General features: G+C 32.4%; 1 protein-coding gene and 1 pseudogene across 1 annotated transcript; one reads left to right on the forward strand and one right to left on the reverse strand.

The window, feature by feature from the left end:
• The first annotated feature begins 9,419 nt into the window (after positions 1-9,419).
• LOC114172251 (uncharacterized) lies at positions 9,420-11,455 on the forward strand. The gene is made up of 3 exons (XM_085675021.1): positions 9,420-9,900; positions 10,134-10,193; positions 11,346-11,455. Exons 1-3 carry the CDS (start codon positions 9,420-9,422, stop codon positions 11,453-11,455), a joined length of 651 nt encoding a protein of 216 aa, XP_085531147.1.
• A 19,571-nt stretch (positions 11,456-31,026) lies between these two features.
• Positions 31,027-41,655, reverse strand: LOC146885631 (uncharacterized; annotated as a pseudogene).
• Positions 41,656-72,089: the final 30,434 nt, after the last annotated feature.

Raw genomic sequence — 72,089 nt, forward strand, 5'->3', positions numbered from 1 at the left:
TTGTAATTAAGCTAAAGAATAAATTGCGGACATAATTGTATTTTTGACATCACCCTCAAACCGTGGCATAACAGAGATGATTTAAAAATAGAAGAATTTCCCTATTCCTTCCCCTCTCTCCTTTAATGTTGATTGGGGGGAGAGGGAGAGGGAGAGGATGACATCAAGTGGATTAGAGTTTGAAGTTTGTGTTATTCACTTTAAGTGGATTAAAGGTGAAAGGGGATGGATTTAGAATACAGTTTGTTAAAGTTTATGTGTGATTTGTTGGATGTGATAGAATAAAAATTATATTTAAATAAAGGAAAAAAAATATTACCAAATTGTCCATTATTTTAAAAATAATTAAAAATTATCATTATAGAAGCTTCATTTGGCGTAGAAAAAATATTAATATGTATAAATGAAAGTAACATATTTTGATAAAAAAACTATTTATAAAATAACTTAATAAAAACTTTTATAATTTATAATTACTTTTTAAACCTTAGTTTATAACATTTTTTAAATTTTTGTTATTTTTACATCATTTTCATAATTAAGCATAAAAATAAATTCATACATAATTGTAATCTTGATATCACCCTCAAACCATTGCATAACAAAGATAACTTTAAAAATAGAAGAATTTTCCACTTCCTTCCCCTCTCTCTCCCTCAAGGTTGATTGGAGGGAGAGGGAGAGGGAGAGGATGACATCAAGTGTAATATAGTTTGAAGTTTGTGTGTGATGAAGGATTGACCCCAACCAAGGATGAAGGCACATGCTTAAGAAGACTAAGCATGTTTAGAAAGGAAGTTCACTAATCCTTCATCCCTTTCATTTGTGTTTGTTACTTTTGATTCCCAAAGTTGACTTGGTTGATTCAACTTTAGTTGACTTGTTGACCTTTGACTAGGTTTGACTTGTTGACTATAGTTGACTTGAATTAAGCCAACATGCTAATCTATGCTTATTTGCTTTGTAGGTTAATTAGGAGTAAGAAAGCAATGCTAGGTGGCGCATGGTGATTGGGGAGCATAAATGATGTGGAGGAGAGAGTAAAGCAAAGGCATAAAGCATAAAGTAAAAGGCATGAAGCAAGTGTACCTATCTACCTTTGGTCTCCTTTGTTTTTAGCACACTTTGGCCACTTTTTGGAGACATATCAGACATATTCTTTGTCTCCTTTTGTGCTAGAACGAAATTAGCTTTGTACACAATATAGTTAGCTCTTTTGTCTCTCATTTTTTGTAACCTTATTTGACCTAGTTTCTAGAAGCTAGGGTTAGGTTTTTGTAGAGAGATCCTTATGTATCTTTTATTTGCTTAGAGGCCCCTAAGTTCTTCTATATAAGGGGTGCTCCTAGACATGTAAAAGGGTTGAACATTTTGAAGTAAAAACAGTCTTGTGTCTCAACCATTTGTGAGAGTTTCCTCCCTTGGGAGTGAATACTTTTAAGCCTTATCTTGCATAGCAAGTGGCGGCACACATCCACTCATCTTCAAGGTTGCCATGGCTTCTAGCCTAGCCTTGTAGTGGCATGCTTCTCACATTTTTTACCATTCCTTTCTTTCCATTTTATGTTTTCTTCTTCCTTTAATTGTTCTTGGTTTTCTATGGTTTATGTTCTTTCCATTTCCTTTTTGTTTGAATCAATCCATCATCTTCTTCTCTTGAGCTTTGTCAAAGGAACCTTGACATCTAGATAACATGTTGTATTAATGTCTAGTGGGGATATCATTTTGCTTTCTTAATCAACTCACACCATATTCAATAATCTTAAAAAGGAACAACATATTCCTTCATCATTGTGGTTCACTTTAAGTGAATTAAAGGTGAAAGTGGATAGGTTTAGAGTAAAGTTTGTTAGAGTTTATGAGTGATTTATTGGATCTGATAGATTGAAAGTTATATTTAAATCGAAGAAAAACAAGATTACCAAATTGTTCTTTATTTTAAAAATAAATAAAACTTATCATTATATAAGTGGGGTTTGTTGTAGAAAAAATATTAAAATGATATGAAAGTAACATATTTTAATAAAAAAATATTCTTAAAATAATGTAATAAAAAATTTATAATTTATAATTACTATTTAAACCTTACTTTAGAACAATTTTCAAATTTCCGTTATTAGTTATTTTTGTAAAAATAATTGCAAAAGTCATATTTTTACATCATTTTCGTAATTAAGTTGAAAAATAATTTGCGGACATAATTGTAATCTTAATATCAGCCTCAAACCATTGCATAACATAGATGATTAAAAAATAGAAGAATTTTCCTCTTCCTTCCCCTCTCTCCCTCAACATTGATTGGAGGGAGAGAGATGATGAATTCAAGTGGATTAGAGTGTGAAGCTTGTCTTGTTCACTTTAAGGGGATTAAAGGTGAAAGTGAGTGGATTTAAAGTAAGGTTTGTTCAAGTTTGTGAGTGATTCGATGGATGTAATAGTTTAAAAATTATATGTAAATCAAGAAAAAACAAGATTACCAAATTGTCTTTTATTTTAAAAATGATTAAAAATTATCATTATACAAGTTTGATTTGTTGTAAAAAAAATATTAATATGTATAAATGAAAATAAAATATTTTACTAAAAAAATATTAATAAAATAAAGTAATACAAAACTTTATAATTAATAATTACTTTTTAAACCTTATTTTATAACAATTTTCATATTTTCGTTATTAATTATATTTGTAAAAATAATTTCAAAAGCCATATTTTTACATCATTTTCACAATTAAGTTCAAAATTAATTGCAGACACAATTGTAATCTTGATATCACTCTGAAAAGTAGTGGAATTTCTCCCTTCCCTCCCCTCTCTCTCAAGTTTGATTGGAGAGAAAGGGAGAGGATGGCATCAAGTGGATTATAGTGTGAAGTTTGTGTTGTTTATTTCAAATGGATTTAAGGTGAAAGTGGGTGGATTTAGAGTAAAGTTTGTTAAAGTTTGTGAGTGATTTGATGGATGTGATAGATTAAACATTATATTTAAATCAAGTAAAAATAACATTACTAAAATGTCCTTTATTTTAACAGTAATTAAATATTATCATTATATAAGTTTGATTTATCGTAGAAAAAATATTAAAATCTATAAATGAAAATAACATATTTTAATAAAAACATATTTATAAAATAATCTAATAAAAAAATTTATAGTTAATAATTACTTTTTAAACCTTATTTTATAACAATTTTCATATTTTCGTTACTAATTATTTTTGTAAAAATCATTTAAAAAGCCATATTTTTACATCATTTTCATAATTAAGTTCAAAATTAATTGCAGACACAATTGTAATCTTGATATCACTCTCAAACCATTGCATAACATAGATGATTGAAAAATAGAGCAATCTCCCTCTTTCTAGCCCTCTCCTTCACTCAACATTGATTGGAGGGAGAGGAACATGATGAATTCAAGTGGATAAGAGTGGGAAGCTTGTGTTGTTTGTGTGAACCCTTTTATTTTTCCCCCTTTTTCTAATAACACTCTCTGCCAACACACACAAAGACACTACACTCCACTCACCTACACCCCCTCTACTGCACAATCCTCCTTCTTCTCTCTAACCATCAAGGAAGTCCAGATTTTTCCAAATTTAGTTCCTAAACCTTGTTTTCATTCTTTCATCAACAGCAACATCACCTGAGATCACCACAGAACCTCCTCCCCAAGCTGTTCGATCCGTCCTTACGCGTAAGTCGAATTTCAATTTCCTCAGTTCACCTTTCTTCCTTCTGATTTTAGGGTCTTTAAGTAGTTGGGTCGAATTTTGGGAATAAATTCATGACTAGAATTCCCTTTCAGTTCCTTAGGTGTTGAAGTGATACCATTCCTCTGTTGAGAGCTAATTTTGCTTGGGCTTGGTTGTGGGAAGGTAAGGGAAGCTAACCCTCTCTTTAAGGTTTCTAGAAAATCCGTGAAAAAGCTTGAATTGTATGTTTGATTTGTTGGATTGTTGTTTGGAATTGTGTGAATTGATGAGTATTTGTTGGATGCTAAAGGGAAACTGGATTGTTGCATGATGAACAGATTCGTAACCTGATATTTTTGCCTAGGCGAGCACCGCTCGCCTGAGCGAAAATACCAGGAAAACGCACCTCTGTTCCTATGCGAAGCCTCGCCTAGGCGAGCTGGACTCGCCTGAGCGAGATCACGATCTCGCCTGAGCGACCCAGCCTAGCCTGAGCGAGGGTTCGCCCAGTTTTCTTTTTTTGCCACTGTTGGTGCCTCGCCTAGGCGAGACTGACTCGCCTGAGCGAGATAACCTCTCGCCTAGGCTAAACTTTCTAGCTTGAGCGAGAGGCACTGCAGTAGTAATGTTTCTAAGTCTGTTTTCTTTGGTATAAGTATGTGTTTTAAAGCATCTTTGTGTAAATTAGACTCTGTATGATTGGAATGTTACCATTGATGTATAGAATGATTTAATTGGAGGAATGTAAGAAAGAAGAGATGAAATTTAGATGGAATTTCAAGGGAAATTCGAGTAGTAATTGTAGTGTGTGTAAGGGTGTAAGGAATCTAAAATGGTTGGTATCCTGAAACTCCAATAATCGTTCAAGCTCAGGTAAAGTAGAATGGATTATGTCGTGAGGAGTAGCAGGAGGTCCTCGTCGTCGGACTCGATCAAGTCTTAGACGTGTGGGGGGACTTACCCTGGGAACGGTCGGGTGAATACTCCATGTGTCCAGACTCTGCAGAGTCTGGAAGCCGTTACAGGTGCAAGCCACCAAGAGCTCCAACATCACTTACACAATCCGGATATAGAGTCTAGAATTTATGATTGAATTACATGCTTTAAATGACAATTTTATTTACTGTGAAGTGTATTAATGTTTGCTTCTTCAGTTAGCTTACCCTTCTTGTTGTGTGTCTGCTTTTGCATATTACCCCTTTGCAATGATCACCTATGTTTGGTGGGAGCAGAACTGAAACCTGATGGAGACGCTTCCTCATGAGCAGAAGTTGGAGATTGACAAGGAGTGCCACAATAGTTAGACTTTTACTGTTTTATTTGGAGGTTTTGGGTGTAGTGTAGGATCCCCCTCTATCCACTCTTATCTAATGTATATGAGTTCTTAGATGTTTATGTGTGGAGGACTGTACTAGAGATCTTTATTCCACGAGTGTTTTGTTTGCTCTTACTATCTGCTGTGTTTGACCGTAATATAATGTTTTGTTTGATAGTATGGAAAACTATTAAATGGGATGTTACATTTTTGGTATCAGAGCAGTAGTTCCTTTAAGGTCTGTAGGTGTGAGCTTGCCTAGTTTCCGTTGTGTGTTTCTTATAGTATTTTGGCACAGTTGTGGAGTTTGCTAGATAAACTGATGTTTCTCTTTATGTGGTCAGAGTTATGGCACCTAGACCTCCTCCTCCTCCTATTCCTAACCCGGATAGCTCTCACTTGGTGGGGACTATTGAGGCGATGTTGGCAGCCATGCAGCAGCAAAATGCTAACATGGTGAACCAGCACAACTTGGCCTTGCAGCAGATGGAGTCTGCTAGGCTCGCAGCAGAGACCACCCAACAGAGGCACTTGGAAGCCTTACAGCAGCTAGGAGAGAATCGATCTGCAGCTGGATCTTCACAAGCTCCACCACCACGAGTGTAAGAGTGGAGTTTGGAGGACTTTCTCAAACATCATCCATCCCGCTTTGATGGCAAGACCACTCCAGATGAGGCAGATCAGTGGATGAGAGATATGGAGAGGATATTTGAAGGCAAAAGATGCCCACCAGAGAGTAGACTGGCATATTCTGAGTACTTGCTAGCCGGAGAGGCCGTTCATTGGTGGTCTAGCATGAAGATGATGTTAGAAGACAGTAGGGAGACCATCACTTGGGAGCTGTTCAAGAAGAAGTTCTATGCTGAGTACTTTCCAGACAGTGTGAGGTATGCCAAAGAAGTGGAATTTTTACAGTTGATGCAAGGGGAGATGTCCGTATCCGAGTACGCAGAAAGGTTCAAGCACTTGGGCAGATTCCACACTTTGAGGATGGCAGAAGACTGGCAGTGTAGGAAGTTTGAGAATGGGTTGAGAGGTGATCTCAAACTCATGGTGACTCCACTCTCTATAAAGGAGTTCCCCGCTTTGGTAGAAAAAGCAAGAGTAATGGAGAAGTTGAAAGCGGAAGTCGAGGCTCAGCAGCGGTCTCAACAGAAGGTGGGAGGACCATCTGGGTCCACGAGCCGACAGGATGATAGGAGAAAACCCTACTCTAGACCTCCGCCTCAAGGGCCCAGGAGATTCTCACCACAGCCACCTCAGTCTCCTCAGCATCAGTCCTCTCAGCACCTTTCTCCCAGACCTCGGTGTTTTCAGTGTGGAGGGCCCCACATGAGGAGCGCTTGTCCTCAGCTTGGTAATAGGCGAGCGTGTTATAAATGTGGCCAGGAAGGTCACATTATCAGGGATTGCCCTACTGGCAGGAGCACAATGCCGAGACTTTCAGCGCAGTCACAGCCACAACAGACATGAGGAAGTGCTAGACCTCAGGCAACTGGCCGAGTTTATGCTTTGACGGGCGCAGAGGCGAACAGAGCAGGTAATCTCATCTTTGGGTCTTGCATGATTGATGGTAGGAGCCTTTGTGTACTATACGATTCGGGAGCGACACACTCTTTTGTGTCGGAGTCTATAGTGTTGGAGTTGAGTCTTCCGGCGAAGGAGCTCCAGTATGATCTGGTGGTATCCACGCCCGCTTCTGGGACGATCAGAACCTCGACCGTGTGTTCTAGATGCCGGGTTGAGGTTGAGGGGCGCCAATACCGGGTAAATCTGATCTGTTTACCTTTGGAGGGCTTAGATGTGATCTTGGGAATGGATTGGCTATCTGCTAATCACATTCTTATCGATTGCAAAGAGAAGAGAGTGATGTTTCCCAGCCCAGAAGATGATGTTGTGCTAATGTCCTCACAGCAAGTGGATTAAGCCATCCAGGAGGGATCTCAGTGTTTCTTCATTTTAACTCAACTGTATGTTGAGAAGGAGGGCGGACACCTTGAGACGGCAGTGGTGAGGGAATTCCCTGATGTGTTCCCTGATGAGGTACCCGGATTGCCCCCATCCAGGGAAATCGAGTTCTCTATTGATCTGGTACCTGGGGCAGGGCCAGTATCAATAGCACCTTACAGAATGGCGCCTGCTGAACTGGCAGAGTTGAAAAAGCAGATTGAGGAACTACTAGAGAAACAATTCATCAGGCCCAGTGTGTCACCTTGGGGAGCGCCGGTGTTGCTAGTTAAGAAAAAGGATGGCAGCTCCAGGCTTTGTGTGGATTACCGGCAACTCAACAAGTTAACTATCAAGAACAAATATCCTCTGCCAAGGATAGATGACTTAATGGATCAGTTGCACGGCGCTGCAGTGTTTTCAAAAATCGACTTGAGATCAGGATACCATCAGATTAGAGTTAAGTCTGGTGATGTGCAGAAGACTGCTTTCAGGTCTAGATATGGACACTACGAGTATGTAGTGATGCCCTTCGGTGTGACCAACGCCCCTGCCTTGTTCATGGACTATATGAACCGCATCTTCAGGCCTTTCCTAGACAAGTTCGTAGTGGTTTTCATCGACGACATCTTGATATACTCTCGAACTCACGAAGAACATGCGGAGCATCTGAGAACAGTGTTGAGCATCTTGAGAGAGAAGCAGCTTTATGCAAAGCTGTCAAAGTGCGAGTTTTGGATGACCACGGTCCAATTCTTGGGACATGTGATCTCGGCCCAGGGCATATCAGTGGACCCATCCAAAGTCGAGGCTGTTTTAAAATGGGAGCGTCCTAGATCAGCGACAGAGATTAGAAGCTTTGTGGGACTGGCAGGATATTACCGAAGGTTCATAGAAGGGTTTTCTAAGATTGTGGCACCCTTAACACAGCTAACTCGTAAGGATCAGCCTTTTGCTTGGACTGATCAGTGTGAGAATAGTTTCCAAGAGCTGAAGCAGAAGCTGACCAGTGCTCCCGTTTTGGTGATTCCTGATACCAGTAGGCCCTTTGAAGTTTACTGCGACGCCTCCCATCAGGGGTTAGGGTGTGTCCTGATGCAAGAAAGGAGAGTTGTTGCCTATGCCTCTAGGCAGCTTAAGAGCCATGAGAAGAACTACCCCACGCATGACCTCGAGTTAGCGGCTGTGGTGTTTGCACTGAAAATCTGGAGACATTATCTGTATGGTGCTCAGTTCCAGGTTTTCAGTGATCACAAGAGCCTGAAGTATCTGTTCGACCAGAAAGAGTTGAACATGAGGCAAAGACGATGGATGGAGTTCTTAAAGGATTTTGATTTTGAACTGTTGTACCACCCGGGGAAAGCGAATGTGGTGGCAGACGCTCTAAGCCGAAAAACAGTTCACGCCTCGTATATGATGGCCAGAGAGTTGGATTTGGTGGAACAGTTCAGAGACATGCAGTTACAGGTGACTTTGGGAGAGGGCGTCATTAGATGCAACCGCCTAATTGTATCTAGTGATTTTCTCGTCCTGATAAAGGAGAGACAGTTATCTGATCCCAAATTACGGGAGACAGCGGAATGCCTTGGTACAGAGAAGGCTAAGGACTTTGAGATGGGAGGTGATGGAGTATTGAGATTCAGGGGTAGGGTCTGCATACCTGAGGATTTGGAAGTGAAGGGCATGATTCTTGAAGAGGGGCACAAGAGTCGTTTTAGCATGCACCCAGGCATGACTAAAATGTATCATGATCTGAGGGAATCGTTCTGGTGGACGGGCATGAAGTCAGACATTGCTCGGTATGTATCCTCCTGTTTGACCTGTCAAAAGGCTAAGACCGAACATCAGAGGCCTGGAGGGTTGCTGCAACAGTTGGAGATTCCAGAGTGGAAGTGGGATAACATTGCTATGGATTTTGTTACCCATTTACCCCGGACGGTGAGGAACCATGATGCTATATGGGTTATAGTAGACCGCCTGACCAAGAGTGCCCATTTCCTCGCAGTGAATCTGAGAATGTCCATGACAAAGTTGGCACAGATGTATATCAATGAGATTGTGAGACTACATGGAGTGCCGTTGAGCATAGTCTCTGATAGAGATCCCCATTTCACCTCCCGTTTCTGGCAGACGTTGCAGAATGCCATGGGTAGCAGACTTACTATGAGCTCAGCTTACCACCCCCAGACGGATGGCTAGTCCGAGAGGACAATACAGTCTCTTGAGGACCTCTTGCGGACGTGTGTACTAGATCACCTTGGCACGTGGGATGAAATTCTGCCCCTGGTGGAATTCACATATAATAACAGTTTCCATGCGAGCATTGGCATGGCGCCATATGAAGCTCTTTATGGCAGGAGGTGCAGGACCCCTTTGTGTTGGTACCAAGACGGAGAATCAGTGATTGTAGGGCCAGAATTATTGAGGCAAACTACAGAAAAGGTCAAGCAAATACAAGAAAGGATGAGGGCATCCCAGAGCAGACAAAAATCTTATGTTGATCAGAGGAGGAGACCTTTGGAGTTTGCGGTTGGAGATCACGTTTTCCTGAGGATTACCCCAACCACTGGCGTAGGGAAGGCTATTCGCTCAAGGAAGTTATCCCCTAAGTTTATCGGTCCATATCAGATCCTGAGGAAGATTGGGCCAGTGGCTTATGAGATCGCTATACCTCCTCAGCTATCTAACCTTCACTCTGTATTCCATGTCTCTCAGCTTAGGAAATATGTATCCGATCCTTCTCATGTGCTAGAGTCTGAAGATCTGCAAATTAGAGGAGATCTCTCAGTGGAGGTTCAACCGGTTAGTATTTGTGATAGACAGACTAGACAACGCAAAGGGAAGTTGGTCAGCCTAGTTCGGGTCATCTGGGATAGGAGAACAGGGGATTCTACATGGGAACTAGAAAAGGAAGTGAGGAAATCGTACCCACACCTGTTTCCTGGTAAGTCTTAATTTTCGGGACGAAAATTTTTGTTGTTGGGGAGAATGTGAGAACCCTTTTATTTTTCCCCCTTTTTCTAATAACACTCTCTGCCAACACACACAAAGACACTACACTCCACTCACCTACACCCCCTCTACTGCACAATCCTCCTTCTTCTCTCTAACCATCAAGGAAGTCCAGATTTTTCCAAATTCAGTTCCTAAACCTTGTTTTCATTCTTTCATCAACAGCAACATCACCTGAGATCACCACAGAACCTCCTCCCCAAACTGTTCGATCCGTCCTTACGCGTAAGTCGAATTTCAATTTCCTCAGTTCACCTTTCTTCCTTCTGATTTTAGGGTCTTTAAGTAGTTGGGTCGAATTTCGGGAATAAATTCATGAGTAGAATTCCCTTTCAGTTCCTTAGGTGTTGAAGTGATACCATTCCTCTGTTGAGAGCTAATTTTGCTTGGGCTTGGTTGTGGGAAGGTAAGGGAAGCTAACCCTCTCTTTAAGGTTTCTAGAAAATCCGTGAAAAAGCTTGAATTGTATGTTTGATTTGTTGGATTGTTGTTTGGAATTGTGTGAATTGATGAGTATTTGTTGGATGCTAAAGGGAAACTGGATTGTTGCATGATGAACAGATTCGTAACCTGATATTTTTGCCTAGGCGAGCACCGCTCGCCTGAGCGAAAATACCAGGAAAACACACCTCTGTTCCTATGCGAAGCCTCGCCTAGGCGAGCTGGACTCGCCTGAGCGAGATCACGATCTCGCCTGAGCGACCCAGCCTAGCCTGAGCGAGGGTTCGCCCAGTTTTCTTTTTTTGCCACTGTTGGTGTCTCGCCTAGGCGAGACTGACTCGCTTGAGCGAGATAACCTCTCGCCTAGGCTAAACTTTCTAGCTTGAGCGAGAGGCACTGCAGTAGTAATGTTTCTAAGTCTGTTTTCTTTGGTATAAGTATGTGTTTTAAAGCATCTTTGTGTAAATTAGACTCTGTATGATTGGAATGTTACCATTGATGTATAGAATGATTTAATTGGATGAATGTAAGAAAGAAGAGATGAAATTTAGATGGAATTTCAAGGGAAATTCGAGTAGTAATTGTAGTGTGTGTAAGGGTGTAAGGAATCTAAAATGGTTGGTATCCTGAAACTCCAATAATCGTTCAAGCTCAGGTAGAGTATAATGGATTATGTCGTGAGGAGTAGCAGGAGGTCCTCGTCGTCGGACTCGATCAAGTCTTAGACGTGTGGGGGGACTTACCCTGGGAACGGTCGGGTGAATACTCCATGTGTCCAGACTCTGCAGAGTCTGGAAGCCGTTACAGGTGCAAGCCACCAAGAGCTCCAACATCACTTACACAATCCGGATATAGAGTCTAGAATTTATGATTGAATTACATGCTTTAAATGACAATTTTATTTACTGTGAAGTGTATTAATGTTTGCTTCTTCAGTTAGCTTACCCTTCTTGTTGTGTGTCTGCTTTTGCATATTACCCCTTTGCAATGATCACCTATGGTTGGTGGGAGCAGAACTGAAACCTGATGGAGACGCTTCCTCATGAGCAGAAGTTGGAGATTGACAAGGAGTGCCACAATAGTTAGACTTTTACTGTTTTATTTGGAGGTTTTGGGTGTAGTGTAGGATCCCCCTCTATCCACTCTTATCTAATGTATATGAGTTCTTAGATGTTTATGTGTGGAGGACTGTACTAGAGATCTTTATTCCACGAGTGTTTTGTTTGCTCTTACTATCTGCTGTGTTTGACCGTAATATAATGTTTTGTTTGATAGTATGGAAAACTATTAAATGGGATGTTACATTGTTCACGTTAAAGTATTAAAGGTGAAAGTGGGTGGATTTAGATTAAAGTTTGTGAGTGATTGGATGAATGTGATAGATTAAAAATTATATTTAAATCAAGAAAAAACAAGATTACCAAATTGTCCTTTATTTTAAATATGATTAAAAATTGTCATTATATAAGTTTGATTTGTTGTAGAAAATATATTAATATGTATAAATTAAAATAACATATTTCATTAAAAAAAATATTTATAAAATAATGTAATAAAAAATTCGATATTTGATAATTACTTTTTAAACCATATTTTACAATAATTTTCAAATTTTCGTTATTAATTATTTTTGTAAAAATAATTTTAAAAGCCATATTTTTACATAATTTTCGTAATTAAGCTGAAAAATAAATTGCGGACATAATTGTAATTTTGATATCACCCTCAAACCATGGAATAACAGAGATGATTTAAAAATAGAAGAATTTCCCTCTTCCTTCCCCTTTCTCCTTCAACGTTGATTGGAGGGAGAGGGAGAGGATGACATCAAGTGGATTAGAGTGTGAAGTTTGTGTTATTCAAGGTGAAAGAGGGTGGATTTCAAATAAAGTTAGTTAAAGTTTATGTGTGATTTGTTGCATGTGATAAAATAAAAATTATATTTAAATCAAGGAAAAACAAGATTACTAAATTGTCCATTATTTGAAAAATAATTAAAAATTATCATGATATAAGCTTGATTTGTCGTAAAAAAAATATTAAAATGTATAAATGAAAGTAACATATTTTGATAAAAAAACTATTCATAAAATAACTTAAAAAAATTATAATTTATAATTACTTTTTAAACCTTATTTTATAACATTTTTTAAATATTCATTTTTTAAATCATTTTCATAATTAAGCTTAAAAATAAATTTAGACATAATTGTAATCTTGATATCACCCTCAAACCATTGCATAACAGAGATGATTGGAAAATGGAGCAATTTCCCTCTTCCTTCCCCTCTCTCTCTGTCATCGTTGATTGGAGGGAGAATGATACAAAGAATTCAAATGGATTAGAGTTTGAAGCTTGTCTGGTTCAGTTTAAGGGGATTAAAGATGAAAGTGAGTGGATTTAGAGTAAAGTTTGTTGAAGTTTGTGAGTGATTTGATTGATGTGATAGATTAAAAATTATATTTAAATTAAGAAAAAACAAGATTACCAAATTGTCCTTTATTTTAAATATGACTAAAAATTATTGTTATACAAGTTTGATTTGTTGTAAAGAAAATATTAGTATGTATAAATGAATATAAAATATTTTATTAAAAAATATTTATAACATAATGTAATAAAAAAATTTATAATTAATAATTACTTTTTAAGCCTTGTTTTAGAACAATTTTGAAATTTTTGTTATTAATTATTTTTTTTATAATAATTTTAAAAGCCATATTTTTACATCATTTTCATAATTAAGCTGAAAAATAAATTGCTGACATAATTGTAATCTTGAAATCACCCTCAAACGATGGTATAACAGAGATGACTTTAAAAATAGAAGAATTTTCCACTTCCTTCCCCTCTCTCCCTCAAGGTTGATTGGAGGGAGAGGGAGAGGATGACATCAAGTGTAATATAGTTTGAAGTTTGTGTGGTTCACTTTAAGTGGATTAAAGGTGAAAGTGGGTGGATTTAGAGTAAAGTTTGTTAGAGTTTATGAGTGATTTATTGTATGTGATAGATTGAAAATTATATTTAAATGAAAGAAAAACAAGATTATCAAATTGTCCTTTATTTTAAAAATAATTAAAAATTATCATTATATATGTTTGGTTTATTGTAGAAAAAATATAATAATGATTTGAAAGTAACTTATTTTAATAAAAAAAATATTTATAAAATAATGTAATAAAAAATTTTATAATTAATAATTAATTTTTAAACCTTATTTTAGAACAATTTTAAAATTGCCGTTATTAATTATTTTTGTAAAAATAATTTCAAAAGCCATATTTTTAAATCATTTTCATAATTAAGTTGAAAAATAATTTGGGGACATAATTGTAATCTTAATATCACCCTCAAACCATTGCATAACATAGATGGATGTGATAGATTAAAAATTATATTTAAATCAAGGAAAAACAAGATTTCCAAATTTTCCTTTATTCTAAAAGTAATTAAAAAGTATCATTATATAAGTTTGATTTATCATAGAAAAAATTTTAAAATGTATAAATGAAACTAACATATTTTAATAAAAAAGTATTTATAAAATAATGTAATAAAAAAATTTATAATTGAAAATTACCCTTTAAACCTTATTTTATACAATTTTCAAATTTACGTTGTTAATTATTTTTGTAAAGATATTTTCAAAATCCATATTTTTACATCATTTTAATAATTACGCTGAAAAGAAAATTTAAGACATAATTTAATCTTGATATCACCCTCTAACCATGGCATAACAGACATGATTGAAAAGTAGAGGAATTTCTCCCTTCCCTCGCCACTCTCTCTATCAAGTTTTATTGGAGAGAAAGGGAGATTATTACATAAGTGGATTATAGTGTGAAGTTTGTGTTGTTTGCTTTCATGGGATTTAAGGTGAAAGTGGGTGCATTTAGAGTAAAGTTTGTTAAAGTTTATGAGTGATTTGATGGATGTGATAGATTATAAATTATATTAAAATCAAGGAAAAAAAATGTTACCAAAATCTTTTTTATTTTAAAATAATTAAAATTTATCATTATATAAGTTTGATTTGTCGTAGAAAAAAATATTAAAATGTATAAATGAAAATAACATATTTCAGTAAAAGAATATTTATAAAATAATGTAATAAAAAAATTTATAATTGATATTTACTTTTTAAACCTTATTTCATAACAATTTTCAAATTTACGTTAAAATAATTTCAAAAGCCATATTTTTACATCATTATAATCTTGCGGACATAATTATAATCTTCATATCACTCTCAAACGATTGCATAACAGAGATTATTGAAAACTGGAGGAATTTTCCTCTTCCTTACCCATCTTTCTCCCTCGATGTTGATTGGAGGGAGAGGGAGATGATGAATTCTAGAGGATGAGAGTGTGAAGCTTGTCTTGTTCACTTTAAGGAGATTAAAGGTGAAATTGAGTGGATTTAGAGTATAGTTTGTTGATATTTGTGAATGATTTGTGGATTTGATAAATTAAAAATTATATTTAAATCAAGAAAAAGCAAGAATAGCAAACTCTCCTTTATCTTAAGTATAGTTAAAAATTATGATTATATAAGTCATGATTTGTTGTAGAAAAAAATATTAATATGTATGAATGAAAATAAAATATTTTATTAAAAATATATATTTATAAAATAATGTAATAAAAAATTTTATAATTAATAATTACTTTTTAAACCTTATTTTATAACTATTTCCAAATTTTCGTTATTCATTATTTTTGTAAAAATAATTTCAAAGGCCATATTTTTACATCATTTTCATAATTAAGGTAAAAAATAAATTGGGGATATAATTGTAATCTTGATATCACCCTCATACCATTGCATAACCGAGATGATTGAAAAATATAGGAATTTTCATCTTCCTTTTCTCTCTCCATCAAGGTTGATTGGAGGGAGAGGGAGATGATTAATTTAAGCGGATTTGAGTGTGAAGTTTGTGTTGTGCACTTTAAGTGGATTAAAGGTGAAAGATGGTGGATTTAGAGTAAAGTTTGTTAGGGTTTGTGAGTGATTTGATGATGTGATAGATTAAAAATTATATTTAAATCAAGTAAAAACAAGATTAACAATTTTTTTTTATTTTAACAGTAATTAAAAATTATCATTATATAAGTATGATTTATCATAGAAAAAATATTTAAATGTATAATTGAACGTAACATATTTTAATAAAAAAATATTTATAAAATAATGTAATAACAGATTTTATAATTGAAAATTACTTTTTAAACCTTATTTTATACAATTTTAAAATTTACATTATTAATTATTTTTGTAAAAATATTTTCAAAATTCATATTTTTACATCATTTTCATAATTAAGCTCTAAAAAAAATTTGACACATAATTTAATCTTGATATCACCCTCAAACCATGACATAGCATAGATGATTTAAAAGTAGAGGAATTTCTCCTTTCCCTCCCCTTTCTCTCTATCAAGTTTAATTGGAGAGAGAGGGAAAGGATAACATCAAGTGGACTATACTGTGAAGTTTGTGTTGTTTACTTTAAGTGGATTTAATGTGAAAGTGGCTGGATTTACAGTAAAGTTTGTTAAAGTTTATGAGTGATTTGATGGATGTGATAGACTAAAAATTATATTAAAATCAAGGAAAAATAAGGTTACCAAAATCTTTTTTATTTTAAAATAATTAAAAATTCTCATTATATAAGTTTTATTTGTCGTAGAAAAAATATTAAAATGTATAAATGGAAATAACATATTTTAATAAAAAAGTATTTATTAAATAATGTAATAAAAAAAATTAAAATTGATATTTACTTTTTAAACCTTATTTTATAACAATTTTCAAATTTTCGTTAAAACAATTTTTTACACATTTTCATAATTAAGCTAGAAAATAAATTGCAGACATAATTATAATCTTGATATCACCCTCAAACCATTGCATAACAAAGATGATTGAAAAATAGAGGAATTTCCCTCTTCCTTCCCCATCTTTCTCCCTCAATGTTGATTGGAGGGAGAGGATGAGGATGAATTCAAGTGGATTAGAGTGTGAAGCTTTCTTGTTCATTTTAAGGGAATTAAAGGTGAAAGTGAGGGGATTTAGGGTAAAGTTTGTTAGGGTTTGTGAGTGATTTCATAGATATGATAGATTAAAAATTATATTTAAAACAAGGAAAAACAAGATTACCAAATTTTCGTTTATTCTAAAAGTAATTAAAAAATATCATTATATAAGTTTGATTTATCATAGAAAAAATATTAAAATGTATAAATGAAATTAACATATTTTAATAAAAAAATATTTATATAATAATGTAATAAAAAAATTTATAATTGAAAATTACTTTTTAAACCTTATTTTATACAATTGTCAAATTTACGTTATTAATTATTTTTGTAAAAATATTTTCAAAATCCATATTTTTACATTATTTTCATAAGTAAGCTGAAAAAAAATTTGAGACATAATTTAATCTTGATATCACCCTTAAACCATGACATAACATAGATGATTGAAAAGAATAGGAATTTCTCCCTTCCCTTCCCTATCTCTCTATCAAGTTTGATTGGAGAGAAAAGGGAGAAGATAACACCAAGTGGATTTAAGGTGAAAGTGGGTGGAGTTAGAGTAAACTTTGTTAAAGTTTGTGAGTGATTTGATGGGTGTGATAGAATCAAAATTATATTAAAATCAAGGAAAAATAAGATTACCAAAATGTCCTTTATTTTAAAAATAATTAAAAATTATTATTATATCAGGTTTATTTGTCGTAGCAAAAATTGTAAAATGTATAAATGAAAATAACATACTTTAATAAAAAATGATTTATAAAATAATGTAATAAAAAATTTTAAAATTGATAATTAGTTTTTAAAACTTATTTTATAACAATTTTCAAATTTTGGTTAAAATAATTTCAAAAGCCATATATTTACATCATTTTCATAATTAAGCTAAAAAATAAATTGCGGACATAATTGTAATCTTGATATCACCCTCAAACTATTGCATAACAAAGATGATTGAAAAATGAAGGAATTTCCCTCTTCATTTCCCTCTCTCCCTCATCGTTGATTGGAGGGAGAGAGATCGGAAGAATTCAAGTCGCTTAGAGTTTGAAGCTTGTCTTTTTCATTTTAAGGTGGTTAAAGGTGAAAGTGAGTGGATTTAGAGTAAAGTTTGTTGAACTTTGTGAGTGATTTGATGGATGTGATAGATTAAATATTACCAAATTGTCCTTAATTTTAAATATGACTACAAATTATCGTTATACAAGTTTGATTTGTTGTAGAAAAAATATTAATATGTATAAATGAAAATAAAATATTTATAAAATAATGTAATAAAAAAATTTATAATTAATAATTACTTTTTAAACCTTATTTTAGAACAATTTTCCAATTTTCGTTATTAATTATTTTTGTAAAAGTAATTTTAAAAGCCATATTTTTACATCATTTTCATAATTAAGCTGAAAAATAAATTGCTAACATAATTGTAATCTTTCAATCACCCTCAATCCATGGCATAACAAAGATGATTTAAAAATAAAAGAATTTTTCACTTCCTCCCCTCTTATCCTCAAGGTTGATTGGAGGGAGAAGGAAAGGATGACATCAAGTGTAATATAGTTTAAAGTTTGTGTGGTTCACTTTAAGTGGATTAAAGGTGAAAGTTATTTGATTTAGAGTAAACTTTGTTAATGTTTGTGAATGATTTGACGGATGTGATAAATTAAAAATTGTATTTAAATCAAGGAAAAACAAGATTACCAAATTCTTCTTTATTTTAAACATAATTAAAAATTATCGTTATATAAGTTTGATTTGTGGTAGAAAAAATATTAAAATGATATGAAAGTAACATATTTTAATAAAAAATATTTATAAAAGAATGTAATAAACAAAATTAATTGAAAATTACTTTTTAAACCTAATTTACTAACAATTTTCAAATTACGTTATTTTAACATCATGTTCATAATTAAGCTGAGAAATAAATTGCGGACATAATTGTAATCCTGATATCAACCTGAAACTATTGCACAACAGAGATGATTGAAAAATAGAGGAATTTCCCTCTTCCTTCCCCTCTCTCCCTCAATGTTGATTGGAGGGTAAAGGTTAAGATGAATTCAAGTGGATTAGAGTGTGAAGCTTGTCTTGTTCACTTTAAGGGGATTAAAGGTGAAAGTGAGTGGATTTAGAGTAAATTTTGTTGAAGTTTGTGAGTGATTTGATGGATGTGATAGATTAAAAATTATATTTAAATCAAGGAAAAACACGAATACCAAATTGTTCGTTATTTTAAAAATAATTAAAAATTATCATTATATAAGTTTGATTTGTCGTAGAAAAAATATTAAAATGTATAAATCAAAGTAACCTATTTGAATAAAAAAATATTTATACAATAATGTAATAAAAAATTTTATTCTTAATAATTACTTTCTAAACCTTATTTCATTAAAAATTTCAAATTTTCGTTATTAATTATTTCTGTAAAAATAATTTCAAAATCCATATTTTTACATCATTTTTGTTATTAAGCTGAAAAATAAATTGCGAACATAATTGTAATCTTGATTTTACCCTCAAACCATTGCATAACATAAGACGATTGTAAAATAGAGGAATTTCCCTCTTCCTCCCCCTCTCTCTCCCTCAACGTTGATTGGAGGGAGAGGGAGATGCTTGTTCACTTTAAGGGGATTAAATGTGAAAGTGATTTGATTTAGATTAAAGTTGGTTGAAGTTTGTGAGTGATTTGATAGATGTGATAGATTAAAAATTATATTTAGATAAAAAATTAGAAGATTACCAAATTGTCCTTTATTTTAAATATGATTAAAAATTATCATTATTTAAGTTTGATTTATTGTAGAAAAAATATTAATATGTATAAATGAAAATAACATATTTTATTAAAAAATATTTATAAAATAATGTAATAAAAAATTTATAATCAATAATTACTTTTTAAACCTTATTTTAGAACAATTTTCAAATTTTCATTCTCAATTATTTTTGTAAAAATAATTTTAAAAACCATATTTTCATATCATTTTCATAATTTAGCTGAAAAATAAATTGTGGGTATAATTATAATCTTGATATCACCATCCAACCATGGCATAACATAGATGATTTAAAAATAGAAGAATTTCCATATTCCTTCCCCTCTCTCAAGGTTGATTGGAAGGAAAGGGAGAGGATGACATCAAGTGGATTAGCGTGTGAAGTTTGTGTTCTTCACTTTAAATGGATTAAAGGTGAAAGTGGGTGGATTTAGAGTAAATTCTGTTAAAGTTTGTAAGTGGTTTTTTGGATGTGATAGATTAAAATTTATATTTAAATCATGGAAAAACAAGATTACCATATTGTCCATTATTTTAAAAATAATTTAAAATTATCATTATATAAATTTTATTTGTCATAGAAAAAATATTAAAATGTATAAATGAAAGTAACATATTTTAATAAAAATATATTTATAAAATAACGTAATAAAAAATTTATAATTAATAATTAATTTTTAAACCTTATTTTATAAAAATTTTCAAATTTTTGTTAATAATTATTTTTTAAAAAATAAATTGAAAAGCCATATTTTTACATCATTTTGATAATTAAGTTGAAAAATAAATTGTGGACATAATTATAATCTTGATATCATCCTCAAACCATTGTATAACATAAGATGATTAAAAAATAGAGGAATTTCCCTCTTCCTTCCTGTCTCTCTCGCTCAACGTTGATTGGAGGGAGAGGGAGAGGATGAATTCAAGTGGATTAGTGTGTGAAGCTTGTCTTGTTCACTTGAAGGGGATTAAAGATGAAAGTGAGTGGATTTAGAGTAAATTTTGTTGAAGTTTGTGAGTGATTTGATGGATGTGATAGATTAAAAATTATATTTAAATCAAGGAAAAAGAAGAATTCCAAATTGTCTGTTATTTTAAAAATAATTAAAAATTATCATTATATAAGTTTGATTTGTCGTAGAAAAAATATTAAAATGTATAAATCAAAGTAACATATTTGAATAAATAAATATTTATAGAATAACGTAATAAAAAAATTTATAATTAATAATTACTTTCGAAACCTTATTTTATAAAAATTTTCAAATTTTCTTTATTAAATATTTTTGTAAAAATAATTTCAAAAGCCCTATTTTTACATCATTTTTGTTTTTAAGCTGAAAAATAAATTGCGGACATAATTGTAATCTTAATATCATCCTCAAACCCTTGCATAACATAAGATGATTGAAGAATAGAGGAATTTCCCTCTTCCTTCCCCTCTCTCCCTCAACGTTGATTAGAGGGAGAGGGAGAGGATGAATTCAAGTGCATTAGAGTGTGAAACTTATCTTGTTCACTTTAAGGGGATTAAAGGTGAAAGTTTTATAATAAAAAATAATAATAAATTGAAAATAGAAAAATAGTTTTTAAATTATGAAAATAATGTTATAAAATATATTTGAATTTATAAAAAAGATGAAAAAAGGATAACGGTAAAAAACTATCACATATTGTTTTAAAAATATATATATTAGGCTAATAAAGCAAAGTAATAAAAATAAAAATAAATAATAAAAATTTATATGTATAATTTCTACTAAAGAAAGAAATAAAATTAAAATTAATAAAGGTAAGGAAATTTTAAAATGAGTGGTTATATGTTACCATTACTCAACTGCATCCTACATATACTCCCACAATCTAGATTCTCTCCCCATTTTTCTCTCAACCTCTACACAAAGTGAATCTCTTAGATTATGCTGAAAAAAATAGAAAAAAAGGTCTCAGGATCTGATAGTCTCTCACGCTCACATTCGTCCCTGGAGCTCTTTTTATCTTTTCTCCACTTCATTTAAGAGAGGTGTTTTTCACACAACACATAAGATATATATTTCTCCTTTATCTACTGTCATCTTCTTCCTAAGGTCAAAAATATCCTTTTTGGATCTCACTCTCATCACCCTTGATTAACGATCATTCTAGAACAATTCACACTTAGGGATCACACACCACGATACCAAACAAAAAGAAAAAGACATGAAAAATACTTCTTGGAGGGGCAAAGCCACCAAAACACGGAGCTTTGAGAAGATAAGAGAAATACACTTGCAAACATTGTTTTGATTTTGAAAAGCAAAAATCTTCAAACAGGTGTGAAAATCCAGTTTTTTCTTTCCCCTTTTATATTTACTTGTGATATTTATTATGAGATCATAGCACTAGACATACTGATTGTTTTTTTTTTCTCTCTTTTCCTTCTCTTACACTGAAGCTTGCTCTCATCATGACATCGTATGTATATGTTCTAATTATCATTTCTTTTATGAAACTGTCTCTTGTAATGTGGTTTTGTTATGTCAAAAGAAATGGTTGGTTGTGTAATATACGGAATTTGGATGGGTTTTGTTGCCGTTAATATTAGATGAAAGTTGCAAATGTGTGTTGGCATAAAAAGTGTCCAAGAAACATAAACCTTATATGTATATGTGAATCTCTGCATTTGAAAGCTTCTTTTGGTACATTTAGTTTATTAATTAAAATCTTTTATACTTTTTCCTTAATTTCTTTTATCAGAATGCGAGTGCTGATTTTAATGGCTAATATAATATGTTGTTTATATTGGATGTTTCAAAATAACACACAAGATACACACTAAACATGAATATTAGAATAAAGAATTTTGATATAGCTATTGAATAATAAATATGTCTAGGCATTAATTGAGAAAATTTTATTTTTGTTTGGTGATATTCTTTTCTAAAAGAGATATATAATATTTTACAAAAATTATCAATTATTTATCATGTTGAGCCTCGAATTTGCTTGATAATTAAAATTTCAAAATTCTCATTAATTATCATGTTGAGTCAAGTGAATAAAAAATAATAGTATAAAGGAACTAATAATTTATTAAGCTGAACTAGTAATATATAAAATAAAATAAAGAAAAAAAAGTTAGGTGAAAGAAAAAAGACCCATGTTTGTTTTTGTTTGCATTGCTCTTTTTGAACCTCTTTTTTGATATTTGTAGCTTTAAGCTTCATATGACCAAACTACTTTGCACACCTCTGTTTCTTATGTTTTGCACCTCCGTTCTTTCACTTTGTGCGCCCTCTATTTTATTATTTGCACTCCTCTAATAATCATCAAAAATTTAGGTTCTTCACACCCGTGTTATGGGATTCATGCCTTTACTTTCATGTTACTTGATGATTCATTTCTTTTGTATAAAATCATCATCTCCTTTCACGTCAAAATTTTTACAAATTGAAGATTATTAATTATCATGTTAAGTCTCAAACTTACTTGATGAATATAATTTTCATTCGATTTCAATAAACTTTAATTATCATGTCAAGTCTCAGACTTGCTTGATAATCATTATTTTTTATAACTTTAATTATCATGTCGAGTCTCAAAATCGCTTGATAATAATAATTTTTCATAATTTTAATTATCATGTCGAGTCCTGAACTTCCTTGATAATGATTTTTCATAACTTTAATTATCATGTCGAGTCCTAAACTTGCTTGATAATGATTATTTTTCATAATTTTAATTATCATGTCGAGTTCCAGACTTGTTTGATAGTCATTTTCCATAACTTTAATTATCATGTCGAGTCCCGGACTCGCTTGATAATAAGTATTTTTCATAATTTAAATTATCATGTCAAGTCCCAAACTTGGTTGATAATCATTTTTCATAACTTAAATTATCATGTCGAGTCTCGGACTCACTTGATAATCATTATTTTCATAACATTAATTATCATGTCGAGTCTCGGACTCCCTTGATAATCATTATTTTTCATAATTTTAATTATCATGTCAAGTCCAGACTTGCTTGATAATCATTATTTCCATAACATTAATTATCATGTCGAGTCTCGTACTCTCTTGATAATCATTAGTTTTTATACTTTTTAATTATCTTTTTGGGTCCCTGACTAGCTTGATAACTACTTTTTACAACATACAAAACTTCTATAATACAATTTGAGTTTAAAAACCCTTCCATCTTTTTCAAACAATTTTTTTTATTCTATTCTAGAACTATGTGATCCTTGATTTTCCATTCTAAATGGATATACATAGGAGCAAGGCCAAGTCTTTGTCGGGTTCGCCTTAAAAAAAATTAAAATATTTTCAAAATCATTTTCCGTAGTCTTTTATTTAGAACTACGTTGATCCCTGATTTTCCATTCTAAATGGAAATACGTAGGAGCAAGGCCAAGTATTTGTCGGGTTTGTCTTAAAAAAAATTAAAATATTTTCAAAATTATTTTCCGTAGTCTTTTATTTAGAACTACGTGATCCCTGATTTTCCATTCTAAATGGAAATACGTAGGAGCAAGGCCAAGTCTTTGTCGGGTTCGTCTTAAAAAAATTAAAATATTTTCAAAATCATTTTTCGTAGTCTTTTACTTAAAACTATGTGATCCCCGATTTTCCATTCTGAATGGAAATACATAGGAGCGAGGCCAAGTCCTTGTCGAGTTCACTTCCCAAAAATTTAAAATCTTGATAAAGAACTACGTAATCCTCATTCTTCATTGCGAATGGAGATATGTAGGAGCTAGGTCAATCCTTGGCGGGCCCAAATAAAAATTTCAATATTATTTTCTTTAATATTTGATATTTTTTTTATTTGTTTGATTTGTTTGATTTTTTTAATTTTATTTATTTATTTATTTTATTTTATTTTTGCGGGAAACCAAATATTTTTAAAAATTGCATTAATTTTGCACACTTAATTAAAAGGAACTGTCTTTGGATGGGTGTGGTGGAGTGCTAATAACTTCTCCACACGTAACCGACTCCTGAACCCAAACTTGGTTTCGAAGACTATTTCTTTTTAAGGTTTTTCTATAGTTTTCCTTAATAAATTATGGTGGCGACTCCTCTGTATTTTAAAATAATTTTTTCGCCGTCCCATTGTGACCCCGGTTACAACATATATCAATTTTAAAATTTTCGTTATTAATTATTTTTGTAAAAATAATTTCCAAAGCCATATTTTTACATCATTTTCATAATTAAGCTCAAAAATAAATAGCGGACATAATTGTAATCTTGATATCACCCTCAAACCACGACTTAATAGAGATGATTAAAAAATAGAGGAATTTCCCTCTCCCTTCCCCTCTCTCTTCCTCAAGGTTGATTGGAAGGAAATGGAGAGGATGACATCAAGTGGATTACAGTGTGAGGTTTGTGTTGTTCACTTTAAGTGGATTAAAGGTGAAAGTGAGTGGATTTAGAGTAAAGTTTGTTAAAGTTTATGAGTGAGTTGTTGGATGTGATAGATTAAAAATTATATTTAAATCAATCAAAAACAAGATTACCAAATCATCCATTATTTTAAAAATAATTAAAAATGATCATGATATAAGTTTCATTTGTTGTAGAAAAAATATTAAAATGTAAAAAATGAAAGTAACATATTTTAATAAAAAAATATTTATAAAATAACGTAATAAAAAAGTTTATAGTTTATAATTACTTTTTAAACCTTATTTTATAACAATTTTCTAATTTTTGTTATTAATTATTTTCGTAAAAGTAATTTCAATAGCCATATTTTTACATCATTTTCAAAATTAAGTTGAAAAATAAATTGCGGGTATAATTGTAATCTTGATATCACCCTCAAACCATTGTATAACATAGATGATTGAAAAATAGAGAAATTTCCCTCTTCCTTCCCCTCTCTCCCTAAACGTTGATTGCAGGATGTGGGAAAGGATAAAATCAAGTGGATTAGAGTGTGAAGCTTGTCTTGTTCACTTTAAAGGGATTAAAGGTGAAAGTGAGTGGATTTTGAGTAAAATTTGTTGGAGTTTGTGAGTGATTTGATGGATGTGATAGATTAAAAATTATATTTAAATCAAGAAAAAACAAGATTGTCCTTTATTAGGTAGGCCATGGCAATTTGATAAACAAACTTTACATGATGGCCATACCAACCAATACATTTTCTTCAAAAATGGGAAAAAGAAAACTTTACTACCTCTATCACCTCAAGAAGTTAATAAGGATAGAAATATAATAAGAAAAGATAAAGAAGAAAAACAAAAGGGGCAAGCTTTCACTAAGTTGTTACTTGCCTACAAAAAAATTCTTCAAAAGCAAGATGTGCATCACATTTCCTTCTCTTCCCAAGCCAAAAAGGAAGGCCCAAAGCACAAGCAAGAGAGGAAGAGTAGTGTAGAAAACAAAAATGGGCTAACTAAGGCTAGGGGTAATACCCTTAGAAAGGATGAAACAAGAGCTCATAAAAGGGAGACGCAAATCCTCCCCCAAATCAAGTCAAGCTCCATCTACAAAGGCTCAAAGAATTTGTGGTCAAATTCTCTCCAAGAAGGGGAGGATGATGACCAAGGATGAAGGCACATGCTTAAGAAGACTAAGCATGTTTAGAAAGGAAGTTCACTAATCCTTCATCCCTTTCATTTGTGTTTGTTATTTTTGATTCCCTAAGTTGACTTAGTTGAATCAACTTTAGTTGACTTGTTGACCTTTGACTAGGTTTGACTTGTTGACTATAGTTGACTTGACTTAGGCCAACATGCTAATCTATGTTTATTTGCTTTGTAGGTTAATTAGGAGTAAGCAAGCAATGTTAGGTGGCACATGGTGATTGGGGAGCATAAGAGAGTAAAGCAAAGGCATAAAGCATAAAGTAAAAGGCATAAAACAAGTGTACCTATGTACCTTTGGTCTCCTTTGTTTTTAGCACACTTTAGCCACTTTTTGGAGACATATGAGACACATTCTTTGTCTCCTTTTGTGCTAGAACGAAATTAGCCTTGCACACACCATAATTAGCTCTTTTGTCTCTCATTTTTGTAACCTTATTTGACCTAGTTTCTAGAAGCTAGGGTTAGGTTTTTGTAGAGACATCCTTAGGTATCTTTTATTTGCTTAGAGGCCCCTAAGTTCTTCTATATAAGGGGTGCTCCTAGACATGTAAAAGGGTTGAACATTTTGAAGTAAAAACAGTCTTGTGTCTCAACCATTTGTGAGAGTTTCCTCCCTTGGGAGTGAATACTTTTAAGCCTTATCTTGCATAGCAAGTGGCGGCACACATCCACTCATCTTCAAGGTTGCCATGGCTTCTAGGCTAGCCTTGTAGTGGCATGCTTCTCACATTTTTTACCATTCCTTTCTTTCCATTTTATGTTTTCTTCTTCCTTTAATTGTTCTTGGTTTTCTATGGTTTATGTGCCTTCCATTTCCTTTTTGTTTTGAATCAATCCATCATCTTCTTCTCTTGAGCTTTGTGAAAGGAACCTTCACATCTAGATAGCTTGCTATCTTAATGTCCAGTGGAGATTTCACTTAGCTTTCTTAATCAACTCACAACATATTCAATAATCTTAAAAAGGAACAAGATAATCCTTCATCAAATTGCGAACATAATTGTAGTCTTGATATCACCCTCAAACCATTGCATAACACAAATGATTGAAAAATAGAGGAATTTTCCTCTTCCTTCCACTCTCTCCGTCAAGGTTGATGGAAGGGAGAGGGAGAGGATGAATTCAAGTGGATTAGATTGTAAATCTTGTCTTGTGCACTTTAAGGGGATTAAAGGTGAAAGTGAGTTTATTTAGAGTAAACATGGTTGAAGTTTCTGAGTGATTTGATGGATGTGATAGATTTAAAATTATATTTAAATCAAGAAAAAATAAGATTACCAAATTGTCGTTTATTTTAAATACGATTAAAAATTATCATGATATAAGATTGATTTGTTGTAGAAAAAATATTAATATGTATAACTGAAATAAGTTCTTTTATTAAAAAAATATTTATAAATAATGTAATAAAAAAATTTATAATTTATAATTACTTTTTAAACCTTACTTTAGAACAATTTTCAAATTTTCGTTATTAATTATTTTTGTAAAAATAATTTCTAAAGCCATATTTTTACATCATTTTCATATTAAGCTGAAAAATAAAGTGCGGACATAATTGTAATCTTGATGTTACCCTCAAACCATTGCATAACATAAGATGATTGAAAAATAGAGGAATTTCCCTTTTCCTTCCCTTCTCTCTCCCTCAACGTTGATTGGAGAGAGAGGGAGAGGATTAAGTCAAGTGAATTATAGTGTGAAGCTTGTCTTGTTCACTTTATGGGGATTAAAGGTGAAAGTTATTTGATTTAGAGTAAAGTTTGTTGAAGTTTGTGAGTGATTTGATGCAGTGGCAGAACTTGGACAAAAAATGTAGGGGGGGCCAAGTTATATTTGTTATATATTATTATTTTTAGAAGAAAAACTCTTCATTTTTTTCTCTTCATTTCGTCTCCTTAAAACAAACACACATAATAGTAGAATTCAAAAAAAATATTACTATCATTCGCTATTATATCATGATACCAAACCATGAATACCATTTTAGATAAGCCATTGGTATCTCATCAATTTGATATGGTGGTATTGTCAAATTTGATGTCGTTTTTCCTAGATCACGTTCTAATGATTTTTTAAATTCATTATATGTAACTCTAAGAACTTTAGAGTTTTGCTTTTTATTGTCTTAAATTCTTGGTTCTTTTTAAATTTCTCAAGTTTAATTAACGTAAATGCATTTTTTTTCATCTTTATCACAAACCTTCCTCTTTGGAAAAAAGGAATCAAGTTTTTTACTTTTTATCATAATCTTTCTAATATAAATTTATCACCTCTTGCATATTTAGAAAAAATAAAATTTATATTCATAAATCAATATTATCACAATGCAAAACATAACAAAACTCATACTACTTTAATTAAATAAGCAATATTATATAAATTCAAAACTTTAAAAAAAAGTTACCATAGGTAAAAAAAACACAAAATCCCTAAATTCCATAATTAAGGGTTATAATAATCTAGGAAAAATTGTAATTAGAGTTCATACCAATTTCATAAAAGAATCCCTAAAATCATAATTAGGGTTTGTATTAATTTGGGATAAACTTAATTTGGAAGAAACATCCTAAAAAGAATCATAAAATAACATACATAAATCATAATATGATACTAACCTTCATTTGTGAGAGATCATGCAAGAATGTATACATCAATCTCAATCTATGTGTTTCCAACCTCTATTTCCCAATGTATCTCTTTGTATTTATCTCTCTTCACACACTTTCATGATAATTTACGTGGAAAGATCTTATAGTCAGAAAAAAAAAACCCTAGTCTCATTTATAAATTAATGTCTCCATTAAAATTTTTTATTTTATCTTTTATTATAATTTTCCATAATATAAACTTAATAAAAATAATATATAATATAATTTTAAAAAATATATAAATATATAAAAAAATTCAAAATAAAAAATGGGGCAGCCATTGCTCCCCCTTGTCATTACCTAGTTCCGTCCTTGATTTGATGGATGCGATAGATTAAAAATTATTTTTAAATCAAGAAAAAACAAGATTATCAAACTGTCCTTTATTTTAAATATGATTAAAAATTATCACTATATAAGTTTTAATTGTTGTAGTAAAAATATTAGTATATATAAATAAAAGTATGTATTTTAATAAAAAATATTTATAAAATAACGTAATAAAAAAATTTATAATTAATAATTACTTTTTAAATCTTATTTTTTAATAATTTTCAAATTTTCGTTATAAATTATTTTTGTAAAAATAATTTCAAAACCCATATTTTTACATCATTTTCATAATTAAGCTGAAAAATAAATTGCGGACATCATTGTAATTTTGATGTTACCCTCAAACCATTGCATAACATAAATGATTGAAAAATAGAGAAATTTCCCTCTTCCTTCCCCTCTCTCCCTCATCATTGATTGCAGGATGAGGGAAAGAATAAAATCAAGTGGATTAGAGTGTGAAGTTTGTCTTGCTCACTTTAAAGGGATTAAAGGTGAAAGTGAGTGGATTTAGAGTAAATTTTGATGAAGTTTGTGAGTGATTTGTTGGATGTCATAGATTAAAAATTATATTTAAATTAAGAGAAAACAAGATTGTCCTTTATTTTAAATAAGATTAAAAATTATGATTATATAAGTTTGATTGATTGTAGAAAAAATATTAATATGTATAAATGAAAATAACATATTTTATTGAAAAAATATTTATAAAATAATGTAATAAAAAATTTTATAAATAATAATTACTTTTTAAACCCTATTTTATAACAATTTTCAAACTTTTGTTACTAATTATTTTTGTAAAAATAATTTCCAAAGCCATATTTTTACATCATTTTCATAATTAAGCTGAAAAAAAAATTGCGGACTTAATTCTAATCTTGATGCCACCCTCAAACCATTGCATAAAATAAGATGATTGAAAAATAAAGGAATTTCCCTCTACCTTCCCCTCTCTCCCTCAACGTTGGTTGGAGGGAGAGGGAGAGAATCAATTCAAGTGGATTAGAGTGTGAATCTTGTCATGTTCACTTTAAGGGGATTAAAGATGAAAGTGAGTGAATTTAGAGTAAATTTTGTTGAAGTTTGTAAGTGATTTGATGGATGTGATAGAATAAAAATTATATTTAAATCAAGAAAAAATAAGATTACCAAATTGTCCTTTATTTTAAAGATGATTAAAAATTATCATTATATAAGTTTGATTTGTTGTAGAAAAAATATTAATATGTATAAATGAAAGTAACATATGTTAATAAAAAAATATTTATAAAATAACATAATAAAAAAAATTTTAATTAATAATTACTTTTTAAATCTTATTTTTTAACAATTTTCAAATTTTCGTTATACATTATTTTTGTAAAGATAATTTCAAAAGCCATATTTTTACAAATTTTTCATAATTAAGTTGAAAAGTAAATTGCAGACATAATTGTAATCTTTATATCACCCTCAAACCATTGCATAACATAAATGATTGAAAAGTAGAGGAATTTTCATCTTCCTTCCCCTCTCTCGCTCAACGTTGATTGGAGGGAGAGGGAGAGGATGAATTCAAGTAGATTAGAGTGTGAAGCTTGTCTTGTTCACTTTAAGGTGATTAAAGGTGGAAGTGAGTGGATTTAGAGTAAAGTTTGTTGGAGTTCGTGAGTTATTTGATGGATGTCATAGATTAAAAATTATATTTAAATCAAGAAAAAACAAGATTGTCATTTACTAGTCCTTCTACCCGTGCAACGCACATGCTTTTTTTATATGTAATAATTGTGGTAATAGCAATGGGGTTTTGGATATTTAATAATCTATATGATGAGAATCTAATGTTTTAAAAAGATGTTGAAGTGTATCAATAGAATAGATCAATTTAGAATGTAATTAAAGTGGTATGTGAAGTTAATATTTGATTTCATTGAATATTATTGTAAACCACAAACAACAAAAATATGACTAATAAACTACTTTGTTAATATAAGAATAAAAAAAGAAAAAAATTACATACCTAGAATGTATCCTTTGGTATTGAAGTTCATAAATTTGTTTTGTACAGAATTTCCTTTTGTACACAATGACTTCTTTGTTCAACTTTTCTGTACCATGATTTTCCTACATAGCAGAAAATAACATAAATCAATTGATATATATTTATAACAGTTTTGAAATGAAAAAAAAAATAGAAATGACATACCTATAATTGATTTCTTTTCAAAGAGTTTCAAAAATTTCTTTGTACACAACGTTTTTAGTTGTGTTTGTTACCTTTCCATCTTCATCCAATATAAGTATTTTCAATCCTCTTTTGGTTTTGACTCTAGAAATAGCAACATATAGTTGGCCATGTGTGAATACAGGTTGTGGAAGATAAAGGTCGACTCTAGAAAGTGTTTGTCCTTGACTTTTGTTAATCGTCATTGCAAAGCATAAAGATATCGGAAACTGTCTTCTTTAAAATTTGAAAGGCAAACCTGAATCAGATGGCACTAAATCCATTCTTGGTATAAAAATCCTGTCACCAATGTTTTTTCCAGTAATTACAGTTGCACATATTACATTCTTGCCTAAATGGTTGACTTGCAATCTTGTGCCATTACATAGACCTTTCGCTTGATCAATGTTTCTCAAGAGCATAATTGGAACATCTGTTTTCAACTTCAGTTTTTGATTTGGTATCCCTGAACATTTGATATCATTTAAAAATTCAGATGTAAACCATTCAGATTGCACTTCATCTTGTTCATCAGATTGGCAAGGTGTATCTGAACTTAAACAAGTCACCTCTTCACCACTAATTAAAGACAACATGAAATCATTTACTTGCTCTACAGAATCATTTGTTGGGCACAAAATTGCTCCATCATCAAAATAATTAGGATTCAACATGTTAACCACAAATTGAGGATAAACAAATTCAACCAATGCCAATAAAGGTAAATCTGTGTTTGTAATCAAGATCTGTTCTGGAATTTCAACCATGCACTCACCATTCTCATTTAGATCCATTTTCCCGTCTCCAATATTCAATATCCAATCAGCAAATTCTTGAATATCATTGGCTGTTTCAGTATTTGATGTAGTACTTAATCTCATGTTCTTGGATAACCTTAGCACTTTACAACAATTCCATAACTCTGAATAGTTGATTGGTGATTTTATGATATCGAACCTAGATCCTTTTTTGATAACTGGTAGAATTTGTCTAAAGTCACCTCCCAAGACAACTGCTTTGCCACCAAATGGTTTGTCTTTATTGGCATCATCAACATTTCGCATAATATCTCTTAGTGTTCCTCTATTTCCAGCAGACATAGTTTTTGTAATTCAGCAGTCTGAATTTGAAGACCTACAATAAGTAAATAATACAATTAAAATATATATGTATAGCAAATTAAAAAAAATATATGAAATACCTGGTAAGTTCATCTCCTTCCTTTTTTGGTACAAAATTCCATCACATAAGATACTCCAAGTAGAATTCCAAACTATATCTGGTTTAGAAATTGTATTCATCGACAACAAAGTAACAAATAATCTTCTAAGTTGATACCCAGAAGCAAATTCACTTGCTTCTTTGATTGCATCAATATATTCTTTGTCGTCAGCCAACAAATAATGTTTCATAATACTTTCCATCAATTGTCTTAATGCTTTGATAATCAATACAACCTTTTTGAATGGTCAGTAATATCCTCAAATAATAAAGTTCTCCAGAACCAGGAGGAATATAAGTAAGTCTACCAATGTTGTAGCCTTTCTTCCTTGGTTTCCATTCTTTTTCTTTGGCAAACCACACAAATTTGCTTGGAAATTCTAAATAAGTCAATTGTTTTCCTTCCTCATAAACTTTATTAGCCTCAAACCAAGCTAGAAACATTGTGTTAGCATTTTCGTATCTGTTGAAGACCACATTAATATCATCATCATCTTTAAACAAAGCTGATTGTTGGCCAGGAAGATGAAAGGTCAATCTCTGAACAGGAGGCCATCTGTGGTGGATGTCAAAAGCAAATATTCTCCAAGCAGCTTCACATGGTGATAGATACCTACAATCGTAATACCTTTTGATCTCATCAATAATGGTTGATTTTTCAGACTATGCAGAGTTGTTGCTTATTTTAAGAGTAGCTCTGTCGGGACCTTTGTTCACATATTTGAACAAATATTTTATTGAATTGGTCTTGTTGCAATACTCTGTATTGATGTGTGCTTGATACCTCATTAGAAGTGGTGGATTGTAAAGAACAACACTTCTATTGTCCTCCTTAATTCCATTCTTCTCAACAAATCTACCATTATCAAGTCTTCTATAGCATGGATATCCTTCTTCATCAATTGAAGTCGAAGATGTGAATTTTTTTGGATAAAATTTAGAACATCTTCCTTCCTTCATGCAAGGTGAATTATGTCTTGCAGGTCCGCATGGTCCATGAATCATGTAACTTGAGACAACTTTTTCCAATTTGGGGTACAAATCAGCATTTGGCAATTCAGCTGATATTACTTTACCAATATCAGTTGAATTCTTCAACTTGCTTTCTCCATCCAACCATAAAAGTATTTGTGCATGAGGTAAACCTCTTTTTTGGAATTCTACTGTGTGCATTCCTGCATATATAAATAAAAAATAAATATACTTTTCAGAATCTAATTTAATATAAATTTATATAATGTATATTACTTCATATATAACATACCTGCAGTGTTTTTTCCAAAGAAGTCCTTTTTCTTAAAATCTGTCATCATTTCATTCAGCTTCATCTTGAACACTCTACATACAATATCAGGTCTATCCGAAGCTGATAAGCCTTTTGCTAAGACAAATTCTTTTATTTCACTCCAATTCACATTGCATGTTATAGTAATGAACAAATCCGGATATCCAAATTTTTTACAAATTGCCATAGCATCTTGACAATTGTTGAACATGTATCTAGTACCACCAGTGAAAGAAGCAGGCAAGACAATACGTCTTCCAATTAAAGAAGGATTTGTCTCTCCTCTATTAACAACTTCTTGTAATCCATTAAGAATATCACAGCGAATTAACTTTTGATTCGCTCTGATGAATGACAACCTTTGGGCTTCAACCATTGTATAGCAATCGACCAGAAACTGTTGGAACAATCTACATGCATTCACAATATTTCCTACTTCTACAGCTCTTTGTTGTATTCTAAAGGCAATAAATTCTCGCAAAGAAATTCTAACTCTTACCCTGGATTTTATTTTTGAATGAGATTCTCTTATTGGGATATCCTCTTGATAACCATCTTCTCCATATGGAAACATGAGAGGATATTGCAGTGGAATGAAAGTTGTGTGAGTTTCGTGCAGTCTGGTTAATTCACCAGAAAATTTTTTGACCACTATATCTCTGCCTACATCCATATTGCCAAAATCACCAACTATAAGTGCAGCTATTTCATCACATGAAGGTGTATTGTAGACTCTAGGGTCTTTGTTTCTGCCTCTAAATAGTCTTAGCGTGAAATCTGATTCCATATGTTCCAGTGACAAATCTCTTACTCTTCTAAAAGATTTCGCAAGAACATTGTGATTGCCAATCATTTGAATCAAATCAGCAACCAATGATTCATCTATAACAGATTCCTTGGTGTTTGAACTAAAAAATAATAAAGAGAATACATGTCAACACATGTATTTAAATATTTCATATAATGAAATTATTTAATATATTCACTGACCTGAAATGCTTGACTCTGTTAGTCATTTCATTTTCGGTATCATATATGTACAGTTGTGCAAACTTTGGCTTTGATCCATGCTCTGGCAATAAACTGCCAATACGGTGATAGTTCTGTCCATTCAGAATAAATTGTGGTGGAGCAGAACCATTGTTCATTGAATTATCAATCTTACCACCAATTGAAGTAAATGAAAACATGCTATTGTATACTCTTATGTTTTGTAGAAATGATTTGCTTCTCTGATCTTCACCATTTAACAAACCTTCAAGAAGATTAGGTGGTCTTTTTAATAGTGAAATTTGGACTTTTCCCTTTTGACAACACAATGAGAATTCAACTCCCTTTGAGGTGTTACATTTTTCTGCTCTTTCTTCATACCAAAGTTGAGTTTTACAGTATTGGCATTCCAAGCAAGGTTCTCCAATATTGAGCAGTTCTGAACATCATGACAAAACATTAGCATGAAAATGCGTATATTTTAATCTGCAGTTATATACAATTGTGTTGGACATTATGTACCTTGTAACTCTCCTTTGCAATACAATTCGTTTGTAGTTGTAGTACTTGTAGTATGTTCTTCAATATTAGTAAGATGAAAACTAATTAATGATTTTAAAGGAATTTATATTAACATCAATAAGTTTAATATCTGAATTACCATCATCTTTTATCATTGCTGAATCATCATTTGTTGTGTCTGAATAATTATGTTGTCTTGTTGTTTCATCATCAAGATTGAATCTGTTTTGAAGTGATTGTATGACTTGAAAAGGATATTTGACAACTTTATTCTTAGAAACAGAATGCGACTCATTTACAACCTCTGATCTCCCACCTATGAAAAACAACAGAAAATAATTGTCCTACCTGCATTGGCATTGTGAGTATGAATCCAAATGTACTTACCTGCACTGGAATTGTAATTATTTTGTCCATAATTTCTCTGACTGTTATTGTTAAAAGCTGGAGTCATTTAAAAACATTGATATAAATTTTAAAATTGTCATTTAAATAGGTATATAAGAAATTAAGAATAATGTAGAAATATACCGAAAGGACTATGGTAAGTTAAAGTAGAAGTTGCAGATTGTGAAGTGATTTGTTGTTCAACTAAAGTACTTGAAAAACTTGAGAATTTGTTGACAGTTACTGCATTGAAACGAAGGTTAGTTTAAAGTGCTACGGAATTAATATTATTCATAAACAATGTTAAAATTAAGTATTGGAAGAACTTCAGAACTGACCAATTTGTCTGTGAAATATTGAATTCATATTGTGAAGGTTGTTGTTGTTGTTGTCAACATCTGGAAAAGGATTATTGTAGAAGCATTGTTATTAAAGAAATAAACAAAAAGACTTCATTGATTAATTTAACAACAATCTGTAAAGATATAACTTAGAAAAAAAAACTTACTAATATCCAACTATTGTAATGGATTCCTGTCTATATTTTTCTGAAATGATCTTTGAGATACAGTTGGTTTATCTATGATTTAAACAACAAAGATGTTTGAGTATGCATCTGTGTTATGAAGTTACAATCCAAAACATACAGTTACAAATATATATATAAAAAGAAATCCTGAGATTTGTTTACTTTGAGAAGAATGGTTTGCAAATTTAGTTTTCTTTCTTACATTCTCTTCTTTGTCATCTGCAACATAAAAAAACATACAAACATACAAATGCATCATTTTTAAATAAATTATTGATGAAGAATTGGAAAACATAAATGGTTTAAGTAAGATGTTAATGACTTACATGAATGTTGATGACTTCTTGCATTGAACCTTTGTTGTAGCACCAGTTTCCTTCTGACCCTTGCATTTTTACAATCGTTATGCTCCATTACAGTACAAAAATGTTATGGAATAGTTTCAAAGGTTACAATGGAAGAAGCAAAAATAAAGGTAAGTTGACTCAATGGATGGAAAAGTGTTTACTATTTTATTACTATATTGGTGAATGTCTTTGTTAAACTTTTTTGTCTAGCTTGTACCTCTAATCACAATTGTGGAAACAGAAATATATGTAATTATAATAGGAAGCAGTTGTTTCAGAAGACAAACATTAAAAATAGAAAGAGCATGCAATGCTGAGTGTTAATATATCAGAATCATTCATATATATAGCACTTATTTCAGAGTTGATTTGTTCTTGCAACTAACAAAACATTTGCTTTTTATGTAGGTACAATCAGACGTCTTTTTTATGCAGTACTATATATAGTAAAACAAAGAGGACTTTTTCATAGGAAGTATCTGCAATCTTAACCTCATTATGTGTCAAAATGATAACATACAGTGAGTGTATGCACATACTAAAGCAACATACATCCATACATATGATTATAGAACAAATAACTTTTCATTATTCGTCCAACTATATATCTTTCAATTACATCATATATATTTCATTTGAATTATAAAACAAAATAATTTTATTTATGAATATCATACCATAACATGTATCACTTTTCATCTTTCAGAGGAATTCAGAGAAGCTTCAAAGAGATTTCATTGATAAGAAGGTAGAACTATACATATGCATTGCTGAAAATAAAAAAACTTCTAGGTTGAAAACTACATAAGTGGCAGAAATAAAAACAAAACTATTTATACTAACTGTAAACTAAAAATTACAATATGTTAGCACTTTGACATTCTGATTGCTTTTCATGTGGTCCACTTCAAACACCAAGTCAATAGTTTGATGAAATCCATGAGCAGTACAAAATTCCTTCCAGCCACTTCCAATTTTGCTAGACTTCTTAGGATGATTTCTCAACAGTAGTTTGCACTTCACTGTTTTACGCGGTCCATAAAGAAAAATGTATTTAAATCTTCCTTGACGAAGATAATTGCCAAAATCAGCTGGCAAATCCTAAAACATACATAAAGTATTAATGAAATTAGTATATGGATTAAATTTTTAAACTAATTTCGAAACATAAATCAAAATATGAAAGAAACATCCATTTAGTAAAAAATATGAAATGAATCTCACCAGATGGCTAGCATTGCATTGATTTGGATTCAGAAATATGAAGAAATGCAACTTCGGTCCATTGAAAAGGGGTTGATCTGCCTCAATTCTTTTAAGAAAACGTGCAATAGACAAAGGTTTGCATTTACTGGGAAAAATAGTGATGTGGAAGCAAGAATCACCCACATATCCAAAATAAATAGTGTGAAAATCGTGAAGTTCATATATGTGCCTTAATTCAGTCCATCCTCCAATTAGCATTGGTTTTTGTAAATTCTTGTTATAAGTAACCACATGTCTATTGCCTTCTTCATCTCTTAAAGTCCATTGATGCTCAAGATCGTCATCATAAAGAATGGCGAATGCATGATACACAAAACCAACAACCTCGAAAGACATAATTTTTTAAAGAAAAAAATGGATTAGTTAAGGTTAAAATCAGGATATTGTAAAAGAGAAGAAGAAATCCGTCACAGAAATAGAAAGAGTAGAAGAAATCTTGTAAAAGAAAATATGTCTGAAAAATTTGACAATGAACTTACCTCGTCCTGAAGGTGAATAATAGAGAACTGGTACCTACTCATTCTATTAATAACGTCATCTTCATTGAAGTTGTTTTTCATTTGCTTCGACTTTGAGAGAGATAGTAGAGTAAAAGTTGGAAGAATGTAGAATATGATTGAACTGATCTTGAAGTTTAATCTTCATGGTAGAATGGAGATGAATATTTATTTATAGAAGACAAATGACACATGAAAAGACGAGACGATTACAAATAGATTCTTCAACAGTAATGTAATTATTACTGCATTGGAAAACGGGAAGACGATAATAACAGAATAAAACATTAAAAAGATATAACGTTATTAAAGATATATTAAATTATTCTATTATGCAACACAATATAATAATATAATATATGTAATATATACCAATAACAAATTTCCAAAAATGAACTTCTGTAATATATAATATTATACGTAAAAATATAATATTTCATTCGTACTTATTGTATAAAAATATCTCAATTATATCGTACAAAGTTTAATAAGTTAGTAATTAACAGAAGATAAGTCAAAAAAAATAGTCAATCAAAATTGTATATGGCATCCAATTCTGTTGTGACAACTTAAAATCTGTCAACAGATAATTCCTTTGCCATATTTATCTTATTTATGAAAAGTAAATATTATGAAAAATAGACATTTATAAATTATGTTATGAGAAAAAATAGATATATCTTATTTATGAGTCACACAAGTTTAAAGAAAAAATCTTTTTCATAAAAGATATGTTATTTACGACTTTCATTACATCATGCTACAAAATGAAATCAATTTTAGTAAGTTTTGATGTAGCTGGTAGTCATATTTGTTGACAAAAATTGAAAAATGTCAACAATATCTTGTGCACCAGCGTATGAAATAATTTAAAATCTAAATAATGTAACTCAAAAGCGCATAATATTGTTATCATGAAATTGAACATAGAAGTTGTAGTTCATATGAAATTAAAGATGAAATTTAACATAGAAGTTGTAGTTTAGATGAATTTAAAGACAAAACGATGCGTAGACATATTACATTCCCAAAATGAAAGGCATAAAAAAAATTGTCTTCAAATAGAATAACTAAAAGTGGATCTCAAATCACTGATTTTTCCTTCTTAATATTTCTTTTTAAAAGCTTCAATGGAACATTGTCTTCTTCAATGGATTCAAGTGATGCAGTCTTCTTTCCAGATTCTCTCTTATGTGAACTGTTAGCATCATCGTTGGTTGTATTATCTTGGATTAGTTCAGGTGATTGTGATCCACACTCAATTGTTTCTTTGGTAAATTGGACTAATAAATCCTACAGTATTAAAAGTAAATTTATTAAAAGTAAATCCACATTCAAAATTGATAACATTATTAAAAGTATTAAAAAAATAATTCATGTCAAAAACATTTATATAATTTGTATACCTCTGAAATATTAACGGTGGACTCATTGACTATACGCATTTTTTCCCTGCTAAACTCACCATTCCCAGCATAAACATCCTTCAAATAGGTAGAAATAATGAGATTATAAAAAAGAAAAAGATAACTGCATTATAAAGAGATTATAATGTAACAAATTTGATCGTAAATTACATCTTACCACAGATTTCAACGAAGAATCATTGAATTTCTCAATTATATCATCATCAACACATATTTTCTTCACTCTTAAAGACTGCTCAAGTTTGAAATTCTGATCGTTCCTACTTTCCACTTTAAAAAGCAGACTTCTATCAACTAACTCATCAAACTGCTTAGGCAAATTTCCAAAAGAATTCATCTACAAAAAGAAAATAATTCAACATTGTGTAATTAAATATATAAGTGGATATATTGAAGAGTATACCTTATCATGAGCGTCTAACATATCAGCAAAAGTTTTTTTGAAAAGGGTAGTTGTATCCCTATCAAAGAGGACAAATGTGGTTGAATCGGAAGAGTCAATAACTCGGATCTTAATCCTATATCTGAAAATTGAAAAATAAATTTAATGAACCAAAGTTGTAATTACAATGTTGTTTTAAATTGACATTAATATTAGAAAACAATTCGTTAACCTTGGAAAGACTTTTATAACATGCTTGTTACACTTCTCACAAAAGAACATCTTGGAATCTGGATAAACAACTTTGTTGCACACACAAGCAGTATACCACCAATCTTCGTCAACCAAGATATGCTTAATTGTTCCAAACAATATGTAAGTGGTGACCTTTCAATATAAAAAACATTAATCAAGGGATTATTGTGAATAAGAAAAATTGCACAATAATACAAAAATATATTCTAACCTCTTTACAATCTTTTAGACCTTGAATGGCGGTTCTAGGTGTAAGTGTTAAAAAGTCCTCTTCGACAGTATTTTTGGAAGTTTGAGAAAGTTGCGTTAATCCTTGAGAGGGAGATTCATTGTTCTCAAACATTCTGTGCAAAAGAAAATATAGTTGTACTCATAAAAATTAAATATATTATTGAATGTATGTATATCTGAAATATCAAGTTGAGGAAATCAAGGATAATTTGCATTACAAAGTAACAAAAATAGTGTTACAAAAATGGATTATAAAGTTCGAATAAACTGAATAACAATTTCAATATTACCTTGATTTAAGTTCAGATGCTTCCTTGAAGTTAACATTGTACTTAATACGGGTGCAGAACTTACAATTTTGAACTTGAACCTTATCTATATTTAAAAATATAGTGTATGTGAGAGTAACATGGAATAAGTAGTACAAAGTACTTTGTAAAAGTAATAACAAAATTTTACCTTGAAAAGTTTTGACTTTCGCAAATTCTATACTTACAGCAACATTTTGTACTTCTCCACTTGAAAGAAATACATTCAGTTCATCCACATAAATACCAAACAAAGTACACTCTATTCGAAACCTAAAGATTAAAGTGCAATATAATGTCATGTAGTTATTTGAAAAGAAATATAAAAGGAATTTAATATAGTATAGATATAAAATACCCATCAGCTTCTATTGCTATGACATTTAATTTTGTTCTTTCCATCAACTTGCAATTCTCTTTCAGTCCCCACTCCGACCAGTAATCCCAAAATATCTAAAATGCAATTCATAAATGTTAAATCATATACTTTAACAAAAATGTTTATTAATAAAAATATTAATAGTATTGGAACTAAAAAGATTGACTTACCAACCAAATAATCAGTATTAAATGCAGTGGTTGTCAATAAAGACAAAGGTGTGTATTGTGGTTTAATATCAGGAACCAAATTAACATTAAGCAAAGAAACTTTTGTACCAAACTGGAAATTTATCTTATAAGGGTGGTGTGTTGTTCTGTATATTCCAGAATTTGGAGCAACGCTGAAGTTTTGTATGGCATAAACATGGCCTTCAGAAATGTCATTCTGAAATTTGTAAATTAGAGCATGTCTAATTGAAGCATATATTTTAGAACCTCTTTGTCTTGAATAACGAACTCCATGGAAAAAGGACACATCTGTTTAGTGAAATCAGGAACAAACCATGAACGAATGACCCTAGCGATAATATTCCAATTTTCCTTCTAGGGACTTACTTCGCTTACGCTCTGGCTTTGGTTTGGAACTTCACAGAGAGACATGTTGAACTCACAACAACAATATTGAAAAATGAAAAGTAAAAAAGTCAGGATTAGATTCGAGACATATTTATACTTACATAGATAAATAAGGAACTAATAAGACAAAATTGTAATTGATACAACTAAAGTAAAGAAATACCAGAAAAAGGTTGAAATAATAACTTTATCAGAATCTATTTTTTATTAGTCAAAGGAGAGTAAAAGAAGTGTAACGATTAATCAAGACGTGGATATGGCAATTTTTGAAATGGTAGAAGAAAACAAAAAGTAGAATATATTCAAATAAGGACTCTTCAAACATGGAGTACTAACGTTTTGACAAAAGTCATGCGAATATATATTGGTGAAACCTGCAAATAACAGCTATTGATGTCAGAAGAAATAAAGTATTCATATTGATTTATTGACAGGTTTCATAGAAAAGGAAAATTAAGAGAAAAGCATTCTGATGAAAATAAAGCATGAAGCAGATGACTTGAGTGAAAATTAAGTGAATAAAAAAATTGTTGGTGTGATGGATTAAGCAGTGAACAATTAATTGAAACAGTAATGTGGAAACAATAAAAAATTGTATATACGTGCTGGTTTCTTATGCATTCACGAAAGAGGAAATGTAGAAAAAAGTGATACCAAACGATAATGTCTTAGACGAAATTTTAGAACTGCAAATGTCATATCATTTCGTCTGTAAAGCAAGACTACTATATTTGTACATAAAACAAATGAAGTACATACCTGTGGTGACTGGAAACGTTAATGGCTTGTAAGAATACGTGAATGGATGTGAAACGTGTTCTGGATGAAGAAACTGTGTTGGATTTGTACAAAAAGTCAAATAAAAGTGTGGTGTAGAAAAGCCAAAGAATCTTCTAGGAGAAGGAACTTTGTTAGAAACTTCGAGGAGAAGGCACTGGGTTGGATTATTTAAGTTAATAACGTAAATAAAATAAAATAAAAAGAAATATAAATAGTACAATTAAATATTTAATGAAATGACGGATGCTTACAGCAGAAGAAATCTCGTGGAAGGTGGAAGATAAAGAAACATAATGAAGCAGTGCAATATGTCATATCAATAGACATTGAAATAAAATATTATAAAAGTATTATAAGGGATGTGTATGAAAAATGTTCTGGAAAGTTATATATTTAAATATATATAAAAAAAAATTTAAAACGCAGAGACATGATATGATTTGTGTCTGACAGTAATTAAATGCCACAGATTTACGTATATGGAAGAAGATATGGAGCAGGTATGAGTAAATAACTTTGCAGAAGTTCAAAATACACATACTAAACTTCAACAAAAAATACAGATTATAAATTTGTTAAGTAATATTGTTTATAGATTCTTCATAGCGGATGATAATAATCATTTATATTAAGAAGAACATTGACATCATTGCTTGCTTGTTGACCGTCAACCTCAAAAAGAATTAAATCTTTTTCCTCCAGTCCATGAACTTCACGAAAACGTTTCCATCCACTTCCTATCTTGACTGATCTAGGTCTAATCAACAACTTGCACTCAACTCGTGCCATTGTACCGTAAAGCACAATGTGTGAGAACTGAGTGTTGGCAAAATATTGACGTAAGTTTGAATTTAAGCCCTGAAAATAAAAAATATAAGAAATAATATCAAAAACAATTGATTTTGTATGTGTCAAGGTTAAAAAGAATAAATGAAGTTTTCTGTACAGATTGTATTCAATGATCGAAAAAGAAGATAAAAAAAGTCACCAGAAAGCTTGCTTTGCAGTTGTACTTAGAAAGCCGGAACTCAAAATAAATTAACTTGGACCTTATGAGAGGAGCATTTGTTCGAACATGACTTAGGAATTTATGGACAATTGATTCTGAACAGTGATCGTAAAAGTGTATTTCAAAAGCAGAATTCCCAGTATGCCTTAAATAACATAGTTTGGGTGGTTGAACTTGATAAAACTTTCTTATATCAACCCAGCCATCAGTAATTCGCGGACCATAGGTATTCATGTTGAAGGTAACATGGTGAACATGACCTTTTTTATCAGAAATAGTCCAACGTGGACCCAGTTCATTGCCTAATTGAATGACAAACAAACGATTGACGAACGCAAAATCCTTCATAATAAAACCAATATAAAAAAAAATTAGTAAAGGATGTCGGAGAACAATGATGGTAAATTTTCTATAAGAAGCAAGTTCACAAAAACCTGGTCTTCCATGAAAATAGTAAAGAATCCACCCTTCCATTTTGAGCCAAGTATGGATTGTTCACCAAGGATGCATTGCTTAGTGGTCATCTGTAAAATTGGTAAAATAGGTTTGTTTTTGGAAAAATAAATTAAACGCGCTCTAACAGTGTAAAACAAATTGTTGAAGATGATGAAAATAACAGCTTATAAGAACGTCTGTTTTAAAAAATGAGAGAAAGATGATGAACAGAACCTAATATAAAAATGACTGCTTACAAAAATCAGAGAAAGATGAACAAAAAATATTATAAAAACCACTGGTTATAGAAACGTCTGCTTAGAAAAATGAAACAAAGATGAAGATCAAAACCGATTATAAAAAAGTCTGCTTATAAAAACATGCATAGAATATGGCGAGAAAGATGAACAGAAAATATTATAAAAACCACTGCTTATAGAAACGTCTGGTTAGAAAAATGAAACGAAGATGAAGATCAAAACCGATTATAAAAAAGTCTGCTTATAAAAACATGCATAGAATATGACGAGAAAGAAATATGGCGAGAAGATATAGGAGATGAAGAGAAGTAGAGTTGATAAAAGGGTTTAACAGTCATACCTTTCTGTAATGAATAAGAACTTCTTGAAATGGAAGAGGATGGCTTGTTATCGCAGTGTAATGGTGTTAAGGTGAAGCAGAGAAGATAAGTGGAAATTTGATGATCTCTAAAATGTTAATTACTTTCATCCTGCAAAAAATATTAATGAAACAAATATATACCAGACAGTGGAAGAGTCTGGAGAATGAGATAAGTATGACGCGGCAACAGACACTACAATCATCATTCTCGTGAGAAGTGAAAAACATAATGAGAAAAACGTTTCAAATATCTAAACGTCTCTTGGAAAAAGAAATGGTAATTAATTTAATCGGCTGAATCATTTGAAATAATGAATGAGTGTTGCAGATGATCGAGGAGTTCAATCATCATTACCTCGAGCAGTGGAGTAATTAATGCGGGAAATACTGATAGACAGGGTGATTTGAAATTAATAAAAAGGATTATTTATTGTAATATTAAATTAAATTAATATTACAAATTAAAAATTTAAATATTTTGATGTCTTCTCTGCAAATAAATAATGAGTAATATTTAATGTCTTTTAATGACGTGTATCATTAAAATTATAATTGTAATTAACAATAATTGATATTTTGTTTAAAGTATTGATTTAAATGTAATAGTTTTATTTTATAAAAATATATTAGTGATTAATGTATTTGATAAAAATCTACAAAAGTCGTAAACATAAAAATAAAAAATAAAAAACTTCATACAGAGTAAATGTATAAAAGCAAACACAAAGACTAATATATGTTATAAGTGCATACAAAATATAATTCACCTTAAAATCTTCTTATATATTGATATATATATATATATATATATATATATATATATATATATATATATATATATATATATATATATATCAATATATAAGAAGATTAACAAAAACAATATACAAAATGTTATAACTTAAAACCAGATTAATGGATAAAACACTTTGATATGGTTGGTTGTTGTGTGACCTTCAACTTCAAAAAAAACCTCACGATGATCATCTGCAGAAAGTTGATGAAGATTACAAAAACTTTTCCAGCCAATTCCAATCTTAACAGAATTACGTCTTATGATCAATTTACATTCGACTTCTCCCCATGGTCCGTGTAGAACAATAGATCTAAGACCACTGATTTTAAAATAAGTGGCAAATTCTTTTTTCAAATACTGCAACAAAAAGGAAAAAATATCTTACTTATTAAGAATCCATGTAAATAAATAATCCAAGAAAAATAAAACTAACCAAGTGGTTGGCTCGACAGTAGTATGTTGATAGTTGAACTTCAAAATGCTTTAAGTTTGAAGTATGTAGAGGACGTCGAATAGAAAGATGGTTGAAGAAGTTGGCTTTCAATGTTGAGTCACAAACACGTTTAGAGACGTGTAGTTGGAAGGACGAATTTCCAAAATATTTGAAGACAACCAATTTGTCAGACTCATCTGCATAAAAAGAGATTAAATTATTCCAGCCTTGGGTGATCATTGGAGTGTGAATATTCATGTTGTACGTAACATTATGAACATTCCTGTCGTAATCAACAATGGTCCACTGTGAACCAAGGTCCTTCATATTACGTATTATGAAGAGTCGGTCGACGTGTCCAAAATCCTTCAAGATAAGGAAGTTTAGAATAAAGAAATACAAACAAAAAATAGAAAGGAATGTGAAGGAATAAAAAAAAAACCTGGTCTTTCAAAAACATAGTGACGAAACCGCCAAGCATTTTCCCAGAAAGTATGGCTTCTGGTGTGCGCACGGATTCCATTGTTTGAGAAAAGAGTGGGTATGAAGAATAATTTCAAGAGAAGATAATGGGTCACAGAAAAGAAATAAGATTTGTCAGTATGTAGACGCCAATATATAGAAAGAGAAAACGAAAAGTCATTACTGTTGCAAATATATAGAAAGAGAAAAGGATAAGTCTTCCTTTTGGTAGGGTCCGTACTTACAGGTGAAGCGTGCATCATAATTTTTTCAATTAATTGTGAATATAAAAGTGAAAAAAAAGTACGACTTAAAAGATAATAGGGTTGAAAAAATAAAATAAATAAATAATTACAATTACAAATTTAAGATTTGTGAACTGTTTTTTTGACCTAAATTAAAATATCTCAAAATATTAGAAATGTTGTGAAAAATGGAAAGTGGCATTCAGAAGAGAATACACAGAGTTGTTAAAAATTTAAATAAGTAGTCGAAAAAAATTAAAAATAATAACAAATTACGACATGAACAAAGCTGACATGCATGTGTTGGTAGTCTGGAGATCAAACCTTTAAACAAAAGAAAAATGATGAATATAAGAAGATGAAAATAAAAAAGGTCAGAAAAAATTATAAAGCATATCAAGAATCGGTATTTTGCGGTTTAAAAAATATGTTTTTGGTTTTAATCTTCATTTGAAGAATTAAAAAAACTCAAACTTAAGATGAAGCCAAAAATCAAATACAACTGAGAACAAAAAATAAAGAAACATACCTATTAGCTTGAGAAAGCAAAAAAAAAAAGGATATCGAGAAAAGAAGAACAGAAGAAGAACAAAAGAAGATGAACTGTAGAAAGCTCAGAAAAATAGATAAAGCATCGCCAGACTCGATTTTTTGCTGGTTAAAAAAGATGTTTGTGGTTGTACTCTTCATTTGAAGCATTTAAAAACCTGAAACATAAGATGAAGCCAAGAAACCATTAGATCTCAGTAAAAAACATAAAGAACCATACCAGTTCGGTTGAGAAACCAAAAAAAAAAAAGGTTTGGACAAAAAAAAAAGAAAATCATTGGAAAATATAACATGAATGTGTTTGTAGTCTTCAGTTGAAGACTGTAAACAAAAGAAAGATGATGAACAGAAGAAGATGAACAGATGAAATGTAAGAAAAATAGAAATAGCATCGCCAAACTCAATTTTTTGCTGCTTAAAAAAGAGGATTGTGGTTGTACTCTTCATTTGAAGCATTTACACATTGAAAAATAAGATCAAGCAAAGAAACCATTAGATCTTTGTAAAAAACATAAAGAAAAATACGAGTTAGGTTCAGAAACCAAAAAATAAAGAGATCCACAACAAAAATGGATAGATGAACGGCAAATCTCAGATTCATGACTTTTTAAGCGTCAGTTGAAGCCTATAAACAAAACAAACATGATGAACAGAAGAATATGAACAGATGAAATGTAAGAAAAATAGAAAAAGCATCTCCAGACTCGTTTTTTGGCTGCTTAAAAAAAAGGATTGTGGTTGTAGTCTTCATTTCAAGCATTTACACACTGAAAAATAAGATCAAGCAAAGAAACCATTAGATCTTTGTAAAAGACATAAAGAAAAATATCAGTTAGCTTGAGAAACCAAAAAAAAAAAAAGATATCCACAACAAAAATGGACAGATGAACGACAAATCTCAGATGCATGTCTTTTTAAGCGTCAGTTGAAGCCTGTAAACAAAACAAACATGATGAACAGAAGAAGATGAACAGATGAAATGTAAGAAAAATGGAAAAAGCATCTCCAGACTCGTTTTTTGGCTGCTTAAAAAAAAGGATTGTGGTTGTATTCTTCATTTCAAGCATTTACACATTGAAAAATAAGATCAAGCAAAGAAACCATTAGATCTTTGTAAAAGACATAAAGAAAAATATCAGTTAGCTTGAGAAACCAAAAAAAAAAAGATATCCACAACAAAAATGGACAGATGAACGGCAAATCTCAGATGCATGTCTTTTTAAGCGTTAGTTGAAGCCTGTAAACAAAACAAACATGATGAACAGAAGAAGATGAACAGATGAAATGTAAGAAAAATAGAAAAAGCATCTCCAGACTCATTTTTTGGTTGCTTAAAAAAAAGGATTGTGGTTGTAGTCTTCATTTCAAGCATTTACACACTGAAAAATAAGATCAAGCAAAGAAACCATTAGATCTTTGTAAAAGACATAAAGAAAAATATCAGTTAGCTTGAGAAACCAAAAAAAAAAAAAGATATCCACAACAAAAATGGACAGATGAACGGCAAATCTCAGATGCATGTCTTTTTAAGCGTCAGTTGAAGCCTGTAAACAAAACAAACATGATGAACAGAGGAAGATGAACAGATGAAATGTAAGAAAAATAGAAAAAGCATCTCCAGACTCGTTTTTTGGCTGCTTAAAAAAAAGGATTGTGGTTGTAGTCTTCATTTCAAGCATTTACACACTGAAAAATAAGATCAAGCAAAGAAACCATTAGATCTTTGTAAAAGACATAAAGAAAAATATCAGTTAGCTTGAGAAACCAAAAAAAAAAAGATATCCACAAGAGACATGCTAGGTGGGTAAAGTTCTTAGAACAATTCCCATATGTGATCAAACATAAGCAAGGAAAGGCTAACATTGTGGCGGATGCACTTTCAAGAAGGCATTCCCTCCTTTCCATTCTTGAAACTAAATTTCTTAGTTTTGATCATATTAAGGAATTGTATCCAAAGGATGTTGATTTCTCCCCCATTCTTAGTGAGTGCCACCAAGGGGCGTACAAAGACTTTTACCTTCTCAATCAATATCTTTTCAAAGGTAAGAGACTTTGCATTCCCCAAGGTTCCTTAAGAGCCTCACTCATTAAAGAGGCACACGAGGGAGGATTAATGGGGCATTTTGGGCCAAACAAGACTTTGGAAGTCTTGAAAGAACACTTCTATTGGCCTCACATGAGGAAGCATGTAGATAGGCATTGCAAAGGTTGCATAGCATGCATGAAAGCCAAGTCTAGAGTCCAACCCCATGGTCTTTACACCCCCTTGCCTATCCCTTCCAAGCCTTGGGTTGACATTTCTATGGATTTTGTCTTAGGCCTCCCAAGGACCAAAAAAGGTAGGGATTCCATTTTTGTAGTGGTGGATAGGTTCTCTAAGATGGCCCATTTCATTCCTTGCCATAAGATTGATGATGCAACTTATATTGCAAATCTTTTCTTCAAGGAAGTGGTAAGACTACATGGCCTACCTAGGTCCATTGTAAGTGATAGGGACTCCAAGTTCCTAAGCCATTTTTGGAGAACCTTGTGGGGTAAACTTGGCACCAAGTTTCTTTTCTCCACCACTTGTCATCCCCAAAGTGATGGCTAAACCGAGGTGGTTAATAGAACCCTAGGGCTTATGCTAAGATGTATGATAGTGCAAAACATTAGAGAGTGGGAGGAACTTCTTCCCCATATAGAGTTTGCCTACAATAGGGTTGTGCATTCCACTACTTCTCATTCCCCTTTTGAGGTTGTGTATGGGTTCAATCCCCTAACTCCTTTAGACCTCTTTCCCCTTCCCACTCATGAGGCATGGACTTGCCAAGATGGTGAGGCCAAAGCCAAGTACATCCAAGAATTGCATTCACAAGTCAAGGAAACCATTGATAGGAGAGTTAAGCAACAACAAGAGGATTGTAATAAGGGAAGAAAGGAAGTCATCTTACAAAAGGGAGATTGGGTTTAGCTTCACTTGAGAAAGGAGAGATTCCCTACTCAAAGGAAGTCTAAGCTCCTCCCTAGAGGGGATGGCCCCTTTCAAGTCATTAGTGATGAAGGATTGACCCCAACCAAGGATGGAGGCACATGCTTCAGAAGACTAAGCATGTTTAGAAAGGAAGTTCACTAATCCTTCATCCCTTTCATTTGTGTTTGCTATTTTTGAATCCCTATGTTGACTTAGTTGAATCAACTTTAGTTGACTTGTTGACCTTTGACTAGGTTTGACTTGTTGACTATAGTTGACTTGACTTAAGCCAACATGCTAATCTATGTTTATTTGCTTTGTAGGTTAATTAGGGGTAAGAAAGAAATGCTAGGTGGTGCATGGTGATTGGGGAGCATAAATGATATGGATGAGAGAGTAAAGCCAAGGCATAAAGCATAAAGTAAAAGGCATAAAACAAGTGTACCTATGTACCTTTGGTCTCGTTTATTAGCACACTTTGGCCACTTTTTGGAGACATATGAGACACATTCTTTGTCTCCTTTTCTACTTGAACAAAATTATCCTTGCATAAACCATAGTTGGCTCTTTTGTCACTCATTTTTGTAACCTTATTTGACCTAGTTTCTAGAAGCTAGGGTTAGGTTTTTGTAGAGACATCCTTAGGTATCTTTTATTTGCTTAGAGGCCCCTAAACTCTTCTATATAAGGGGTGCTCCTAGACATGTAAAAAAGTTGAACATTTTGAAGTAAAAACACTCTTGTGTCTCAACCATTTGTGAGAGTTTCCTCCTTAAGGAGTGAATACTTTTAAGCCTTATCTTGCATAGCAAGTGGCGGCACACATCCACTCATCTTCAAGGTTTACATGGCTTCTAGCCTAGCCTTGTAGTGGCGTGCTTCTCACATTTTTACCATTTCTTTCTTTCCCATTTTGTGTTTTCTTCTTCCTTTAATTGTTCTTGGTTTTCTATGGTTTATGTGCTTTCCATTTCCTTTTCCTTTTGAATCAATCCATCATCTTCTTATCTTGAGCTTTGTGAAAGGAACCTTCGCATCTGGATAGCTTACTATCTTAAAGTCCAGTGGGGATTTCACTTAGCTTTCTTAATCAACTCACACCATATTCAATAATCATAAAGGAAACAAGATAATCCTTCATCAATTAGGAGAATTAACAACAATGCTTATGAGTTAGACTTACCCCCAAGCTACAACATAAGTAACTTATTCAATGTTTGTGACCTTTCTCCTTTTGATGTAAGGTTTAAGAATTCGTGGTCGAATTCTCTCCAAGAAGGGGAGGATGATGAAGGCGTGACCACCTCCTTAGTAGCTCCCTCAAGAAGGATCACTAGAATCATGTCTAGAGGGGAGTCTTTTATTCCATCACCTTTATCTTTGTTTTGCATTACTTTAGTTTGAATTCCCTAAGTTAGTTTCTAGTTGACTTATTTTGGTTGACTTGTTGACTTTGATCCAAAGTTGACCTTTGACCAAGATTAGATTAACTTAAACTAACATGCTAATCCTTGTTTCTCTTGTTTTGTAGGTAATTAAGAGAAAGTAGAGCATGGCTAGGTGGCACTTGGTGATTGGAGCCCTTGGATGAAGTGGAAGAGAGAGGAAAACAAAACGCATAAAGCAAAAACTATAGTTTTTAAATAATCAAAATAGTTTTATAAAATATATTTGAATTTATAAAAAAATGAAAAAAGATAACGGTAAAAAACTATAACATATTGTTTTGAAAATATATATATTAGGCTAATAAAACAAAGTAATAAAAATAAAAATAAATAATTAAAAGATATATATATATATATATATATAATTTCTACTAAAGAAAGAAATAAAATTAAAATTAGAAAAAGTAAGGAAATTTTAAAATAAGTTGTTATATGTTACCGTTACTCAACTGCATCCTCCATATACTCCCACAATCTAGATTCTCTCCCCATTTTTCTCTCTGCACATAGTTAATCTCTTAGATTATGCTAAGAAAATAGAAAAAAGGTCTTAGGATCTAATAGTCTCTCACGCTCACGTTCGTCGCTCGAACTCTTTTATTCTTTTCTCCACCACATTTAAGAGAGGTTTTTTTCACACAACACATAAGATATACATTTCTCCTTTATCCACCGTCATCTTCTTCCCAAGGTCAAAAATATCCTTTTTGGATCTCACTCTCATCACCCTTCATTAACGATCATTCTAGAACAACTCACACTAAGGGATCACACACCACGATACTAAACACAAAGAAAAAGACATGAAAAATACTTCTTGGAGGGGCAAAGCCACCAAAACACGGAGCTTTGAGAAGATAAGAGAAATACACTTGCAAACATTGTTTTTGATTTTGAAAAGCAAAAATCTTCAAATAGGTGTGAAAATCCAAGTTTTTCTTTCTCCTTTTATATTTACTTGTGATATTTATTATGAGATCATAACACTATTTTTTTTTCTCTCTTTTCCTTCTCTTACACTGAAGCTTGCACTCATCATGGCATCGTATGTATATGTTCTAATTTTCATTTCTTTTATGAAATTGTCTTTTGTAATGTGGTTTCGTTATGTCAAAAGAAATGGTTGGTTATGTAATATACGAAATTTGGGATGGGTTTTATTGCCGTTAATATTAGATTAAAGTTGCATATGTGTGTTGGAATAAAAAGTGTCAAAGAAACATAAACCTTATATGTATATGTGAACCATTAGTGTTGATTAAAATCGTTTTTCTTTTGGTACATTTAGTTTATTAATTAAAATCTTTTATACTTTTTCCTTAATTTCTTTTATCAGAATGCGAGTGTTGATTTTAATGACTAATATAATATGTTGTTTATATTGGATGTTTCAAAATAACGCACAAGATACACACTAAACATGAATATTAGAATAAATAATTTTGAGATAGCTATTGAATAATAAATATGTCTAGGCATTAATTGAGAAATTTTTATTTTTGTTTTGTGATATTCTTTACTAAAAGAGATATATAATATTTTATAAAAATTATCAATTATTTATATTATTTTTTTATATATATCGCATAACATTAATTATCATGTTGAGCCTCAAATTTGCTTGATAATTAAAATTTCAAAATTCTCATTAATTATCATGTTGAGTCAAGTGAATAAAAAATAATAGTATAAAGGAACTAATAATTGATTAAGCTGAACTAGTAATATATAAAATAAAATAAAGAAAAAAAACGTTAGGTGTAAGAAAAAAGACCCATGTTTGTTTCTGTTTGCATTGCTCTTTTTGAACCTCTTTTCTGATATTTGCAGCTTTAAGCTTCATATGACAAAATAATTTGCACACCCTTGTTTCTTATGTTTTGCACCTTCATTCTTTTACTTTGTGCGCCCTCTATTTTAGTATTTGTACTCCTCTAATAATCATAAAAAATTTAGGTCCTTCTCACCCGTGTTATGGTATTCATGCCTCTACTTTCATTTTACTTGATGATTCATTTCTTTTGTATAAAATCATTATCTCCTTTCACGTCAAAATTTTTAAAAATTGAAGATTATTAATTATCATGTTAAGTCTCAAACTTACTTGATGATTATAATTTTCATTCGATTTGAATAAACTTTAATTATCATGTCAGGTCCCGGACTTGCTTAATAATCATTATTTTTTATAACTTTAATTATCATGTCGAGTCCCAGACTCGTTTGATAATAATTATTTTTCATAATTTTAATTATCTTGTCGAGTCCCGAACTTGCTTGATAATCATTTTTCATAACTTTAATTATCATGTCGAGTCTCAGACTCGCTTGATAATGATTATTTTTCATAATTTTAATTAACATGTCGAGTCTCAGACTTGCTTGATCATCATTTTCCATAACTTTAATTATCATGTCGAGTCCCGGACTCGCTTGATAATAACTATTTTCCATAATTTAAATTATCATGTCAAGTCCCAAACTTGCTTGATAATCATTTTTCATAACTTAAATTATCATGTCGAGTCTCGGACTTGCTTGATAATCATTTTCCATAACTTTAATTATCATGTCGAGTCCATGACTCGCTTGATAATAACTATTTTTCATAATTTAAATGATCATGTCAAGTCCTAGACTTGCTTGATAATCATTTTTCATAACTTAAATTATCATGTCGAGTCTCAGACTGGCTTGATAATCATTATTTTTCCGAACATTAATTATCATGTCGAGTCCCGGACTCACTTGATAATCATTATTTTTCATAATTTTAATTATCATGTCGAGTCCCAGACTTGCTTGATAAAAATTATTTCCATAACATTAATTATCATTTCGAGTCTCATACTCGCTTGATAATCATTAGTTTTTATACTTTTTAATTATCTTTTTAGGTCCCTGACTAGCTTGATAACTACTTTTTACAACATACAAAAAGAAGGATTGACCCCAACCAAAGATGGAGGCACATGCTTAAGAAGACTAAGCATGTTTAGAAAGGAAGTTCACTAATACTTCATCCCTTTCATTTGTGTTTGTTATTTTTTATTCCCAAAGTTGACTTAGTTGAATCAACTTTAATTGACTTGATGACCTTTGACTAGGTTTGACTTGTTGACTATAGTTGACTTGACTTAAGCCAACATGCTAATCTATGTTTATTTGCTTTGTAGGTTAATTAGGAGTAATAAAGCAATGCTAGGTGGTGCATGGTGATTGGGGAGCATAAATGATGTGGAGGAGAGGGTAAAGCAAAGGCATAAAGCACAAAGTAAAAGGCATGAATCAAGTATACCTGTGTACCTTTCGTCTCCTTTGTTTTTAGCACACTTTGGCCACTTTTTGGAGACATATGAGACACATTCTTTGTCTCCTTTTGTGCTAGAACGAAATTAGCCTTGCACACACCATAGGTCTTTTGTCTCTCATTTTTGTAACCTTATTTGACCTAGTTTCTAGAAGCTAGGGTTAGACTTTTGTAGAGACATTCTTAGGTATCTTTTATTTTCTTAGAGGCCCATAAACTCTTCTATATCAGGGGTGCTCCTAGACATGTAAAAGGGTTGAACATTTTGAAGTAAAAACACTTTTGTGTCTCAACCATTTGTGAGAGTTTCCTCCCTTGGTAGTGAATACTTTTAAGCCTTATCTTGCACAGCAAGTGGCAGTACACATCCACTCATCTTCAAGGTTGCCATGGCTTCTAGCCTAGCATTGTAGTGGCGTGCTTCTCACATATTTTACCATATCTTTCCTTTTCATTTTATGTTTTCTTCTTGCTAATTACTCTTGGCTTTCTATGGTTTATGTGCTTTCCATTTCCTTTTTGTTTTGAATCAATCCATCATCTTCATCTCTTGAGCTTTTGAAAGGAACCTTCACATCTAGATAGCTTACTATCTTAATGTCCAATGGGGATTTCACTTAGCTTTCTTAATCAACTCACACCATATTCAATAATCTTAAAATGGAACAAGACAATCCTTCATCAGAACCCTTCCATCTTTTCCAAACATTTTTTTTATTCTATTCTAGAACTACGTAATCCCTGATTTTCCATTCTAAATGGAAATACGTAGGAGCAAGGCCAAGTCTTTGTGGGGTTCGCCTTAAAAAAATTAAAATATTTTCAAAATCATTTTCCGTAGTCTTTTATTTAGAACTATGTGATCCCTGATTTTCCATTCTAAATGGAAATACGTAGGAGCAAGGCCAAGTCTTTGTGGGGTTCGCCTTAAAAAAATTAAAATATTTTCAAAATCATTTTCCGTAGTCTTTTATTTAGAACTATGTGATCCCTGATTTTCCATTCTAAATGGAAATACGTAGGAGTAAGGCCAAGTCTTTGACGGGTTTGTCTTAAAAAAAATTAAAATATTTTCAAAATCATTTTTCGTACTCCTTTAAACTACGTGATCCCTGATTTTCCATTCTGAATGGAAATACATAGGAGCCAGGCCAAGTTCTTGTCGGGTTCACTTCCCAAAAATTTAAAATCTTTATAAAGAACTACGTAACCCTGATTCTCCATTGTGAATGGAGATACGTAGGAGCAAGGTCAATCCTTGGCAGGCCCAAATAAAAATTTCAATATTATTTTCTTTAATATTTGGTATTTTTTTGATTTGTTTGATTTGTTTGATTTTTTTAATTTTATTTATTTATTTTATTTTATTTTATTTTATTTTATTTTATTTTATTTTTTGCGGGAAACCAAATATTTTAAAAAATTGCATTAATTTTGCACACTTAATTAAAAGGAACCGTCTTTGGATGGGCGTTGTGGAGTGCTAATACCTTCTCCACACGTAACTGACTCTCGAACCCAAACTTGGTTTCGAAGACTATTTCTTTTTAAAGTTTTTCTATAGTTTTCCTTAATAAATTATGATGGCAACTCCTCTATATTTTAAATTAATTTTTTCGTTGTCTCGTCGTGACCCCAGTTGCGACAGATGGCAACTCCACTAGGGACTGTTCTAGAGAGTCAATCCTAATTAATTAAGCGTGCAAAATATATGTTTATACATATTTGTTTTCCCCTTTTTACTTTTTTCTCCTTTGTATACATTTATTTTCATTTGGTTTGATGTGATTTATATTTGCTTTAATGTTGTGATTTATTAAATTGTAAAATTATTAAACCCTAGTGTAGATGAAAATTTCTATATTTGTCTATATCTTCTTGGGAAGTTTTCTGGTTGTTTTGAAGGTGGGGGATTTGGTAATTTTTGGTTGCTCCCTTCACACATTACACTTTTTAGGTTTCTACCCATAAAATTAAAAAGATAAGTTTTATTTGTACCGTTAGGACACAATGGGTGCATTGATGGACGTCCTTGGTGTAGGAGAGGAAGGAAATCCATAGAAGACAACAAAAAGAAGATGAAATGCAGCGGAAATGAAGATAAGAGCAAGAAGAGCTTTAGGCAATGGAGGTTTTTGGTGAAGATGAAGAGTAGAAGTGGAGCTATGGTATGGAAGGTGGCTAGAGGAGATGAAGGAGAAGGTTAGCCATGTGTGCTCTCAAAATAATAGAAGAGTGGAGTGATCTCAACACAAACATTCTATTAAAATTTCAAGAGTTAAAATGTACAAATGGTCTACTTCTAGCTTTTATATGTGAGCCTAAAAGCTAGACTAATTCTTGGCCCTTAGATCAAGCTTGGAGGAGAAGCTTTAATCATCACCCTTGGATGGTGGCTTGGAGAGGAGGCATTTTCCTAGCCTTTGGATGAAGACTTGGAAAAGAAGACACTCTCTTAGCCCTTGGATGAAGGAGGCACATGAGTGGAGTGTGGACTTGGCTCCATGGGATGCATGATCAATGATGTGTAGGAAGGAATGTTGACTTCCACTTAGTCCACCTTTGACCTTTGGTAGCTCATGGCCAAATCTCCTATTGGGCTTAGTCAAGCCCAATTGTATCAATTCAACTACACATTGTTTGACTTATTATTCTAGAAAAACAAGGCCTAAACAATGGCCCAATTTAAATCTATACTACTTCCTTCATGAATCATCTCATATTTTAGAGATTTCTTTAGCCCATGTGAATAATGTAAAAAGCCCATGATTGACTTGATCATCTTGTGAGAGGCCCGTGTGAATCTTTCTCATCATGCTTCTAGTGATTGGGCCTTGATGTGGGTTTGGGCTTGTTGATGCACTTGAGCTTGGGCTTGTTGGGGTCACATCATCCCCTCCCCCTTGAGGAGGATTTGCCCTCAAATCTTGGTGGTCACCCTCTTCATCAAAAATACCTACAAAAGGAACCAAATCAGTAATGTGGAAAGTAGGATGCACACCATATTCCGGAGGAGGATCCCATTGATAAACATTATTATTGATCTTCTTGATGATTTGGAATGGACCATCACCTCGGGGACTAAGTTTGGATTTTCTTATATTAGGAAATCTTTCCTTTCTTAAGTGCAACCAAACTACATCTCATTCATTAAAAGATCGAACTCTCTTGCCCTTGTTTTTAGAATGAGCAATCTTTTCAACTTGGGCTTGAATTTGGTGTTTAACTTTCTCATGGAAATCTTTTATGAACTTGGACTTAGAAACCCCTTCTTTATGAACAAAATTAAAAGAAGTTGGAAGAGGTAATAAGTCCAATGGTGTGAGAGGGTTAAAACCATAAACTACCTCAAAGGGTGAGAGTTTGGTGGTGCTATGGACCACTTTATTGTAAGCAAATTCAATGTGGGAAAGATACTCATCCCAAGATTTATGATTCCCCTTAAGCAAAACCCTAAGCAATGTGGAAAGGGATCTATTGACTACCTCGGTTTGCCCATCAGTTTGTGGGTGACAATAGGTAGTGAAAGAAAGTTTTGTTCCTAGCCTACACCACAAGGTCCTCAAAAAATGGCTTAGGAATTTAGCATCCCTATCTGATGTGATGCCAACAAGGCTTATAGCTTGGGTCAACGCCTAGGCCCAAATCATGCTGAAGGCCTAATACATGGCCCACATGCACCTTCAAGCCCAAGCCCATCAAGAGGCCCAATAACAAGGAGCATGCTCAAAAAGATCCAATTGAGCTTCATTCAAGATGGCCCAAACCTACATGGGCTTCTCATACTCTTCAGATGGGCCAAAAAAGATGTGAAGATTTGAAAAGGTGTCTCAAAGAGCAATAGAATAGCAATAATACTGACCCATTGTTTAGGCTTTTCTTTCTAGAATAATAAGTCAAACAATGAGTAGTTCAATTGATAAAATTGGGCTTGACTAAGCCCAATAGGAGATTTGGCCATGAGCTATCAAAAGAGCCAAGGTGGACTAAGTGGAAGTCAACACTTCTTCCTACACCTCATGGATCCAAAGCATCCAAGGGTTAGGAATGCTTCCTCCTTTTCCAAGGCATCATCCAATGGCCAAGATCAAGCCTCCTTATCCAAGCTTGATCTAAGGGCCAAGATCAAGCCTCCTTATCCAAGCCTCATTTCTCATGTGTAAATGGCTTCATATAAAAGCCAAAATTTCAATCATTTGTAGACACTCTTTTCTTGAAATTTTAAGCAATGGATGCAACTTGAGTTGAGAGCACTCCTCCCTCTATTGCCTTTGAGAGTCACCAGTTTCTAGAGATTTCCTCTCTCTACCTCTAGCCACCTTCCTTAAGCTAGCATAGATTAGGAAATCCTATCACCTCTCTCACCTTCCATTGCTTGCAAGTGCCTTCCAACTTGCCTCCATTCCTTCATCCAATTTTCGCTGCACATGGAGCTCTTCATGCACCTTTGGAGCTCCACCACTATCAGACACAATTGTTTTGGGTAAACCATGGAGGCGAACCACTTCTCTAAAGAACAACCTTGCTATGTTGCTAGCATCATCTACTTTGTGGCATGGTATAAAATGTGCCATTTTAGAAAAACGGTCCACTACCACAAATATAGAGTCAACACCCCTAGAAGTCCTTGGAAGCCCTAGGACAAAATTCATACTTATATCCTCCCAAGGGGTGGAAGCAACAGGCAAAGGAGTATACATCCCTGCAGGCATTGCGCTAGACTTAGCATGCAAACAATTCAAACAACTAGCGCAATAGTTTTGTATTTCCCTTTTCATATGGGGCCAAAAGAATTTCTCTTTAAGCATGGCCAAAGTTTTGGCGACCCCAAAGTGACCCATAAGTCCCCCCTCATGCATTTCTTTGATCAAAAGTTTTCTATGAGAACCTAGAGGAATACATAGGCGGCCTTCTTTGAAAAGATATCCATTTGAGAGATAAAAGCCGCCTTGGGACTTAGTGAGACAATCATGATAAATGGTAGCCAAGAAGGGATCATGAATATACAATTTACATATGTTGTCAAATCCAAGAATTTGGGACCCAAGCTTGGCTAAGAGAGTATATCTCCTTGATAGTGCATCAACCACCACATTAGCTTTCTATTTCTTGTGCTTGATAACATAAGGGAATTGTTCCAAGTACTCAACCCACTTTGCATGTCTTTTATTCAATTTGTGTTGGCTCTTTAAATACTTGAGAGTTTCATGATCACTATGGATAATAAACTCTTTTGTCACAAGATAATGTTCCCAAGTATGAAGAGCAAGCTCTTTGTTATAAGTGGGATAGTTACGAGAAGGACCATTTAGTTTTTCACTAAAATAGGCAATTGGATGGCCTTTGGAAGAGCAAGAATGGGAGCTTGGGTGAGCATAGTCTTGATATCATCAAAAGCCTTTTGTTGTCTTTCACCCCATTCAAAAGATATGTCTTTCTTAACAAGTTCATTGAGGGGTGAAGCAATGGTGGAGAAGTTGGGGACAAATCTTCTATAAAAACTTGCTAATCCATGAAAACTTCTAATGTCCCCAACATTCTTTGGCACATGCCATTCTTGGATGGCCTTGATTTTTGTAGGGTCAACATGCACCCAACTCTTATTGACCACAAATCCCAAAAAGATGACACTCTCTACACAGAAAGTGCACTTGTCAATGTTAGCATATAGTTGGTGGTCTCGGAGAAGAGATAACACAACTCTAAGATGACCCACATGAAGCTTAGAGCTTGTACTATACACCAAGATGTCATCAAAATAGACAACAAAAAACTTGCCTATACAATCTCGCAAGACATGATTCATTAGGCGCATGAATGTACTACGAGCATTGGTTAGACCAAAGGGCATGACTAACCATTCATATAGACCAAATTTTGTTTTAAAAGCAGTTTTCCACTCATCACCTTTTTGAATACGAATTTGGTGATAACCACTTTTGAGGTCTATTTTTGAAAATATTTGTGCTCCATGTAATTCATCCAACATATCATCTAGTCTTGGGATTGGGTGCCTATATTTTATGGTGATGTTGTTGATAGCCCTACAATCACAGCACAAACGCCACTTTCCATCTTTCTTGGGCACCAACAACACAGGCACAACACAAGGACTTAAACTTTTTTTGAACCCATCCCTTGTCTAGCAACTCATTTACTTGAGTTTCTATCTCCTTGGTCTCAATTGGGTTTGTCCTATAGGCGGGTCTATTAGGAAGACTTGCCCTTGGGACAAAATCAATTTGGTGCTCAATCCCTCTAAAAGGTGGGAGACCATGAGGGTCATCCTTTGGAAAAATATCTTGAAATTCATGAAGGAGAGCACAAATGGAAAGAGGTAGATCCTTAAGAGAAGGATGTTCAAGACAAGTATGAATTGCTTGACAAAGTAAGAGGAAGGGAGGTTGCTCATTATGAAGAGTGTGCAAAAGAGTTTTATGAGTTAAAAGAACTTCATGAGCAACATCCTTAGAAGAAGAAACTTCCTCTACCTTTGTCTTGTCCTTAGAATCTTTAGAAGCATTAGAGTTCTTAGAACTCTCTTCCTCTCTCCTAGCTCGCATTTGAACTTGATCACTAGCAACTTGGCTAGGAGTGAGGGGATGCAACATAAAAGTTTTTGAATGATGTTGGAGGGTGATCTCATTGGTGTGGCCATTGTGTAAGGTTTTATGATCAAATTGCCAAGGCCTTCCCAAAAGAATATGGCAAGCTTCCATTGGGATTACATCACATAAAACTTTATCTTTAAATTTTCAAATGGAAAACTTGACTTTTACTTGATGTTCAACTTTGAGATCCCCATCTTCATTAAGCCAATGAAGTTTGTAAGGTTTGGGATGGGGTAAGAAAGTCAAATTCAACTTCTCAACCAATCTTGTGCTACAACAATTGCAACAAGACCCACTATCAATGATCAAAGAACAAGTGTTTTTCAAAACCTCACATCTTGTGTGGAAAATATTTTCTCTTTGATCATTGAGAGGAATGCTAGGTTGGTTATTGAGAAGCCTCCTAATCATCAAAAGTTTCCCTTCATTTGGATATGAATGTTCTTGAGAATCACTAGAATGAGAAGTGTCGGAATCACTTGAAGATGACTCCTCTTGGCTAGTGTAGAGGTCTTTGCCCTTAAGCACAATGGTGCGTTTGGTAGGGCATTGAGCGGCCACATGACCTCTACTTAAACACTTGAAACATTTGATGTCACTACCTCTTTTGTTGGTGGAGGATTCACCCTTATCACTTACCTTTGTAAGACTCTTATGAGTGGACTCTTTTTCTTTTGAAAAATCTTTCTTTTGAAAATCACTTTTAGAAAAAGAGGGAGAATCCTTGCGAGAAGGACGTCTCAAAAGTTGTTGCTCCACCTTGATGCTCATTTGAACAAGATTATTAAAATTGCGGTAGGGGAGGAACTCAACTTTATCTCTTATGTTATAATTGAGTCCACTTAAGAACCTTGCAATGGTAAGTTCCTCTTCTTCTTCAATTTCGGCTCTCATGATGTAGAGCTCTATCTTTTGTCTATACTCTTCTATAGACATAAATCTCTGTTGGAGCCTTTGGAGCTTGTCCAAGAGCTCTCTTTTGTAGTAGGAGGGAACATGGCGGGCATGAAAGGCTTCCTTAAGATCATTCCAATACTCAATATCATGTAGACCTTTTCTCCTTCTTTGGAGGACTAAGGAAGTCCACCAATTAAGAGCATGCCCTTGAAAGCTAAGAGTAGCTAGAGACACACACCTCTCTTCCTTCACAACATGACTCTCAAACAATTGTTCTACTTTGGCAACCCAATCAAGAAAAACCTCAACATTATCCTTTCCATAGAAATGAGGCAAATCAATTTTGATTTCCTTTGGGTGAGGAGGTATGCGCCTTTGCCTTCTTACACGAGGCGATTGTCTAAGGTTAATGCGCTCATCTTCCTCCTCTTCAAAATCATACTCATGCCTTGAAGGGGCACGAGAAGGCCTAGGAGAGGCACGGGTATTATGGTTGGGAGGGGTAAGTTGATTGGCAATTAATTGAAGATTGGCTTGCATGGAAGCCATTTGAATTTTAAGATCCCTAACCTCTTGAGAGAGATTATTTAGGACTCTAGGATCAACCTCAACCTCCTCATCACCACTTGTGTGGAGGTTGTTTTCATCATGTTGTTGATTTTGGGTACTAGCACGAGTAGCCCTCCTAGTGCTCATGGTGATTGAAAGAACTTAGAACTTTAACAAAATGGTGAAAGAAGAAACCAAGCACAAGTAGACCTCCAGGTTAGGCGAGGTGAGTCTAAAAGACTTATTAAGTACCAAGGCCAATCCTTGCCAATATGTACTTGCAAAAGGTTTCAAAGATCACACAATTGTTTAAGGCTAAGTAAATAGAATCACTTGAGACACTGAGCACTAACAAACACTAACAAGACTCAAAGAAAAGAAAAGACTAACACTAAAAACGGACCCCTAAATGGAAAAAATTTTAGAGACTTTGGTCTCACAAATTTAAACCACTAAGCGTCTAACTATGCGGCCTAAAAGCAAGGTGAGAAAGCACTTAGAACTTTCAACACACTCACTTACTAAAACGTTGCACTATAATATGAAAAAGGTTCTACTTAGGAGATGGGATTGAACACCTTTGGTTCCCCAAGACACCTAAGTAGGCCATGGATACAATTGAGAACTTGAAAGCAATTTTGGTTCACTAATTTGGTACTCAAAATGAAGCAACCTCAAGCCACTTAATATCTAAAATTTTGATGCTCAAAAGATGCAATTTCACAATCAGGGAGGCTTCAAAATGATACCAAATAAGATGTGCCAAAAAGAAGTACAAAGTACAAAGAAATAAAGCCAAAAAAATAAGAAACAATGCAACTCCAAATGTGTTGCCAAAGTGTTGCGAATTTGCACAAAATCAAGAGCCAAGAGCTTGGCTTGTAGCCTCCTTTTGATTTGAACAAAGACCACCACCAAGTAAGGCACTTGTAAGCACCTTAAGCCACCAAAAGGAACTGCAAAACAACAACTATAGCCTTGTTTTTAAGGCCAAAACAGCCACCAAACCTGCTCCGAAAAAACAAAACAGAAAAAAAAAACTATACCAAGCAATGGAGTTAGCACACACACTCTCAAATGAATAGGTCCAAAACTCTCAATAGGTGAGGAAAAGGATAAGCACCCAAGCTAAAATTCTACTTCAATATCCACCACCTAAGATGCTACCATATCATACAAACCATTCTAAACTTCATAACATCATCAATCACAACCAATAACCAAGAGTCAAGTATATGAATCCAAACAAAGGAGAAAGCAAGAAAAGCTAATGAGAAATGTTAAACCAAAAGAGAATTGAAATGAAACATGACTAAAAGGAGATTCAAGAAGTGACAAGCAAGAAATTAAGGTTGGAAAGAAAGGCAAGCACCACAAAATGGAACCTAGAAATGCACTAGAATAGATGAAAAAAAATTGAAAACAAAGAAGAAAAAAATGCTCAGAAACAACCACTGTACTCATTGCAATTTTGTGCCAAATTGAGGGAATAAATTCCACTTCTATTGAAGGCAAACTCAAGCCAATATAGAGTATACAATTAAGTAATCAATTAGAATAACAAAGAGCACTTAAAAGCACCACAAAACGCACAAAACAGCAGTAAAACATAAAATTCCCGAGATCATTGCGCCAGAAAACGTGAAAATTTACTTCAACTTTGCCGTTTTTTCATTTTTTTTTGTACTCAACATTTTTGAATGATTCTGTTTTTTTATTTTTCGTCTGGATGTTAGCTAAATGAGGAAAAATTCAGATTAAAATTTGGACCATGAAGTGAGTCATGAAAAATCTCAAACAGTAGGTGTGCGTGCAGTGAAATCTGGAAAAACAGACTAGAGCAGAATTGCTCACAGAAATTGAAAGATGTTCTATGAAAATTCAAGATGAATGAACTTGATTATGATCTAAAATCAAGTATGAATCATAGAAGAACATCTTAAACACTCAAAAGCACAATCCAATCGGTGAAATGGACGAAAAATAGTGAGACCATTGCCTTACACATCCACAAGCATCACTTGAAGTTCGTAGCTCATTTTGTATGATGTAGGACTTGGTTCTCATCAAGCAAGTGCAGAATTCAGCCATATGAACGAAAATTAAGATGAATTAAAGTGCTAAAACATGACTTAAGACAAAACACAACATAAGGAACTGAAAATTGAAAGATGCACCGATTAAAATGAAGAAAAACAGTAAGGAAGAAAAGAACAAGTGCTGGAAAACCTAAAACAGATTTGCACCAATGAAGCAAGGAATACTACAAGATGAATCAATGGAGATTCATGTAGCCTCAATGTCAAATGGTGGATAGCAACAAGAACATGAAAAAAATAGCAGCAAAAGTGAAGAAAACAGTGGAGAAGAGAGACAAAATGGAAATTAAAACAGGAGACAAGTATGGACCAAGAACCTTACCCAAACTAAGAGGATGAATGCATCAAAGGCTTGGATGGCTCTAGATACCAATTGATGGACGTCCTAGTGTAGGAGAGGAAGGAGATCCATGGAAGACACCAAAAAGAAGATGAAATGCAGCGGAAATGAAGATAAGAGCAAGAAGAGCTCTAGGAAATGAAGGTTTTTTGTGAAGATGAAGAGTAGAAGTGGAGCTATGGTATGGAAGGTGGCTAGAGGAGATGAAGGAGAAGGTTAGCCGTGTGTGCTCTCAAAATAATAGAAGAGTGGAGTGATCTCAACACAAACATTCTATTAGAAATTTCAAGAGTTAAAATGTACAAATGGTCTACTTCTAGCTTTTATATGTGAGCCTAAAAGCTAGACTAATTCTTGGCCCTTAGATCAAGCTTGGAGGAGAAGCTTTAATCATCACCCTTGGATGGTGGCTTGGAGAACGAGGCATTTTCCTAGCCTTTGGATGAAGACTTGAAAAAGAAGACACTCTCTTAGCCCTTGGATGAAGGAGGCACATGCGTGGAGTGTAAACTTGGCTCCATGGGATGCATGATCCATGAGGTGTAGGAAGGAATGTTGACTTCCACTTAGTCCACCTTTGACCTTTGGTAGCTCATGGCCAAATCTCCTATTGGGCTTAGTCAAGCCCAATTTTATCAATTCAACTACACATTGTTTGACTTATTATTCTAGAAAAACAAGGCCTAAACAATGGCCCAATTTAAATCTATACTACTTCCTTCATGAATCATCTCATATTTTAGAGATTTCTTTAGCCCATGTGAATAATGTAAAAAGCCCATGATTGACTTGATCATCTTGTGAGAGGCCCATGTGAATCTTTCTCATCATGCTTCTAGTGATTGGGCCTTGATGTGGGCTTGGGCTTGTTGATGCACTTGAGCTTGGGCTTGTTGGGGTCACATCATGCATGCTTTATACCTGCACATTCATGATATCGTATAGGTAATTTTCAAATTTGTCATGATTGTATCATCATATTGTATGAATAAACACCTGTTGAGGTGCAAGCATCCATTGCATTTTACATTTGACTTAAGCATGTCATTTACGTTGCATATCATTCTTGTTTTTTATTGAGTGCATGACCATTTTACCATCACGTGATATAAATAAATACACCTCTTGAGGTGTAGAAAAGCACCTCATTAGATCAAATAAGTATATTCCATGCATGTTTTTAGTGTATCACAATTTTAGTAACGTATCATGTAAATAAATACCTCTTAAGGCGAGCATCTCATTGCATCAGTTAATTGCATGTCATATAAACCACTTTCATAATGTGTCACATTCACATAAACATTAGGTGAATAAGTGCCTCTTAAGGCACAAACATGCATTACACATCTTGTCTTCATGAATGAATGATACTTTGTACATACCTTTTCATATTTATAACACCTTGCTTTCACATTTCACATTCCATAATGTTTACCATGCATTCATATGGGTGGGCCTTTGCATTGGCATAATTTCTAAATTCATAATAGCATCTTGCATTCTCATGTTTTCTTACATAATGCCTAATATTTATCCACCGTACACATGCATATAGGTAGTTTTCAAGTTTATAACATCTTGAATTTTCATTTCACTTTGCATTCATTTTTTTTCCTCTTCATATCCTAAGATAAAAATAAAAACAGAAAAATAACTACAAAATCATCTTTTTTTTCCCTTCATATTCTAATATAAAAATAAAAAACTGAAAATAAATCCAAAACCAGCGCGACACCCTTGTAAGACTCGTGCTAACCAAAAGATCATGGAAGATTGGAAAAAGGATCAAGAAGCAATAAAGGCTGATATAAACCAATTAAAAGACCAAGTGAATCAAATTTTGGAGATCTTAAAAAATCTGAGGACCATGAATAAAACTTTCCCCTCTTAAAGCAAAAAGCAAACCTTTTCTTATCCTCCAAGATTCTATCCTAGAACTGATGCTAACCCTTTGGTATGTATGGAAAAACATAGTGTACACCAACAACGACGAGGAATCCGAGCACAACCCTTTCCCTTACATGATCTTCCTCCAAGTCATTGTAGTAAAAATCAAGCTATACCTACCGCTCATCACACTAATAAGGCCATTCTCCAAGTCAATGCTCAGGATCATACTCAGACTTATGTTCACACATCCGACAAGATGTCTTTAATTAGTGAGGGAGAAGGAAATAAGCTTGAAGCAACTCAAGTTACTAGGAAGGCAAAGGTTTTGCATATAATCACAAGAGAGGATTCTCAAGTGAAACCTACATCTCATATTCTTGTAAAAGGGATAGCAACTAAAGATGCTAGTATGATAAGTAAGCTAGAGATCTTAAAAGAGAGAATCATAATATTCCCGTGTTCTGTTCTCAAAATGATCAATTGAGATTTTTTTAAATGATGAGCTTACATGAATTTGATGATTGTATGAAAAATAATTGTTACAAAATACATGCCTTTGTACATAAGAAAATTAAAAATGAGGAACAAGATAAAATAGGACAAATAATCTTATTTTCTCCTTTCATTTTACTTGCATTTAAAGTCCAACATCCGATTGGCATCAACTTTAAAAGTCCAGCATCCGACTAGCATCTGCATTTAAAGTCCAACATCTGACTAGCATCAGCTTTGAAAGTCTAGCATCCGACTGGCACTTGCATTTAAAGTCCAGCATCCGACTGACACCAGCTTTAAAAGTCCAGCATCCGACTGGCACCTACATTAATTGCCCCACATCCAACTGGCACCAACATGTTTATTTTCTGCTAAAGTCCAGCGTCCAACTGGCACCCACTCCGAAAGCCCAACATCTGACTGGCACCAACATGTTTATTTTCTACTAAAGTCCAGCATCCGACTGGCACCAACATGTTTATTTTCTGCTAAAGTCCAGCATCTCACTAGCACCCACTTTGAAAGGCCAGCATCCGATTGGCACCAACATGTTTATTTTCTACTAAAGTCCAACATCCGACTGGAACTTACATTAAAAGCCCAGCATCCGACTAACACCAACATGTTTATTTTTCTGCTAAAGTACAACATCCAATTGGCACCCACTATGAAAGCCCAACATCCAACTGGCACCAGCATGTTTATTTTCTACTAAAGTCCAACATCCGACTAACACCCACTATGAAAGCCCAACATCTGACAGACACTGATAATGTTTATTTTCTACTAAAGTCCGGCATTTGACTCGCATCTGCATTAAAGTCCAGCATCAGACTAGCATCTACATTAAAGTCCAGCCTTTGACTGGCACCCCCTATGAAAGCCCAGCATCCGACAGGCACCAACATGTTTATTTTCTACTAAAGTCCAACATCCGATTGGCACCTACATTAAAAGTCCACCATCCGACTGACACCAACATGTTTACTTTCTGCTAAAGTTCAGCATCCAACTGGCATCTGCATTAAAGCCCGGCATCCGACTAGCACCTACATTGAAAGCCCAACATCCAACTGGCACCAACATGTTTATTTTCTGCTAAAGTCCAGCATCCGACTGGCATCTACATTGAAAGCCCAACATCTGACTGGCACCAACATGTTTATTTTCTGCTAAAGTCCAGCATCCGACTAGCAGCTACATTAAGAGCCCAGCATCTGACTGGCAACTACATTTCTACACTTTTTTCTCTCTCTCTCTTATATCATAAGTTAAGCTTTCCACACTTTGTTTAGGTTGCTACACCTAACTTTTCTGTTTTTCTTTTCCTAAACCAGAACGAAATTTGTGTTTCTATCTTTCCTTATCTTTTACTATGTCACTATGAAAATAAATATTTTCATATCATCACGTAAAAGTTAAGTAAAGAGGGGCAGCTGTCAACACCCAATTTCGTCCGGGTAACTAAATAATAAATAAAATAATTTTTTTCAGTAATAATAATCTTATTTTTCTTATTTCCTAGACAACTAATTTAAATATATATAATATAACATAACTAAACTTTTTTTAATAGGAAAGTAAACGAAATAGAAAAATAAGAGAAATGACTTTTATAGTGAAAATAAGTTATTAAAAGATAAGCACACAAAGAATAAAATAAAAATAACGATTAAGAATAAGAATTAAAAAAAATTTATAATAAAAAATAATAATAAATTGAAAATAGAAAAATAGTTTTTAAATAATCAAAAAAATTTATAAAATATATTTGAAATTATAAAAAAGATTAAAAATAGGATAACGGTAAATATATATATATATATATATATATATATATATTAGGCTAATAAAACAAAGTAATAAAAATAAAAATAAATAATAAAAAGATATATATATATATATATATATATATATATATATATATATATATATATATATATATATATATATATCAAATATCTCCTAAAGAAAGAAATAAAATTAGAAAAGGTAAGGAAATTTTAAAATAAGTGGTTATATGTTACCGTTACTCAATTGCATCCTCCATATACTCCCACAATCTAGATTCTCTCCCCATTTTTTCTCTCAACCTCTGCACACAGTTAATCTCTTAGATTATGCTAAAAAAATAGAAAAAAGATCGCAGGATCTGATAGTCTCTCACGCTCACGTTCGTCCCTCAAGCTCTTTTTTTCTTTTCTCTACTTCATTTAAGAGAGGTTTTTTTCACACAACACATAAGATATACATTTTTCCTTTATCCACCGTCATCTTCTTCCCAAGGTCAAAAATATCCCTTTTGGATCTCACTCTCATCACCCTTCATTAACGATCATTCTAGAATAACTCACACTAAGGGATCACACACCATGATACCAAACACAAAGAAAAAGACTTGAAAAATATTTCTTGGAGGGGCAAAGCCATCAAAACACGGAGCTTTGAGAAGATAAGAGAAATACACTTGCAAACACTGTTTTTGATTTTGAAAAGAAAAAATCTTCAAACAGGTGTGAAAATCCAAGTTTTTCTTTCTCCTTTTATATTTACTTGTGATATTTATTATGAGATCATAGCACCGAACATATTGATTGTTTCTTTTTCTCTCTTTTCCTTCTCTTACATTGAAGCTTGCACTCATCATGGCATCGTATGTATATGTTCTAATTGTCTTTTTTATGTGAAATTGTCTCTTGTAATGTGGTTTTGTTATGTCAACAAAAGAAATGGATGGTTGTGTAATATACGGAATTTTGGGATGGGTTTTATTGTCGTTAATATTAGATGAAAGTTGTATATGTGTTCTCGCATAAAAAGTGTCAAAGAAACATAAACCTTATATGTATATGTGAATCTCTACATTTGAAAGCTTCTTTTGGTACGTTTAGTTTATTAATTAAAATCATTTATACTTTTTCCTTAATTTCTTTTATCAGAATGTGAGTATTGATTTTAATGGCTAATATAATATGTTGTTTATATTCGATGTTTCAAAATAACGCACAAGATATACACTAAACATGAATATTGGAATAAAGAATTTTGAGATAGCTATTGAATAATAAATATGTCTAGGCATTAATTGAGAAAATTTTATTTTTGTTTGGTGATATACTTTTCTAAAAGAGATTTATAATATTTTACAAAAATTATCAATTATTTATTTTGTTTTATATATATATATATATATATATATATATATATATATATATATATATATATATATATATATCGCATAACATTAATTATCATGTTGAGCCTCGAATTTGCTTGATAATTAAAATTTCAAAATTTTCAGTAATTATCATGTTGAGTCAAGTGAATAAAAAATAATAGTATAAAGGAACTAAGAATTGATTAAGCTAAACTAGTAATATATAAAACGAAATAAAGAAAAAAAAACGTTAGGTGAAAGAAAAAAAGACCCATGTTTGTTTCTATTTGCATTGCTCTTTTTGAACCTCTTTTCTGATATTTGTAGCTTTAAGCTTCATATGACCAAACTACTTTGCACACCCTTGTTTCTTATATTTTGCACCTCCGTTCTTTTACTTTGTGCTCCCTCTGATTTAGTATTTGCACTCTCTAATAATCATAAAAAATTTAGGTTCTTCACACCCATGTTATGGTATTCATGCCTCTACTTTCATGTTACTTGATGATTCATTTCTTTTGTATAAAATCATTATCTCCTTTCACGTCAAAATTTTTAAAAATTGAAGATTATTAATTATCATGTTAAGTCTCAAACTTACTTGATGATTGTAATTTTCATTCGATTTGAATAAACTTTAATTATCATGTCAGGTCCCGGACTTGCTTAATAATAATTATTTTTCACAACTTTAATTATCATATCGAGTCCCTGACTCGCTTGATAATGATTATTTTTCATAATTTTAATTATCATGTCAAGTCCCAGACTTGCTTGATAATCATTTTTCATAACTTAGATTATCATGTCGAGTCTCGGACTCGCTTGATAATCATTATTTTTCATAACATTAATTATCATGTCGAGTCCCGACCTCGCTTGATAATGATTATTTTTCATAATTTTAATTATCATTTCGAGTCCCAGACTTGCTTGATAATCATTTTCCATAACTTTAATTATCATGTCGAGTCCCGGACTCGCTTGATAATAACTATTTTTCATAATTTAAATTATCATGTCAAGTCCCAAACTTGCCTAATAATCATTTTTCATAACTTAAATTATCATATTGAGTGTCACACTTGCTTGAAAATCATTTTCCATAACCTTAATTATCATGTCGAGTCCCGGACTCGCTTGATATTAATTATTTTTCATAATTTAAATTATCATGTCAAGTCCTAGACTTGCTTGATAATCATTTTTCATAACTTAAATTATCATGTCGAGTCTCGGACTCGCTTGATAATCATTATTTTTCATAACATTAATTATCATGTCGAGTCCCGGTCTCGCTTGATAATCATTGTTTTTCATAATTTTAATTATGATGTCGAGTCCGGGACTTGCTTGATAACCATTATTTCCGTAAC

This window comes from Vigna unguiculata, chromosome 6, assembly GCF_037176805.1.
Source record: "Vigna unguiculata cultivar grain cowpea cultivar isolate G323 ecotype 2 chromosome 6, ASM3717680v1, whole genome shotgun sequence".
NCBI lineage: Eukaryota > Viridiplantae > Streptophyta > Magnoliopsida > Fabales > Fabaceae > Vigna > Vigna unguiculata.

Bases quoted from the DNA above. Each gene is read 5' to 3' on its own strand.
- LOC114172251 (XM_085675021.1), top strand. From the start codon at position 9,420: ATGAGGGCATCCCAGAGCAGACAAAAATCTTATGTTGATCAGAGGAGG. The intron at 9,901-10,133 runs GTAAGTCTTAAT...TTTCATCAACAG, and splicing joins GTACCCACACCTGTTTCCTG to CAACATCACCTGAGATCACC. The intron at 10,194-11,345 runs GTAAGTCGAATT...TTGCTTCTTCAG, and splicing joins TGTTCGATCCGTCCTTACGC to TTAGCTTACCCTTCTTGTTG.